The 72,089-nt window shown below is 38.4% G+C and overlaps 1 protein-coding gene across 1 annotated transcript; it reads left to right on the top strand.

Annotated features, from left to right (window-relative positions):
- Positions 1 to 55,288: 55,288 nt before the first annotated feature.
- LOC122019211 lies at positions 55,289 to 56,392 on the top strand. Its single transcript, XM_042576706.1, has one exon. The coding sequence runs from the start codon at positions 55,289 to 55,291 to the stop codon at positions 56,390 to 56,392; it is 1,104 nt and encodes a 367-aa protein (XP_042432640.1).
- Positions 56,393 to 72,089: the final 15,697 nt, after the last annotated feature.

Below are 72,089 nucleotides of genomic sequence, written 5' to 3'. Positions count from 1 at the left end.
TTTCCCACAAGTAGCACATTTGGGATAGCTAGGCTGTTTACTAGCTGGTCCTCCTTTCGGGTAACTCCCTGGTTTGCGTTTGTTGCTGGAGTTCCCTTTCCAGTTAGAGCCGTGGGAGCTGTGGCCCTGGTGTTTCTGAGTACCTGAGCCTCCTTGACCTTTTGGCTCTGAGAAGGATTACTTCTGCTGCCTGATGCTATTTTGGTAGTGCTCGGTGGTCAAAGCACTGTTCACTAGTTCTTCAGTGGTTTGCGGCCTATGGACGCCGCTGGTCACGTTCATTGCTATTTCCGGCCTTAGCATCTTGAGCATCAACCGGACTCGTTCTTTCTTAGTGCTGACTAGCTCGGGGCATAGACGAGCCAGTCTATTGAATTTCTTCACGGATTCCTCCACTGATAGGTTGCCCTGACGAAACTCAGTGAACTCGTCGTAGTGGCGGTTTGTGACCCGCATGTGAAAGAACTCCTCGAAGAATTCATTCTCGAAGTCAGCTCATGTGATCTGGTTCACTGGGCGCTTCGCTCTAATTCTCTCCCACCACATACGTGCATCTCCTGTCAAGCAGAAGGAGGCACATTTGACCTTCTCATGTTCTGGCCAGTCCAGAAGCTCCATCGTACTCTCCAGTATTTTGAACTAGGCTTGAGCATCCCATGGTTCACTAGTGCCTGAGAAGTTCTCGGGCTTGACTCTCTGCCACTGGATTAGATAGGCTTCTCTCTTTGCCTCTGCTGACGGGGCTACTGGTGCTATATGCTGGACTGGGGAACCTCTATAACTACTGGGGTTGCTATGTTTGGTTCCGGGGTGACAGTGGGAGTATTGTGCTGATTAGCCTTTAAGGTGGCTATCTCCTGTTGCTGTTCTGCTAGCTGCTTCTGTAACTGAGCCACTACTGCCGTAAGGTCTGGGGGAGGCACTGAACTGCCTACCTCATGCTGGGGCTCAGTAGCCAGGGCCCTTCTAGCTGGGCGTCCTCGTGCCATCTCTAAAGGAACAAGGGACAAACATAACTAAAGCATCATGTTTACATAGCTAATACTATCATGTTAGTTACTATCACAGATAAGCATACTTTAGTTATCTACAAACATGAAAGCAATAAACATAACAAAGTGAGAGGTATTCTTACTTGGAAGCTGCAGGTTCAATGCTGATGTGTGTGTAGGAAGTATGAAATTTTCTGCTCTGATACCACTCTGTAACGACCCGCCTTCTACTGGCTAGGCTGTAAGGCCGGACCGTCACATTATGCTGTGCTAAGCTATATCCATGACCATTACTAAGTCTAGGTGCGGAAAACTATACCAATTTAAAACTTTGCCAAGCTAATACAAATTCTTGGTCCTACATGTGCTGAGGGATGCAATCTAAGGTATACTTGGCATATCCTACATCCCCTATGGTCAAGGAACTGAATTACAAGGGTTCCTGGTCGAAACCTTGCTTCCCAATCGATCCAGATTGAACTCAATCGATTGCAAGCTATTGAATCGATCCATGGATCGATTCAGATTGCTACTGTGCTCGGGATAATATTCTGGATCGATCGGCTGATCGATCCAGACTGACTAATCGATCCAGTGATCGATTCCAGAGCTCTCTGTTCGCGGGAGCGATTTCCCGATCGATCGAACGATCGATCCCTGAACTCACTGTTTGCGACAGAATACGACTGGATCGATCGGCTAATCGATCCAGAAGCTTACTGTTCGCGGAACCAGGCTCCCAATCGATCCGCAGATCGATTGAGGGCCCCCAATCGATCCGTTGATCGATTGGGGTTTCTGATTTCGCAGCAAAACTCTGATTTCAGCACTGCTTCGTGCCGAACTCACCTACAAGAGTTCTATAATAGCTGGAAAACATACCAATAACACATAACTAGGATTATGAGCATGAGTACTAACAATCTAAGCAAGTCGTTCACGGTTCAAGGCATTAAAATAACTAGAAATGCGGAAAATAACACTATATAAAACTAAAGTCTTAGTTTGCTAATTTCGCCAAGATCTTTATTCCAGGTTCCTTCCACACACATCTTCATCGCATTGCCCTCCAGCCTCCGCTAGTCCATCTTTCCTTTACCTTTATCTGCAGTATAAGAAAAGAGTATCTGTAAGATTTATGCTTAGTAAGAAACCATCTACCTCACAAAACATGCATACGATGTAATTTATGCTTTGAAAACATGCTATTTGAAATATATACTGAACAGGTGAGAGCATGGCATAATATCATACAACATGGGAACCAAAACTAATCATAGAACTATCACATGTATCAATAATGAAAATTAAGCTGAAACATGAACTGAGCTAAAACTAAAAATAAGCTAGAACTGAGTTTAAAATGTATACACAACTGATTTGTGAGTTTTGAAAACTATTTAATCATAGATAGATGAAAATACATAATCATGCTGCTGATGGGCCCGACAACTGTACGTGCTATGCGCGCATCCCTAACTAGACCCGGGTTTGCAAGTCCCGAATTTAGTAGGGTTACTAGGTTATCTAAACCTAGGGACGACTGTGGGAGCCCAACCCAATGGATATCTAATTCAGTACAGTGTCACTGCTAAAATAAAATACTGGTTATAGCTAAATTCTCTTATCTTGCTATTTCTAGGTTATCTGAACCTAGAGCTAGGTTGTCTGAACCTAGAGGCGATTGTGGGAGCCCACCCATTAGACCGTAGTCCCATATAAGCTGTAGAAAAACTGCATATACTAATTAAATGCTTCTATCGCATTTAGCTAAACTATTAAAATGCCTAAGTCACATTTTAATTGTGCTGAACATACTATTGAGCACTTGGCGTGCGCTGTTGCACACCCTATGTGCCAAAAATCCATAAACTACTAAACTAAAGCATGCAATCACACGAGAGCTACTTATACTGCAGGTGAGGGGTTTCTTACATTCCTGCGCTAGATTTCCTTACGATCTGATCGCTAGATTTCCAGTGGAGAAGATCCCTTCGTCGATCTCCTCGCGTCTACGTGCTCTTCCCTCGAAGAGGAGCGTTCTCAAGCCAAAGTCGTTGCCGGAAGGTGCTCCTATAGCCCTTGGGATGAAACCCTAGGCTTGCTTGTGGTTGGCGCCGAGAGATGAGGGAGGAGAAGGGGTCGGCGTGTTAGGGTTTGAGGGAAAAGTTTTCTCGTTTAAGAAAATAACAATTCCTCACTTAAATTCCCTATTTATATTTAGTGGGTAATTCGGCCCAACTGAAATATAAATATAATTGTTCCCCTTTCCTTTCAGCACGGCCCTACTGGGTTCACTTGATTACTAAAGCTATCTAAAAGTTATCGGACTCGATAGGTCCCGGGTTCGATTCCCGCTTAAGCTATTTTACGTTTCTATTTATTTTTGCTACTTCCGCTACTCTAAAAATTCCACAAAAATATTCTAAAATTCTAGAAAAATCATAGAATATTTATAAAATAATTTTGAGAATTTTTGGGCATTACAGAGGATACTATTAAATGCGTCTAAGTGTATACCATTACTTGATACTTAGTCCATTAAATAGGATTATGCCCCTTCAGTTAGAGAAGATCACACGCTCCTAAATAATTTCCTATAACCATCCATAAAAGAAGTTTGATCTAGTGATCCGTAACAAACCCATCCATTGTGGAGGGAGGCACTCAGAGCCAACACGCAAGCTTGTTGCATCACTTACAAACCAGTAATGGAGACCGTGGAATTTATTTAAAAATCCCTCTCCCACTTAGTTTTTTAAAGTGAGAAATTTTAACCTTTGCTAGCATACATTACATGCACATCATAGTAAATAAAAGTAATAAATATGGAAATTAATTTTCCAACTATTATGACTTCTTCCATCACTGTTCTTCTTGTGTTCCAACCCTGGTTGCCGCCATCTTTAGCCACCGCCATCGGGTCCATGTTGTCGGGTCCATTGAGCTTCCTTTTCTGCTGTGCCTTAGGTCCTCCAACAGCACCACGCTTCGCAAGGATACGATTCACGACAAAAATAGAATTTTACATATATCGATAATTTATTCCACAAAGGAATGTACATGTAATCTAGATTGAAACAAAAATGTAAAATCCTAATAACTAATGCAGCTCCTGCTGTATTTAATATTACAATCATGCACACACAATAAAATACCCTTGACATGTCCAAGGGTCCAATCACACACAATATCTATATGCCATAATAGTTGAAGCCTGCAACCACAAAGTTAGCACATCCTACTATTATTCTGCCTAAATTATGTATGACATGTGCATAATCTATTTGAAAACCAAACACACAGAGGCAAACCCTAGCTCTGATACCAATTGTTGGTTGGTCCTAGGAAGATCGTACCAGTTCCACTGCACAAAAATTTTGTACAAGTGTCGAACCTTTCCTAAACAACCTATTTTGTTCTTTAGAAGTTAAATTAGGAATCGCAAACGGAACTTAACATTATTGATTCCAAATTTAACTTATCTGTTCTTAATGGTTTAGACTTGGATCGCAAGCGGAACTTAACACTATTGATCCAAATCCACCTATGTTATAAATTCAATTAAATATTAATTTATCAAATTGACTTTCAGGTTAAACAAGGCGAGACACTAGGCCTTTTTGGATATGGGAGCAACCACCACTTTCTAGACAAAGCCTTTTAAAGAAAGCTAATATTTAATTTCCTTATATGACTCTAGATTTAACCAAAAAGAACAATCGAATCACAAATTCAAAAAATAAAACAAAAGAAACATAAATTTGAAACAAATCCGAAACCTCTAGAATCATATGCCTCTTGTGTATGGTATTTTCAAAAATAACTATACAAAGAAAACTAGTATGATGCGGAAAACAATTACTAGTTATATCTTTCTTTGTAAGCAAATAACCTCTTGATCTTCTACCGTATTCCTCTTCCTATGCCGGACGTTGTGTGGGCAACGATCTACCGAGATGAGAACCACCAAAGCTCCTTCTTCTCCTTGCAAGATTCGGCCACCACAAGTACTCCAAGAATAGATGTAGTTCGGCCACCACCACCAAGCTCCAAGGGATGCTTCCTTTCTCTCCTTCTTCTCCAAGCTAGAATCCGGCCACCTTCAAGTTCCATGAGATTATAAGGTCCGGCCAATGAAGAAGAAAGAAAAGGAAGAAGGAAAAACAATAGGGCCGGCCACCACCAAGGAGGAAAAGAGAGGAAGAAAAATAGAATAGAGTAGTTCTCCATGAAGGCACCTCTACCCCCTCTTTTATATTCCTTGGTCTTGGAAAATAAGGAAATTTAAATAAAAACTTCCTTAATTCCTTTGTCATGAAAGAGAAAATTTAATTAATTAAAAATCAATTTCCTTTTCTCACATAACATGGCCGGCCACCTATATTTCCTTCAAGGAAAGTTTTTATTCACAAGAATTAAAACTTCCTAATTTATTTCTGGAAATTTTTAATAAAAATTTCTCTAATAATTTTTCCCTTCAAGGTGGATTATAAAAAGAAATTTTATAAATTAAAATCTTTCTTTTAAACATGTGGATGATTTCCAGAAAGGAAAGTTATCTCTAAAATTAAAATCTCCTTTCAATCTACAAATAAGGAAAGATATTTATTGTTTACTTAATTTTTTGTAGAAAGGAAATATTTAATTTTTAAATTCTCTTTTAAATCATGAACATGGTTACAAAAAAGGAAAGTTTTCTTAAAATTTAAATCCACCTTTTAATCTACAAATAAGGAAAGATTTCAAATCTTTTCTTAATCTTTTGTAGAAAATTATAAAAGGAAAGATTTAAATTTTAAACTCTCTTTTAAAACCATGTTATCCACATAAGAAAAACTTTAAATAAAATCCCTTTTATATTATATGTGGCCGGCCACACCTAGCTTGGACTCCAAGCTAGGGCCGACCACTAATCTTGGCTCAATCCTTGGGTCTTGACCGACCCTAGCTTGGGTTCCAAGCTAGCTTGGCCGGCCACCAAAGAGTGGGTAAGAAGGTGGGTATAGGTGGATATAATTCTCTACATACAAGAGGCTACGATAGGGATCGAGTGGAGAAATTGGTTTTGGTCTCCCGATGAAAATAAGCTTCACGTGTTCGCCCCGAACACACAAATTAATTTCATCAATAATAATTCATACCACTAAAGAATTATTATTGAACTACCGCACCAATCCCAAATTACATTTTGGGCTTCTACTTATTATGAGTGTGATAGTCTCCCTGTGTTTAAGATGTCAAGTGTCCACTAATTAAATGAGTTACTGACAACTCACTTAATTAATATCTTAGTCCAAGAGTAGTACCACTCAACCTCATCGTCATGTCGAACTAAATCCAACTGCAGGGTTTAACATGACAATCCTTATGAGCTCCTCTTGGGGTTATTCTTAACCTAGATTACTAAGACACAGTTTCCTTCTATAATCAACAACACACACTATAAGTAATATCATTTCCCAACTTATCGGGCTTATTGATTTATCGAGCTAAATCTCACCCATTGATAAGTCAAAGAAATAAATACTAAATATATGTGTTTTTATTATATTAGAATTAAGAGCACACACTTCCATAATAACTAAGGTTTAGTTCTTTTATCAAGTCAGTATAAAAAGAAATTACCTAAAATAGTTCTATTCAATACACTTAGAGTGTACTAGTGTAATTTATTAGTCAAGATAAACTAATCCCTAATCACACTACGACTTTACCGACAGTTTGTTCCTTTCCATCTTAGTCATGAGCAACTGTTTATAATTTATAAAAAATTGATAACATGATCTTCTGTGTGTGACACCACACACTGTGTTTTCTACAATATAAATTAATTGAACGACTGCACTTAGTATATATAAATGTAGATACTTGACCAATGTGATTCTTATTTCTAAATAAATGTTTATACAAAAGCTAGACTTTTAGTATACACTCTAACAGATGGAATGTTGACGGAGTCACGATGTCCCGAAGGGGGGTGTGCTGAGATGTCTTATGTGTTGACCAAGTCTTCAGAAGTCCTCTAGTCAACGCTTGAGGCGGATCCAACGAACATATGAGTAACAGGCAAATAATATAATAATGAAATAAATAAGGGGTGAGTACGGAGAACGTACCCTGGCCTAGGGGGGCGCCCTCGGATGGGACGTTGCTCAAATTGTCGCGACCTGGAAGAATGGATAACTCCGGTCAGGTTGTGGAGCTGGATCTAACGACGAGGAGCCGAACACGGTGGCACAAAACTCGATGTAACCACGGCACGCAAGTCGGGCGGTGACATTGACACGCAGGCCGGGATAGAACATCAGCACACATACCGGAATAAGACATTGACACGCAGACCGGGATAAGATATCGACACGCAAACCGGGATAAGACATCGACACGCAGACCGGGGACATAAAAAATATCATACAAGTAATGGCAGAATATAACGACAACACGGGCTCGAAGACCCGATCCACATCAGAATCATACGACAATAGCAGATCAGACATCAGATCGAGATTGGGCGTGCATGATAGTGTATATTGAATGTCTGCTCAATTTCGGATGCACACCACGAGGTGGATTAGGAACTGACCACTACGATGAAGGTTGATCGCAAGCAACCATAGGAAGATGACATCGGAGACAGCGATGAACGGAGGAGACACCCTCCACCTCGACAGGAGAGGGTGACTCATGCTGTGGAGCGCTTTAGGCGACCATGGGAGAGGAGAAGGGTGGCTCGGAGGCACCTCCGGCGAGGAGAGGAGAAGTAGAAGAGCAGCGTTGTAAGGAGGAGGAGAAGAGGAGCAGTGGCGAGCGCTGATGACGGCGTCGTGAGGTCTGTCCGACGGCGGAGTCGCGAGGAGGAGAAGAAGAGGAGCAGTGGTGAGCGCAGGCGAAGAGCGGAGCGACGAAGGCGAGAGAGCGTGAGAGAGGGGCGGCGCGGGTAAGCAAGGAGAAGAGGAGGTGGTTGTGCCAGGAGAGGGGAAGAGGTGGAGGCCGGATGCCGGCGGTCGGCGTCGGCATCGGCGCAGGCGAGAAGCATGTGAAGGAGGAAGTCCTCTCTCCTGCTTCCTATTGGCGGCAGAAGCAGACCCCTTCGAAGCAGTAAAGCCCCCACCCTTTAAGTCCTAAATAGTGAAAAGTCCTTAATGCCCTCCTCCTTCCACTTAATCACCCCTCTACCATTTATCCATATCAACCATGAATTTGAATTGGGAGGTGGAACAACTTGATGTGACATGTCTTTCCTCCATGGAGGAAGAAATTTACAGGGAGTAGCTTGAAGGCTTTAGAGCTAAAGAGAAAGGTGGTCTCGTTTGCGGGATGAGAAAAAGTTTGTACAGGCTTAAGTAAGTTCTAAGACAATTGTATAGAAAATTTGATACTTTTATGGAAGTGAATGGGTATAAAACTACCTCTGACCATTGTGTTTTTGTAAATAAATTCTCTAACATCGATTTCTTAATTCTCTTGCTATATGTTGGCCATGCTAAAATTGAGAAACTCAAAAGAAAATTAACAAATCTTTTGCTATGAAGGATTTGGGTCTGGCTAGATAGACCCTTGGCATGAAAATTGTTCATGATAGGAAGAAAAATAAATTGTGGTTACCTCAAGAGAGGTACATAGAAAAAGTTCTTGAGCGATTTAATATGAGCAAAGCCGAGCATGTTGTTTCTCCACTTGTAGGACATTTTAAATTAAGATCCAAATGAAATTCTACAAGTGAGAAAAATAAACAAGAGATGAAGTCATACCGATGAGAATGGTTCAAATATGATGACTAAGATGCTATCTAAAGAAAAGCTGGAGGTGCTCCCCTTCACGTGATCAGGAGGGGGAGATTGTGTGGATCCCTCTCACATTAGTGAGGGATGATGGGTTTTTCAAAGCCATTTATTCCGAAACCCATTTGTGATAAAACAAATTTAGGGCTTTGATTTAAGTTGCCATCAGAGAATACGACAAGAAAAGAATAGAAAAGAGAGAGAGAAAAAAAAAAAAAAAAAGGAGAAAGGGAGAACGTGGGAGAAATAAATTCGAATACTTCATCGGTGAATCTTCTTCTACTCTTGTGGAATACTGGTACCTTGCTCGTGACGATCTGGGTAACAAGATTAATGGTTCAATTGTGGTTTCTCCTTCACTTTTTCTATTCCATTTGTATTTTCCTTTACCTTATCCAAGTGAGGAAAAGTTCATTAACATAAGGGGAAGGAAGGGAAAGTGAGGGGAAGTAAAGTATTTAACTTTTCCTTGTTTGGGAGGGAGAGAAGGTTCATTAACGTAACATGTGTTACTTTGTTTGGAAGGAAAGAAAAGAGAATGAATGTTAAATAGATAAAGTTACAAAAATATTTACTTTTTAAATTAGAAAATTTTCATAATATTAATATTTATTTTATAAATATAAATTAGATATTTTTAATAATAAAATTAATTTTTTATATTATCATTTAAATTAACTATTTTTAATAAAAAAATTAATCTTTTTATACTATTCATAACAAAACAATGAATTACCGATAATCAAGTAATTAAATGAGAAATAATGAAAATAATTATTTTAGAAACCTTAAATAAAAAAATTTGAAAGATAACGCTGATAACGAGAATTCCTATACTTTAAAAACTTATTAAATTTTGATGGAAAAATTAAAAAAATAATAAATATCCTCTTAAATTTTGACGATAAAAATGAGTTCTCCTATTCTTTAAAAACTTATTAAATTTTGATGGAAAAATTAAAAATAATAGATATCCTCTTAAATTTTGATGACAAAAATGATTTCTTTTTTCAATTCAGTTAGAAGATGTGTCGGATCCCCTCCTCTAATAATCTGGCAGCAAGCGAGCTGTGAAGAAGGCGAAGAAATTTAACTCCGGCGACATAGCAAAATTAGAAATTGGAATATTTTTTAAACTATTAAGAACAGGGATAAAATTGGAATAAAAAATCTTTTGTTTTCCCTTCCCCTTCCTTACACCCCAATTCGAAGTATAAGAAAATCTCTCTTTTCATGGGTAATGAAGGTTAAAGTTTACCCTTCCTTATTTTTCCTTCCCTTTCCTCACTCTTTCCTGGTTCAAAATTTCTCTTCCCCTTATTTTTCCTTCCTTTCTCTTCCCTCACCTCCTCCCAAACAGACTGTTAGTTGCTTTCTAGAGAAGAACTAGGAGTACCTATTAATTTTATTAGTACTGGAAGATTTAAGTGGCCTAAGGCTCCCATGGGTTTTCTTTTATCTCGTCTTGAGAGTTTTAATTCCATGCTAAAAATCTATGTCATTATTTTTCTACTATTTTCCATTTAGTGCTGAGTTAATTGATTAGTTTGCCTTGCTTATTTAATTGCACAAATGAGGGTGAAAGATTTTATTTATTATGTGGGGTGGTTTTTTTTAGTAGAAATTTATTGGTCTTTATAATGATATAATATTATCCATTTTAGATCTAAGTTTTCTTAAATTTATTTTTTATTCTATCCAAAAGGTTTTATTTCAATAGAGATATTTTTCATCTTTTAAACTCATAATTTTTTTCCATGTATTTTCAATATGAGATTTTGATTGTATTCCCAACAATTCTCCCCTTAAACAAATAACCAATATTACTCTCATAGTCTTAGCCTCTCCTTAAATATCTGGTCACTCTTGATCTACTTCGGGTCTTCACATAAACATCCAGTTACTCTTAACATATCCATAGTCTTTCCACAAGCATCCGATCACTCTTAACCTACTTCGGGCCTCCCTACAAGTATCTGATCACTCTTGATCTGTTCCGGACCTCCCCTCACCTTCGTTCAAGGTCACCTCATATGACATCCAGTTTGGACTATGACTCTGATACCACTTGTTAGGATAAAAAAATTTACATATCTCCATAATTATATGATATTGTTCACTTTGAGCCTAAACCTTCATGGATTTATTTTTGGACTCTACTTAAATGGTCTCATTCTAATGAAGATATTTTTTATCTTTTAAACTCATGATCTTTTCTTATGTATTTTTAATGTGATATTTTGATTGTATTTTCAACCATTTTTTTTGTTTATTTATAATTTAATAAGAGATTTTTTATTGATAAATGTAGGCCACAGGCAAACATTATTTACGAACTAATTCAAAATATTTATTTATAAACATTAACGAGTTAAACACATACATTTTTGAACTTATTCTTTTAAGCAAACATAAACAATGAAGGAGAACCTTAACACAATGATAAAATTATTATCGTATGATATGGAGATCACAGATTTGAATATCAGAAACAACTTTTTACAAGACATGATAAGACCCTTTCTTGACACCCTACATTTTTATACACAGAGCTACCCTTGAAACAAACTCAAACATTAAATTTGTTTATGAACATTTGATTTATATCTACTGAGCTACTGGAAATATGCAATTCATTATCTTCTATTTTTTTTTTTCTCAAGATTCTCGGTATTTACATAGTTAATGACCAGGAAAAACCAAGCTGTGTTGCAACCAGTCAAGAACACGGTTGTTGCTGGATATTACATGTATGGAAGTTCTTGCACTGTAAGTTTACAAAAAAACCCTTTCAATTTCTTGCTAAATCCTGCTAATTTTGTTTAATAGTTTTTTACTCTTGTTCGTGATTATGCATACAACTCTTGTTGAGCACTGATAATGTTGTAAATGGCTTCACTCTCGATCCATTTCTCAGATAGTTCATACTTATACCTCAAGATATAAAGGGGCAACTCTAGTGCTCTGTTTACTTGGGAGGACAGAAATAAAAAAATGAGGAATTTTTTTTTTCACTTTTTATTTCACAAGGAAGGATGGTTTACTTGTTGGACGAATGGATTGTTAAATCCATTACCAGATCAATTTTTAAGCTTTTTTTCGTTCGGCCAAATTGGACAGAAAGCCATGATCTGACCTCGCCAGGGAACAGCTAAGGGACATTGTACGAGCTGTCGCACGTCGGTAGGCACCTCTTGAGGTGGATGAACCTCATGCTGGTTGACACCACACGACCGGTGAGATTGTTGGTAGAGGTAAACAAGTGATGAGATCGACGCCAGGATTAGATCATAGAGTTGGTTGAGGAAGAGGAGTTTCAAGGTGGATAGCAGGGTGAGGTTAGGGGTGGGGGAGGTGAAACGAGGCGGTTTAACTTGAGACTGAGGACGTGGAGTTGGTTGAGGTGGGTGAGGACAAGGAGGCAGTCGGGCTAGCGAGACAGAGACCCTCGAGGGCAAGGAGGGTGAGACGGCCGCAGATGTAGGTAACCCCGTGCCATGACGTGCACGGCGATAGGTCTGAGGAGTTCCAATGCTAGCCTCTCGAAGGAATCACACGCCGCCTTCAACTCCAATAGAGTACTTTGGTCGGCACCTCACAAGGCGGTCACGCCTCACACTGGTTGGCACTGCCTAAGACAACAAGACGACACCACACAAGACCATCGAGCGTAGTGCAGGATTGATGTGTGCTAGAAGGGGGGAGGGTGAAAACATTAGTGGTTTTTACATTCGTTTTTCGCAAATCGCAAAGTAAGATGTAGCGGAATAAAGAAAAATAAGTAACACAATGCTAACATGTTTCTTTTACTTGCTTCGGAGCCTATGACAACTCTTACTCCAAGGCCTATAATCTTTAATCACTTTCGTTGGACAATCACTTTAAGCTTGAGAAATCTTTACAAAAGATGGCAAGTATAAGTATTGGAAATAACAGCAAAGTTTACTGACAACAAATGATTAGTAGTTGTTTGTCAATTGTCATAGTAGAGTTGGAGTAGTGCACAAGAGAGCAGAAGTCATTCAGTATCAGTTATCTCGAAGTGCTAGTCGAGACCCCTTTAATAGCCGAGTCAAACTTGATCCAGATCCACTGATCTGGGGATCACTGTTTGACTCGACGTTGATCGATCGATCAATTCAGGTGTTCGGTCGACCGAACCTTCTGAACCTGCCCAGCTTCCCGTCCACTGTTGCTTCTGATAGAACCTTCGTTTAGTCGACCGATCCCGTCGTTCGGTCGACTGATCCATTGATGATTCTCGGCTTATCTAGTCCGATCAACTCAACCTGACCACGTCGACCCCTATCCACTGTTCGGTCGACTGAACCCACGGTTCGGTCGACTAAACCCACGATTCGGTTGATTGATCCCTTGGTCGAACCCGATCAACTTGCTGGAAATATGATCCTTTTGTTTGAGGGTTCGGTCGACCGAACAAGGCACCATCTGACTCTAAAAAGATGTTAGTTTTCCTACAAACCAGAGTTAGACAAATAACAAATAATAAGGCAACATAAAAGAATAACTTTTGACAGCCTCCGGACTATCCAGTTCTGACTTTCGGATTTCTCAGAAACCCTAGGTCGAACCGGCGCCTACTGCTCCCTCTTCGAGGAAAGCGTCCTCATCTACTCCTCTCAGGAGAAATTACCTTTTGCCAGACCTGTCCTCTAGACTGTCTGGACTTTTGCTCAGCGTTTGAAACTTCAGGACTTCATACTTAACGTCCGCTCCATGATCCGTCTAAACTTCCACCTGGTCTGCAACCACCAGGATTTTCACCCAGAGTTCTTGACTCTAGGATTTCTCTCAAAGTTCTCGACTCGCCAAGACTTCACCCAGTCCCCTGGATCGGGACTTCATTGCCTAACCGTAACTAGGACTTTCCATAACCTAGGGTTATCGCCCCTAGGATTTTTCACCTACCTAGAATCCACTAGGACTTTTTCCTAAAAACACTTAGGACTTTCCTACAAGTTCATTCACACCTGTTAGACAACAAGTAACCTTAACTTTGAACTCTTTGCCATTATCAAAATATAGGTTCGATCATCTGGTGCTCCCTGCACCAACACCTAGCTCTAAACGACACCGCAAGAGGCGGCCGCAAGTCACAGGTGCTCAAGTAATGATGATGATATAGGATGTTATGAGAGGACCAAGAAGTGATGTGAAAGTTGTTGGTTAGTCCTAGGAAAACTTACCGGTTCCACTGTACAAAATTTTTTTACAAGTGTCGAACCTTTCCTTAAATAACCTATTGTGTTCTTTAGAAGTTAAATTAGGAATCACAGACGGAACTTAACATCATTGATTCCAAATTTAACTTATCTGTTCTTAATGGTTTAGATTTGAATCGCAAGCGGAACTTAACACTATTGATTCAAATCCACCTATGTTATTAATTCCATTAATATTAATTTTCAAAATTGGCTTCCAGGACTGCATGGCGAGGCACATGATCTTCTTGGATATGGGAGCAACCATCATCGCCTAGACAAAGCCTTTTAAGGAAAGCTAATATTTAATTTCCTTAAATAACTCTAGGTTAACCAAAAAGAACAATCAAATCACAAATTCAAAAAATAAAACAAAAGAAACACAAATTCGAAACAAATCCGAAAACTCTAGAATCATATACCTCTTGTGTTTGATATTTCCAAAAATAACTACACAAAGAAAACTAATATGATGCAGAAAACAATTACTAGTTATACCTTTCTTTGTAGGCAAATAACCTCTTGATCTTCTACTGTATTCCTCTTCTTATCCCGGACGTTGTGTGAGTAATGATCTACCGAGATGAGAATCCACCTAAGCCACCTTCTTCTCTAAGCAAGATTCAGCCACCTCAATTCTCCAAGAGAAGTAGAGGTCCGACCACCACCACCAAGCTCCAAGGGATGCAAGAAAAAAAACCTCCTTTCTCTCCTTCTTCTCCTAGCTAGAACCGGCCACCATCAAGAGCTTCAAGAGGGGATAAAACCAACCACTAAAGAAGAAGAGAAGAGGAGAAGGAGAACCTCTAGGGCCGGCCACACCAAGGAGAAAAGAGATGAAGAAAAGAATAGAGTTATTAGCCATGAAGGCACCTCTACCCCCTCTTTTATAATCCTTGGTCTTGGCAAATAAGGAAATTTAAATAAAAACTTCCTTAATTCTTTTGCCATGAAAAAGAAAATTTATTTAATTAAAAACAATTTTCTCTTCTCAATTGTAATGGCCGGGCACTTTTAAAAACAAAACCAGGAGAGTTTTAATTAACACAAGAATTCAAACTTCCTAATTTGTTTAAAAAATTTCTCCAATAATTTTTTCCTTCATGGTGGATTGTAAAAAGGAAATTTTATAAATTAAAATATTTCTTTTAAACATGTGGATGATTTCCAAAAAGGAAAGTTATCTCTAAAAATTAAAATCTCCTTTCAATCTACAAATAAGGAAAGATATCAAATCTTTTTTTAATTTTTTGTAGAAACTTATAAAAGAAATATTTAATTTTTAAACTCTCTTTTAAATTATGAACATGGTTAAAAAAGGAAAGTTTTCTCAAAATTAAAATCTACCTTTCAATCTACAAATAAGGAAAGATTTCAAAACTTTTCTTAATCTTTTGTAGAAAACTATAAAAGGAAATATTTAAATTTCAAACTCTCTTTTAAAATCATGATATCTACATAAGAAATAATTTTAATAAAAATCCTTTTTTATTTTCTATATGGCCGGCCACACCTAGCTTGGGCTCCAAGCTAGGGCCGACCACTAATCTTGACTCTATCTTTGGGTCTTGGCTGACCCTAGCTTGGGTTCCAAGCTAGCTTGGCCGACCCCCTTGGGTTGGGTAAGAAGTGGGTATGTGGTGGGTATAAATCTCTATATACAAGAGGCTACGATAGGGACCGAGAGGAGGAATTAGTTTTGGTCTCCCGATGAAATTAAGTTTCCCGTGTTCGCCCCAAACACACAACTTAACTTCATCAATAATAATTCATACCACTAAAGAATTATTATTAAACTATTGCACCAATCCCAAATTATATTTTGGGCTCCTTCTTATTATGAGTGTGTTAGTCTCCCTGTGTTTAAGATGTCGAATGCCCACTAATTAAATGAGTTACTGACAACTCACTTAATTAATATCTTTGTCCAAGAGTAGTACCACTCAACCTCATCGTCATGTCGGACTAAGTCCACCTGCAGGGTTTAACATGACAATCCTTATGAGCTCCTCTTGGGGACATTCTCAACCTAGATTACTAGGACACAACTTCCTTCTATAATCAACAACACACACTATAAGTAATATTATTTCCCAACTTATCGGGCTTATTGACTTATCGAGTTAAATCTCACCCATTGATAAGTCAAAGAAATAAATACTAAATATATGTGTTTGTTATTATATTAGGATTAAGAGCACACACTTCCATAACAACTAAGGTGTAGTTCTTTTATAAAGTCAGTACAAAAAGAACTTACCTAAAATGGTCCTACTCAATACACTTGGAGTATATCAGTGTAATTTATTAGTTAAGATAAACTAATACTTAATTACACTACGACTACTTCAACGGTTTGTTCCTTCAATCTTAGTCGCAAGCAACTGTTTATAATTTATAAAGAACTGACAACATGATCTTTTGTGTGTGACACCACACACCATGTTGTCTACTATATAAATTAATTGAACAAATTACATTTAACAAATAAATGTAGATATTGACCACTGTGATTCTTTATTTCTAAATAAATATTTATATAAAAGCTAGACTTTTAGTATACACTCTAACAAAAGTCAAAGTCAAGGTGAAGTGGCAGCCAAGGCATCACCATCATCAGATCTTTGCTCCTCACTCGACGCTAAGGCCTTCGGTATAAGGACGGTCGGCCTAAAGGTCGGTCTTCCTTGAAGGATCCAGTGTTCCACTTGGAATCATTGGCTGATACAAAGGCCAATCAAAATCGTGACATCCATCGTGTAACTCTATTATATACTTGGTCAGTCCAAAGTTCGGTCTAGCATATTTAAGCTTAGTGTTCACTCTCGATATATGGTTGAACGTCTCCGTAGCCGGGCGGGCTTAATAGACCTATCTCTCCATTCAACTCCAAGACATACAGACTAAACCCAAACGACCTTGAAGTCGATTGAGTATATGGGATTCAGTTCTCCACTTCTACAATATTACTTTCAGCTTACAGATATCGTCCCACAATGCAGTACAATCTTAAGTATAAATCAAACTGTCATAAGGTCGGTCATACCTACGGGTCTGAGCGCCTTGTTATTGTTGGTTGCTACTCGGAATACCGTCCTAGTTCCCCTGTACAAAAATTTATACAAGCATAGAACTATCCTAGCTACCCATGTGTTCTACTAAAGTTAAATTTGGATTGTAAACGATGCTTAACATTATTAATCGAAATTTTCCCTTTAGAAGTTAAACTTAAATTGGGAACGAAACTTAACATTCTTACTTCAAGTTCAACCGATGTGATCTTCCTAAGTTAAACCATATTACAGAAGTTGACCAAATATCTATTTCAAGGATCGGCTTCCAGGTCAAACGTGGCAGAACACTAGGCCTTCTTGGGTATGGGATCATCCACTACCTAGACAAAGCCTTTCAAAGAAATCGGATATTTAAACTTCTCACAGTAAACTAGGTTTAACAATAGAGACCTCAATAGAAACACATTATCGAAACATGAAATCAAAACAAATATCGAAAACAAAAATGATAATTAAAATCAATAACCTCTTGTGTTTGATTTTTCAAGATCTATACAAAAGATGAACTAGTTATAATGCGAAAACTAATAACTAGTTATACCTCTTGTAACTTATAGACCTCTTGATCTTCTATTGTATTCCTCTTCTTATCTCAGACGTCGTGTGAGCGACGATCTACCAAGACGAGAATCCACCCAAGTCTTCTTCTTCCTTTCAAGTTTCGGCCACAAACTTTCTCCAAGAGATGATGAAGTTCGGCCACCAACTTTCCCCAAGAGATGATGAAGTTCGGCCACCAACTTTCCTCCAAGGGATGCTAGACAAGAGAACCTCCTGTAGGACCGTTGGGCCGGCTGGAAGGGAGGTTGTTGGATATCCTACAAAATCAAAAACGAACAACCCTTCCTCGAACTCTTTAAGCTAACACTTGCATAAATAAAGTAGAGCAAAAAAATAAAGCATTTAAAAAGACGAGGCACAAAAGGTTTACTTGGTTACAACCGATATGGTTGTTAATCCAAGGAAGATAAAGCCCACTATCAATCTCCTTCAGGCGGAGAAGCCTCGTACAGCAATGAAGCGTAGAAAACAGAAGCTTAACTCTAAACTAAAGCGCGCACAAGCGTTGGATTTATAGTTCTGAGTTCGTTGAAAAGCTTCTGGACCAAGGCTATGTTTATAGCCATGGTAGGGGCGCCTGGAAGGGTTCCGGGCACCCTGGGGGGGGATAAAACTTTATCCCCAAACGTTCAGAACGCATTGGACACGTTCTGGTCAACAATACTAGTTCGGGCGCCCGGAGCCATTCTGGGTGCCCCGGACTGTTCCGAGCGCCTCGGAGCAAAAAGTCAACAGTTGTTGACTTTTTGTCCGGGACCTCTTCTCTGGTTCAGTCCCACCTCGGTCCGGGTCTTCTACTCCAGATCTGCTCGCTTGGGTGATCTCTGTCATCCGGAATTGGGCTCACCCGAACCCAACTTCCGGTCTTCTCGAGCAGCCTTCCGCTCCGACTTCTCGTCCCTCAGAATCACCGCGTGTTTTCTTCTCATCCACCAGTGTACTCATCCGCAGTCTTCATCCCTCGGTCGCACCCCGTGCCGACCTTCTCGCTAGCTACGCCTCTTGCTCCCCGAGCAATCTTCCGCTCTGGCTTTCGTCCCTTGGAACCACCGCACGCTTCCTTCTCGTCCACCGGGGTACTCTTCCGCAGCACCTCGTCCCTCGGACGCACCGCGTGCCGTCCTTCTTGCTAGCTGCGTCTTCCGCTTGAGTACCTATGCTCCTAAGCTCCTGCACACTTAGACACAAGGTTAAAATAATACAGGACCTAACTTAACTTGTTGATCACACCAAAATAACCTTGGGGTTCCAACAATCTCCCCCTTTTTGATGTGATCAACCCAAGTTAAGCTAGGGTCAAAATAGATATGAAAATGAAATAATTTCTATTGCAATAATATGCAACATGATAGAAAAAATTAAATTTGAAAAATTCCAATTTCTACCTCCCCCTAGAGTTATACTTTCTTCTCCCCCTTTGATCACATAAAAAATGGGGTACAAAAAGAATCTAAGGGTTGACATTTAGAAAAAAATATGAAAATATATTTCAGTGATTTTCAGGAAAAAATATTTCTAAGTCAAGGAAAAATTTCTAAGTCAAAAATAACTTTTGAAAAATTTCTTAGTTTTCGTCATCAAGAAACATCTTTCTAAGTCCAAAACTTTATGCAAGAAAATTTAAGAAAATTGATAACATTAAAAAAAAAATTATATGCAATTATTTATTTATTTTATTCTAATGCTTTTATCAGAAAATTTTAAATTTCCATTTTAATTTATCATAATTTCTTAACTTTGAAGCAAGAAAATTTGAACATGTAGAAATTTGTACAAATTGTAACATGTCATTTTCTATTGTATTTTGAATTCCTAATTTGCAAAGATATTTCGATAATATAAACTTGATAAAGTTTTTCGACAATACTTCTGATTTGCAAACTTCGTTCGACAAAATATTTTGTAATTTGCAAAAGTATTTTGACAACATAAATTTTAATTTGCAAGAATCTGTGGATAATAAATTTTCTACTCCGAAAAACTCTTTTGATAATTTCTCTAATTTACAAACTTTGTTCAAAAAAATATTTCATAATTTGCAAGATTCTTTTGTCAAAACATTTTGAAGTTTAAAAACTCTTTTGATAATATTTCTAGTTTGCAAGAATCTTTCGTCAAAACATTTTGTAATTCAAAAAATTCTTTTGATGATTCAAATTCTGGTTCGCAAATATCTTCAGGCAATTTTTTGATTGATTGAACCAATTGATCAGAGGTTCGAGTCCATACCTTACTTACCTCGTCGGCCGTTGGTTCTCCCCCTGTTGAATTACTTTCTTCCGAAGATTCTTCCCCTTTATCGATGCTCATTGAAGAAAGGTTTTCTATGTCCTCGGGATGTACTTCGGCTGTTGGGGTTGTCTCGGTAATTTCTTCCGTCTCGGATTCTTCTGATGACGGCTCGATGTCTATTGAGGGGACGACTTCAACCGATTCTTCGTAGAGTTTTAAGAACTTTTCCCAAAGTTCTTTTGCACTTTTGTATTCGCCGATTCTGTCGAGATCTTCATTTGATATTACGGTTAGAAGATGAAATTCTGCCCGTCCGTTTGCCATCGATTCATTACGTTGCTTCTTGTTCTAGAGGCGTAGATTGAGTTCTTCTCCATTCGTTGTCATTGGTGCTTCATAGCCAAATTTTAATATTAAAGAAATACCAAAATCAGAATTAAGATATACCTCCATTTTTTATTTCCAAACAGCAAACTCCCCCTCGAATGCTGGTGGGTAGTCGCTAGCTCCGACCATCGTTTTGTTGCTTCAGCCGGCGGTTAGTCCTTCTTGAAGCGTCTCGGCTCTGATATCACTTGTAGGACCGTTGTGTTGGCTGGAAGGGGGGTTGTTGGATATCCTGCAAAATCAAAAACGAACAACCCTTCCTCGAACTCTTTAAGCTAATACTTGCATAAATAAAGCAGAGCAAATAAATAAAGCATTTAAAAAGACGAGGCACAAAAGGTTTACTTGGTTACAACCGATATGGTTGTTAATCCAAGGAAGATAAAGACCACTATCAATCTCCTTCAGGCGGAGAAGCCTCGTACAGCAATGAAGCGCAGAAAATAGAAGCTTAACTCTAAACTAAAGCGCGCACAAGCGTTGGATTTACAGTTCTGAGTTCGTTGAAAAGCTTCTGAACCAAGGCTATATTTATAGCCTTGGTCGGGGCGTCTGGAAGAGTTCCGAGCGCCCTGGGGGGATAAAACTTTATCCCTCATTGTTTAAAATGCATTGGACGCGTTCTGGTCAACAATACTGGTCCGGGCGCCCCGTACTGCTCCAGGCGCCCCGGAGCAAAAAGTCAACAGTTGTTGACTTTTTGCACGGGACCTCTTCTCTGGTTCAGTCCCGCCTCGGTCTGGGTCTTCTGCTCCGGATCTGCCTACTTGGGTGATCTCTGTCATCCGGAATAGGGCTCACCCGAACCCAACTTCCGGTCTTCTCGAACAGCCTTCCGCTCCGGCTTCTCGTCCCTCGGAATCGCGGCATGTTTCCTTCTCGTCCACCAGCGTATTCATCCGCAGTCTTCATCCCTCGGTCGCACCCCGTGCCAACCTTCTCGCTAGCTGCGTCTCTTGCTCCCCGAGCAATCTTCAGCTCCGGCTTTCGTCCCTCAGAACCACCGCACACTTCCTTCTCGTCCACCGGGGTACTCTTCCGCAGCACCTCGTCCCTCAGACGCATCGCGTGCCGTTCTTCTCGCTAGCTGCATCTTCCGCTCGAGTACCTGTGCTCCTAAGCTCCTGCACACTTAGACATAAAGTTAAAACAATACAAGACCTAACTTAACTTGTTGATCACACCAAAACAACCTTGGGGTTCCAACACCTCCTTCTCTTCTTTTTCTCCTTCAAGCAACCGACCATCAATGGATCTCCACACCAATATGTCGCCGGCCACAAAGAGGGAAGACAAAGGAGAAGAGAGAAAGAGTAAGGGCCGACCACCACCAAGGAAGAGAGGAGAGAAATAGAAGATGTATTGTTGTGAGGTGAGGCACCTCTACCCTCTCTTTTATATTCCTTGGTCTTTGCAAATAAGGAAAGTTTTAAACATAATTAAAACTTCCTTCTATTCCTTGCCAATGACTAAAAAGAAAAGTTTTAAAACAAAAAATTAAAACTTCCTTTTCTTCTTGTCATGGCCGGCCAAATGCTTGTTCTCCAAGCAAGGAAAGATTTTAAACAAAAATTAAAATCTCGCTTTTAAAAATCCCTTTTGTGGATAGTTTTAAAAGGAATGTTTTATAAATTAAGATCTTTCTCTTTTAAATCCTTTTATGGATATCTATAAAAGATAAGATTTAAAATAAAACATGGTTTCAAGAAAGGAAAGTTTTATCAAAAAATTAAAATCTTTCTTTCATATTATAGATAACTACAAATAAGGAAAGATTTCAAATATCTCTTTTATTCCTTTGTAGAAAGCTATAAAAGGAAAGGTTTTAAAATTTAAAACTCTCTTTTAAAACCAACATAAAAGGTAAGTTTTCAACAAAAATAAAAACTTCCTTTTATTTCCTTTTATGACCGATCTAAAAAAGGAAAGTTTTATATTAAAATCATCATTTTAAATCCTTTTAATGGATCTCTATAAAAGGAAAGATTTTATAAAATAAAACTTCCTTTTAAATTCAATGTGGCTGGCCACCCTTGCTTGGGCTCCAAGCTAGGGTCGACCACAACTTGAACCCATCTAACCTTGGTTTGGCCGGCCCTAGCTTGGGCTCCAAGCTAGGGTCGACCACAACTTGAACCCAGCTAACCTTGGTTTGGCTGGCCCTAGCTTGGGCTCCAAGATTGGCTTGGCTGACTACTTTAAGGTGGGTAAGAAGTTGGGTTTGGGTGGATATAAGACTTTATAAATACGAGGCTACAATAGAGACCGAGAGGAGGAATTGGTTTTGGTCTCCCGATGAGCTTGAGCTTCCCATGTTCGCTCCGAACATCCAACTCAAGTTCATCAATAATATCTCATTCCACTAAAGAATTATTATTGCACTACCACACCAATCCCATATTACAATATGAGCTCCTTCTTATCATGAGTGTGTTAGTCTCCCTGTATTTAAGATATTGAATGCCCACTAATTAAATGAGTTACTAATAACTCACTTAATTAATATCTAGCTCCAAGAGTAGTACCACTCAACCTTATCGTCATGTCGGAGTAAGTCCACCTACAAGGTTTACATGACAATCCTTATGAGCTCCTCAAGGGGACATCATCAACCTAGATTACTAGGACACAATTTCATTCTATAATGAACAACACACCATATAAATAATATCATTTCTCAACTTATCGGGCCTATTGATTTAACGAGCTAAATCACACCCTTTGATAAATCAAATAAATAAATACTAAGTATATGTGCTTGTTATTATATCATGATTAAGAGTACACACTTTCATAATAACAGAGGTATTGTTCTTTTATATAGTCAGTATAAAAAGATACTACCTCAATTGGTCCTTCTAAATACACTCATAGTGTACTAGTGTAATTTATTAGTCAAGATAAACTAATACCTAATTACACTACAACCACTCCAATGGTTTGTCCCATTCCATCTTGGTTGTGAGCAACTATTTATAATTTATAAGGGTCTGATAACATGATCTTCTGTGTGTCTCCTCACACCATGTTATCTACAACATAAATTAAATAGACAACTATACTTAGCAAAAATGTAGGCATTTGACCAATGTGATTCTTATAAATATTTACAAAGCACTAGACTTTTAGTATACACTCTAACAATCTCCCACTTATATTGAAAGACTATGTTGCCATATACCCTGCCATACATCTGATTCCCAACCCCTTAAAATGCCCATCAAAAGATCTTTCCTTAAGGGCCTTAGTGAAAGGATCTCCCAAGTTATCATCTGATGCAATCTAGGCGGCAACTACTTCTTCTCGTTATATGATGTCTCGTATTGGGTGGTACTTGCACTTTATGTGTTTACTTGCCTTATGAGCTCGTGGTTCCTTTGAGTTTGCTACTGCACCACTTATTATCACAATACACTGTAATAATTTTTAGGCAAACCAGGAATCACATCTAAATCCATCATGAAGTTTTTGAGCCATACAACTTCTATGGCTGCCTCAGAGGTTGCCACATACTCAGCTTCCATGGTGGAGTCCGAAAAGCATCTATGCTTATAACTCCTCCATTGTTATGGCTTTACCTCCTAAAGTAAACACAAAACCCCCAGGTCGACTTACTATTGTCCCTATTTGATTGGCAGTCAAAATTTGTGTAACCCACAGGGATCAAATCATCTGCTTGGTAAACTAGCATATAATCTCTATGCTTTACGATAGTCCAATATTACTGTCTTAGATTACTTTGATATCTGCTAACCATGCCCACGACAAAACAGATATCCGGTCTCGTGCATAACATAGCATACATTAGGCTTCCTACAGCTGAAGCATAAGGAACTGCCTTCATATCTTCTATCTCTTTTGATGTCTTCGGAGACATCTCTTTAAATAAAGATACTCCATGTCTAAAAGGTAGAAAACCTTTCTTGGAGTCTTGCATGCTAAAACGAGCTAGGATCGTATCGATATATGAAGCTTGGGATAAGCACAATATTCTTTTCTTGCGATCCCTTATTACCTTGATCCCGAGAATATGTGCACATTCTCCTTAGTCCTTCATATCGAATTGCTTGGACAACCATACCCTAACTTCCGACAACACTTTGATATTGTTTCCAACTAACAAAATGTTATCTACGTATAGTACAAGAAATACAATCACGTTTCCATCACACTTCTTGTATACACAAGACTCATCCGGTCACTGAATAAATCCATAAGACTAGATTACTTCATTAAACCAGATATTCCAAGATCTTGAAGTTTGCTTCAGTCCATAAATAGACCGATTGAGCTTACATATAAGATGCTCTTTGCCCTTTACAATGAATCCTTCTAGTTGCTTCATATGAATATTTTCTTCAAGACTTCTATTAAGGAAAGCTGTCTTGACATCCATTTGTCAAATCTCATAATCCATATGAGTAGCAATAGATAAAAGAATATGGATAGACTTAAGCATGGCTACCGGTGAAAAGGTTTCCTCATAATGGATACCCTTTTTCAACAAGCCTTGCTTTGAAAGTTTCCACCTTCCTGTTTGCCCCTCTTTTTCTATTGTAGGCCTATTTACACTTAATGGCTTTTACACCATTTGGTGGTTCTACAAGCTCCCAGACTTTATTAGAATACATACATTCTATTTCTGTATCCATTGCTCTTTGCCAAGATGCTGCATCTTTATCTTGGAGTACTTCGTCATATGTCCGGGGATCAGGTTCATGTTCACCAGGGATCAAGTCCAAAGACTCTCCCAAAAACATGAATTTTTAGGTTGCCTCACAACCCTCCCACTTCAACGAGGCACTGTCTGTAATTATGCATCATTTGTGACACGTGTTGCAGTTTCTTGTGGTATCTCATCTTGTACCGTTGGTATTAGATTAGACGTGTCCTTTATTATTTCCTTAAAAATAATTTTACTCATGGGCTCGTGGTTTATTACATAGTCATCTTCTAAAAATCGGACATTGGTGCTAACAATGACCTTATGATCTTTAGGACTATAAAATAAATCACCTTTCGTTCCTTTAGGATGACCCACAAACAAGCGAACTTCTGTACATGATTCCAACTTATCAGTGTCTCCTTTCAGCACATGTTTTGGACTACCCCAAATCCGAATATGCTTCAGACTAGGCTTACGCCCATTCCACAATTCTATGGGAGTAGAGGGTACTGACTTAGAAGGTATTATATTCAGAATGTACACTACTGTTTCCAGAACATATCCTCAAAACGAATTTGGTAATTCTTAATAACTCATCATTGATCTAACCATTTCTATAAGAGTCATGTTCCTTCGTTCTGTCACACCATTCTGTTGGGGTGTACCCGGTGTAGACAGTTGGGATTGAATCCCGACCTCCGATAAGTAACTTCTAAACTCTCCTAAGAGGTACTCGCCACTACAATCAGATCATAATGTCTTGATAGTTTTACCATGACATTTCTCCACATCAACCTTGTAGTCTTTGAACTTATCAAAACACTCAGACTTGCGGTGCATCAAGTAAATGTACCCGTATCTCGAATAGTCGTCCATAAAAGAGACAAAATATTCGAAACTACCTCTTGCCTGGATAGTCATAGGTCCACACAAATTAGAATAATTCCAACACATCTTTGGCTCTATACCCTTTAATCTTAAAAGGTCTCTTGGTCATTTTTTCTTCCAAGTAAGACTCGCAGGTTGGAAAGTTTTTCAACACTAATGAACTCAAAAGTTCATCGGCTATTACCCTTTGAATCCTACTCAAGTTAATATAACCTAGCCTTAGATGTCAAAGATATGATTGGTTCATTTCCGAAGGTTGCTTTCTCTTATTAGAGTTAGAAGATGTGTTATTAATTTCCATTTGTTGCATCGTGGGAGTTATTGGATTTATATAAATTATAAACCAATGTACCAAAATAGATAACTTTCCTATTTTTCTTGATAGCAACTTTGTTATCAAAAGAGACATAATATCAAGTTCTTTGAATACTTTAGAAACTAAAATCAAGTTCTTTCTAAAACTTGGTACATAAAGACAATTTCTCAAAATCCATGTTTTATTCCTATCAGAGGATAAACATCTCCCACTGCAATAACTGCTACTTTTGCAGTAGTGCCCATGTAGACGGTAATTTCCCCTTCATATAGTTGTCCGATTTCCTGAAACCCCTGCAATGAATTGTAGACATGATCAGTGACTCTTGTATCTACACACCAGGTACCGGTAGATAACACCACTAAACATGTTTCAACAACTAATGAATAAAATACACCTTTATTGTTCTCAGTTCTGAGAGGACAATCCACCTTAGTGCCCAAGTTTTCCAATCATTATAATTGGGACTCCTAAGTCTATTCTATAGTATAACAGCTAGGGGATTGAAAAATATTTGAAATCCTAAGAATCACAAAAATATTTGGTCAAGACCAACATCTCAAAATCCCTGTGAATTTTGTATGCCACATTAGTGTGGGCGTATACAAATTCAAAGAAGAGATTTTATCCATTAATTTTATTATCTTGTCAACCTATCTTTATGATAAATAAAATTAATAGTTGGTTTGCCTTCGATCAAATATTTGGTTAAAACTTTAGAATTTAAAATAATATTGATTCCTCAAAATAATATCATTTAAATTTACCAACACCTCAAACACCATGAATTTTGTATGCCACGTTAGTGTGGATGTATACAAATTCAAACATTTATAAGAGGAGGGTCTTATCCATTAATTATCTTGTCAACCTTAAATGACCTCAAGTACCATGAATTTTGTATGCCATGTTAGTGTGGACGTATACAAATTCAATTGTTTGTAAGAGGAGGTTTTACCCATAAATTTTATTTTGTCAACCTAACTTTATGACAAATAAAATTACCTCAAACACTATGAATTTTGTATGCCACGTTAGTGTGGACGTATATAAATTCAAACATTTGTAAGAGGGGGTTTTACCTAGCTTTATGACAAATTAATAGTTGGTTTTCCTTTGGTCACACAAATAATAGCAGTGACTCCGTTGGGGAGGATACTATTAAATGCACCTAAGTGTATACTATTACTTAATACTTAGTCCATTAAATAGGATTGTGCCCCTTCAGTTGGAGAAGATCACACACTCCTAAATAATTTCCTATAACCATCCATAAAGGAAGTTTGATCTAGTGATCCACAAACAAACTCATCCGTTGTGGAGGGAGGCACTCAGAGCCAATACGCAAGTTTGTTGCATCACTTACAAACCATTAATGGAGACCGTGGAATTTATTTACTAATCCCTCTCCCACTTAGTTTTTTAAGATGAGGATTTTATCATGCATACACACATCACAACAATTAAAAGCAATAAATATGGAAAAATAATTTTCCAACTATCATGGCCTCTTCCATCACTGCCCTCTATGTGCTGCCAACCCTAGCTGCTGCTATCTTTAGCCACCGCAATCGGGTCTAGTCACCGCATCTATCTTGCTTCTTTTTCAACCGGGCCTCTGGTCCTCAAATAGCAACACGCCTCGCAAGGATACGATCCATGACAAAAATAAAATTTTACATATATCGATGCTATATTCTACAAAGGAATGTACATAGAGTTTAGATCGAACAATAATATAAAATCCTAAAACTAATACAGCTCTTGCTGTATTTAATAAATATAATCATACACACACATAAAATGCCCTCGACATGTCCGAGGGTCCAATCACACACAATCACAATAGGCCATAATAGTTGGAGCCTGCAACCACAGAGTTAATCTATTTGCACATCCTACTATTATCCTGCCTAAAATATATATGACATGTGCATAATTAAACTAAAACCAAATACACAGAGGTTAAAACCTAGCTCTGATACCAATTGTTGGTTGCTACTCGGAATATCGTCCTAGTTTCCCTGTACAAAAATTTGTACAAGCATAAAACTATCCTAGCTACCCATGTGTTCTACTAAAGTTAAATTTGGATTGCAAATGATGCTTAACATTATTAATCCAAATTTTCCCTTTAGAAGTTAAACTTGAATTGGAAACGAAACTTAACATTCTTACTTCAAGTTCAACCAATGTGATCTTCCTAAGTTAAACCATATTACAGAAGTTGATCAAATATCTATTTCAAAGATCAATTTCCATATCAAACATGGCAAGGCACTAGGCCTTTTTGGGTATGGGATCATCCACCACTGCCTAGACAAAGTTTTTCAAAGAAATTGGATATTTAAACTTCTCACAGTAAACTAGATTTAACAATAGAGACCTCAATAGAAACACATTATCGAAACATGAAATCGAAATAAATATTGAAAACAAAAATGATAATTAAAATCGATAACCTCTTGTGTTTGGTTTTTTAAGATCTATACAAAAGATGAACTAGTTATGATGCAGAAACTAATAACTAGTTATACCTCTTGTAACTTATAGACCTCTTGATCTTCTATTGTATTCCTCTTCTTATCTCGGATGTCGTGTGGGCGATGATCTACCAAGACAAGAATCCACCCAAGCCTTCTTCTTCCTTTCAAGTTTCGACCACCAACTTTCTCCAAGAGATGATGAAGTTCGGCCACCAACTTTCCCCAAGAGATGATGAAGTTCGGCCACCAACTTTCCTCCAAGGGATGCTAAACAAGAGAACCTCCTTCTCTTCTTTTTCTCCTTCAAGCAACTGGCCATCAATGGATCTCCACACCAATATGTCGCCGGCCACCAAGAGGGAAAACAAAGGAGAAGAGAGAAAGAGTAAGGGTCGGCCACCACCAAGGAAGAGAGGAAAGGAATAGAAGATGTATTGTTGTGAGGTGAGACACCTCTACCCTCTCTTTTATATTCCTTGGTCTTAGCAAATAAGGAAAGTTTTAAACATAATTAAAACTTACTTATATTCCTTGCCAATGACTAAAAAAGAAAGTTTTAAAACAAAAAATTAAAACTTCCTTTTCTTCTTGTCATGGCCGGCCACATGCTTGTTCTCCAAGCAAGGAAAGATTTTAAACAAAAATTAAAATCCCTCTTTTAAAAATCTCTTTTGTGGATAGTTCTAAAAGGAATGTTTTATAAATTAAAATCTTTCTCTTTTAAATCCTTTTATGGATATCTATAAAAGATAAGATTTAAAATAAAACATGGTTTCAAGAAAGGAAAGTTTTATCAAAAAATTAAAATCTTTCTTTCACATTATAGATAACTACAAATAAGGAAAGATTTCAAATATCTCTTTTATTCCTTTGTAGAAAGCTATAAAAGGAAAATTTTTAAAATTTAAAACTCTCTTTTAAAACCAACATAAAAGGTAAGTTTTCAACAAAATAAAAACTTCCTTTTATAACCGATCTAAAAAAGGAAAATTTTATATTAAAATCATCCTTTTAAATCCTTTTAATGGATCTCTATAAAAGGAAAGATTTTACAAAATAAAACTTCCTTTTGAATTTAATGTGGCCGACCACCCTTGCTTGGGCTCCAAGCTAGGGCCGACCATAACTTGAACCCATCTAACCTTGGTTTGGCCGACCCTAGCTTGGGCTCCAAGATTGGCTTGGCCGACCACTTTAAGGTGGGTAAGAAGTTGAGTTTGGGTGGATATAAGACTTTATAAATAAGAGGCTACAATAGAGACCGAGAGGAGGAATTGGTTTTGGCCTCCCGATGAGCTTGAGCTTCCCGTGTTCGCTCCGAACATCCAACTCAAGTTCATCAATAATATCTCATTCCACTAAAAAGTTATTATTGCACTACCGCACCAATCCCATATTACAATATGAGTTCCTTTTTATCATGAGTGTGTTAGTCTCCCTGTATTTAAGATATTGAATGCCCACTAATTAAATGAGTTACTGACAATTCACTTAATTAATATCTAGCTCCAAGAGTAGTACCACTCAACCTTATCGTCATGTCGGAGTAAGTCCACCTGCAAGGTTTACATGACAATCCTTATGAGCTCCTCAAGGGGACATCATCAACCTAGATTACTAGGACACAGTTTCATTCTATAATCAACAACACACCATATAAATAATATCATTTCTCAACTTATCGGACCTATTGATTTAACGAGCTAAATCACACCCTTTGATAAATCAAATAAATAAATACTAAGTATATGTGCTTGTTATTATATCATGATTAAGAGTACACACTTCCATAATAACAGAGGTATTGTTCTTTTATATAGTCAGTATAAAAAGATACTACCTCAATTGGTCCTTCTCAATACACTCATAGTGTACTAGTGTAATTTATTAGTCAAGATAAACTAATACCTAATTACACTATAACCACTCCAATGGTTTGTCCCATTCCATCTTGGTTGTGAGCAACTGTTTATAATTTATAAGGATCTGATAACATGATCTTCTGTGTGTCTCTTCACACCATGTTATCTACAATATAAATTAAATGGGCAACTACACTTAGCATAAATGTAGGCATTTGACCAATGTGATTCTTATAAATATTTACAAAGAACTAGACTTTTAGTATACACTCTAACAGTTATCCAATAGTTAGTCTTCCATCATAAGATCGATCGTTCCTAGAGCTTACCGGACTTGTGAGACTTGGCTCCTCATTACTTATCAGATCTTCAGTATGAGCCTACGAGATATTGCTGACCGAACTTATGTCTTTTTGGATCGTTACGCACGTGAGAGAGGGGGTAAATCACATGGTTTTAAAAACTTTTCTTTTTAACCTTTTTAAAAATAAAGTACACGCAGCGGAACAAAAAATAGAAATAAAAATACATAAGAACTCAAGATGTTTTACATGATTCGGAGCCTTCGGTGACTCCTACTCCAAGACCTAAGTCCCTTGGATCTATCGATGGATAATCCACTAATAGTCTCTTCCAGAACTGCCAGAAAAAAAAACCGAATACAAAAGAACAAATGATAGTGGAACAGACTACACTTCCTTTAATAATATAAATGAACAACTTAATTTAAATGTTACCAACAACCGAAGTAGAAGCGGGTTCACTTGTGTGTTGGTGGTGGTTTGTTTGCTGTAGTAGGGTGTGACAGTGTCATAACAGAGCAGCAACACAAAGTTGGGGCAGTTGAAACGTCAAACAAACATGTAGAATCTTGTAGAAGAGTTGTGTCAGAAGCATTGGTTGAAATTCTCTTTTAATGAGCATTGAAGCCACCTTCCATCCGCTAAGGTTTATCTTTAATAGCTTGCCTCTTATCGTCGATGAAGTCTAATTTTATCCGATCGAAGGCGCTTTCCAAGCTCTTGAAGGCGCCTTCCATCGCCCAACTCAAGGCGTCTTCCTTTGCATGGAAGGTGCCTCAGGTATTATTTTTCTGAGGTATTTTACACTCCTTTTGTCCTGCAAAATATGTTAATCCAACATAAAATATTTAACCTGCAAAACAAAATTAGCACAATAAAAGTAAGCAGTTTAGTAATTAGATCATGCCTCCCCGAGACTAGGATCTAGTCAAAGTCTCAATTTAGGTTTCCAAAATGGATCTAAATTAGACTTGTGCCTAAAGTCCCCAAATGGGACTAGTGCTTACCTTACTTACCAATCACAGACTTACTTGATGTCCGATCCCTTGACCCACTAGGACTTCCTACTAGATCTTAACCAATCTGGACTTCAACCAGTTGTCAACTCAACTGGACTTCCTTCTACCAGATCTCAACCAATCTGGACTTTGTGACAGCTATCAACCTAGTTAGACTTCAGCCTGGTGTTTCGGTCTTCTAGACCCATCAAGTTTATATCCTGCACACTTAGTAGATAAATTAGATAAATATAACATCTAACTTTAACCTATTTGTCATACATCAAAATCTAATTATTAGTGTAACCTGCACCAACATTATGGTCGATGAGACTTATGGGATTTAACTCTACCTTCAAATGGCATAGATGCATAAAGTTATTCTCACTACAAAGCCAGTCTGACATAGAGATGGGCGGGATACCCTATGCATCCAAGTATTCAACCGGGCTATATTCTAGGAGACAATATTATCAGGGAATAACAATAGATTGTCAAAATAATAACTATCCATCAGAGAATATTCTTCAGTTACAACATATATATTCAATGGAACCTTCTTATGAAGGTGACTATACAACTTCTATCATTATTGCGGACATTACATGAGACTGTTCATATACATATAATAGAAGATTCCTCGGATGATAACTATACAAATGCCAAACTGCACACTTTCTATTATTCGACATCTTCTAACATTGAATATTCTTTGTCGCCTCAATATTGCGAGGTTATCAGAGGTGATATAAAATATGGGGTTCTATCACCTAGAGGTATGTTTTACATGCTTTACTTATTAGAGCACAAGATTTTTCTCTATTACGCTCATTCAATTTTACTGTAGTTCTTATCCACTTTTCGCTCAGTCATCTACTGACTCGAGTGTCAAAGGGCCTACGCTAGGGACCTTTTCCCTGATTTTTGCCCTAACATTCTGCGAGCTTGCTTTTCTGTCTGCCAGAGAGGATGGAAGCACTCAGAGCTCTTTTCCTACTCTAGCTCAGCATCTTTTTCTCCTATTCAAAGTCTTCTCCCGATCGACAACATCGCCACCTGCCTTGCACGTCATCTCCTTCGATTTCAGACATGATCAAATTTAGCACCGTCTGTGGGAATTTTTGCCTGAATCTGAAACGTAGAGATTGAAGAAGTTGGACGATTCACCACCGTCACCTTGCCTTAAGAGGATTTCGAATTACTGGTAGTCGCTCGAGCATAAAAGTTAGTACAACAGCAACAAACAGCTGCCGTTGGTACGTTACCACATGATCCGACCACACTCAGGATGGGTGCTCACACTGAAAGAAGAACTCAAGTAGAAGACCCAACTGGGTTTCAATCAGTTCCTTCACTAGCGGCTGGTTTCGTGCAACCACCTATCCAACTAGCCAACCTACCTGATAGCACATTATCGAGTACTATTCCACACTCCTCTCGGGGAAATGGGACGAGAGGAGGAAAGGCCCCAAGTGTCATCTATTGAAGAGGCACATGTGCAAGATTTGCACAGGGGAAAGCCCCGATGGCCAATGGTTCTCATGAGAGGATAAACATGTCATTCTCCCAGGAAATATTAGGAGACAAGCTGCCAAAACATTATTGACCCTTGATGATAGGGGAATATGGAGGGTCAACTGATCCAGAAGACCACCTCTTTAAGTTCGAGAATGTTGGCCTCCTTTATTAGTGTACAGATGATGTGAATGTCAAGTGTTCCTTACTACACTCTCTGGCTCGGTACAAAGGTGGTTCAAATGACTGTTGGTCGAATCCATCTATTGTTTTAAGGATTTTTGTAAGGTTTTCCTCCGCCATTTCACCAGCAGCCGCCTTTACCACAAAATCACCTTGAGCCTCTTTTCACTCAAGTAGAGGCCCAAGGGGGCGCTTAGAGTTTACATCAAAAAGTTCAGTTAGGTGACCATGAATGTTTCCTCGGCCACCCTTAAGATTTTAATGAGCGCCTTTTATCAAGGGGCTTGTAGATAATGATTTTTTTCTCTCCTTGGTTAGGAAGCCCTCAAGGGATTTCGATCATCTACTTGGTTGGGCGACCAAGTATATTAATGTAGAAGAGGTGCAGTCCACTCGAAAGAAGGAGGTTATCACGCCTGCTCCAGCACCTGCTCTGGAGCGTTGAACTCCTCCCCAAACTCTTCCTCATAAAGGACCCCAAGTGGGTCCTCAAGCTAATCATTAAGAGTTGCAATCTCAAGTTGTACAACATGTAGAGTCCTAGCGAAGGGGATTCCCTGAGCCCCCTAGATGGACTCCACCAAAATTATGTACATATCATTAATTAGGGACAAGCGACACTCAAGATTGTTATCATTATAATTAGGAGACACATCAGGTGGCCAACCAAGGATTTCATTGACGCTCACCATCTCCCAACCATCGACGTTGTCAAAGGCCAAATGGACTACCCCAAAGGGACCACAAAGCAATGAGCGGTGCTAAGGAACACCCCATTGGTAGGAAGACCTAACCCATGCCCCCGCTGGAGTATAGTAGGAGCGACCCTCGACGTGACAAAAAGAAAACCACAATAATGTCACTTGAGGGGATATCAATATGATTGCAGGGGGCCTGACCGATAGAGATTCTAACCAGGTGTGAAAGTTGTGTGCCCGTCAATTGGAGATCCATACGACCGACTGTAGGCAGGAGCAGGCATAAGGGCCCAAGATCAGCTTTGGGCCCAGGGATTTAGAAGGGGTGGAAGTATCCCATGATGATGCTTTATTAATTAAGGTTATTATAGCTAATTATAAAATACACTACACTTTTATTGACACAGACATCTCGGTCAACATTATCTTTAAGGAGGCCTTTGAGCAACTGTAGATTATCAAGGGCGAGCTCCAACCCATGATGACACCTCGGTATAAATTCACAGGCAATGAGGTTCAACCATTTGGGAAAATAAAGCTGATCATACCCTTAGGGGAGGAGCCCCTCATAATAACGCATCAATTGATCTTTATATTGGTGGATATGCCCTCAGCATATAATGTAATCTTAGGCTGACCGACCCTAAATGAGTTCCAAGGGATCGTATTGACCTTTTGCTAGAAAATCAAATTCCCTGTGGATGATCAAATTAGGGAAGTCAAAGAAAACCAACTGATGTCACGTAAGTGCTATGTCGACATCATCTAAACTATGGCTCAAGCGTTACTAAAGAACCGAGGATGGAAGTGGATGTCGTACTAGACATGACTTCGAACTCGAAAGTACCCCTATAATAAATTAGTGTATCATGTTAAAAAGTTGCACTTAATAAAAATGCAGGTGAGTTTATCTCAAAAAAATCCCCATCTTCCAGACTCTCAAGTTGTTCGGCCGGGTTATAAGCGAGCTTGCTCTTGCACCATATCCTAGACTCTCGAGTCATTCTGCCCAGTTATAAGCGAGTTTGCTCTCACACCTATATATTCCAGACTCTCGAGTCTCTAGCCGAGTTATAAGCAAGCATGCTCTCGCGCCATGTCCTAGACTCTCGAGCCTCCAGTCAAGTTATAAGCAAGCATGCTCTCGCGCCATGTCCCAGACTCTTGAGCCTCCGATCGGGTTATAAGTGAGCATACTCTCGCGCTATGTCCTAGACTCCCGAGTCGTCCAACTGGGTTATAAGTGAGCATGCTCTCGCACCTATATATTCCAGACTCCCTAGCCGCTCAAGTCGAGTCATAAGTGAGCATGTTCTCACGCCATGTTCCAGACTCCCAAATCATTTGACTGGGTTATAAGCAAGCATGCTCTTGCGCCATGTCCCAGACTCCCGAGCCGTCCATCTGAGTTATAAGCATGCATGTTCCCGTGCCATGTCCATCTGAGCTGTTCAACTGGGTTATAAGTGAGCATGCTCTCACGTCATATCCCAAATGTTGGTTGCTACTCGGAAAACCTAGAGGTTCCACTGTACAAAAATTTTGTATAAAGGTCTGAACCTTTTCTTAGCTACCATGTGTTCTTTTAAATTAAATTTTGGATCGCCTGCGGAACTTAACACGTTTGATCCAAAACTTAATCTATTCGTTCTTTTAGGTTTTGACTTGGGTCTCCTGCGGAACTTAACACGTTTGACCCAAATCACCTTAAGTTATTAATTCCATTAAATATTAATTTCCATAATTGGTTCCCAGTACTGACGTGGCGAGGCACATGACCTTCTTGGATATGGGAGCAACCACCATCGACTAGACAAAACCTTTTATAGAAAGCTAATATTTAATTTCCTAAAATAACTTTAGGTTAACCGAAAAGAACAATCAAATCACAAGGAAAAAAAACAAAAGAACACAACATCGAAAAACATATTCGAAATACTAGAATCGCATGCCTCTTGTATTTGGTATTATTTCCAAAAGTAACTAGTATGATGCGGAAAGAAAAATTACTAGTTATACATTTTAGAAAGACCTCTTAATCTTCTACCGTATTCCTCTTCTAACCTCGGACGTTGTGTGGGCAACGATCTTCCGAGATGAGAACCACCAAGCACCTTCTTCTTCCTTGTAAGTTTCGGCCATCAAAACTTCTCCTAGGATGAAGAGGTTCGGCCACCACCACCATGCTCCAAGGGATGCTAGAAAAGAGGCTTCTTTTCTCTCCTTCTTCTCCTTCTTAGATCCGGCCACCAAAGCTATCTCCACCATGAGAAGGTTTCGGCCACACAAAGGAGAGGAGAGGAAAGAAAGGGCCGGCCACACCCAAGGAAGAAAAGAGGGAGAAAAATAATAGAGTCGTTCACTCATGAAGGCACCTCTACCCCCTCTTTTATAATCCTTGGTCTTGGCAAATAAGGAAATTTAAATAAAAACTTCCTTAATTCTTTTTCCATGAAAAGGAAAATTTATTTAATTAAAAATAATTTTTCTCTTCTCAATTTACAATGGCCGGCCATTATACAAATCTCCAAGCAAATACAATTTTAAACACAAATTAAAACTTCCTTATTTGCTTCCGGAAATTTATAAAAATTTTCTAATAATTTTAATCCCTTTATGATTGGTTTATAAAAAGGAAATTTAATAAATTAAAATATTTCTTTTAAACATGTGGATAAAAAGAAAGTTATCTCTATAAATTAAAATCTCTTTTAATCTACAAATAAGGAAAGATATCAAATCTTTTCTTAATCTTTTGTAGAAACTTATAAAAGAGAATATTTAATTTTAAACTCTCTTTTAAATCATGAACATGATTAAAAAGGAAAGTTTTCTTAAAATTTAAAATCCTCCTTTAATCAACAAATAAGGAAAGATTTCAAATTTTAAACTCTCTTTTAAACATGTAGATGATTTACAAATAAGAAAAGTTTTTACCAAAAATTAAAACCATCCTTTTAAACTACAAATAAGGAAAGAGATTAATCTCTTCTCTTAATCTTTTATAGAAAGCTATAAAAGGAAATTTTTAATTTTTAAACTCTCTTTTAAAATCATGATATCCACATAAGAAATAATTTTAATAAAAATCCTTTTTAATATTCTAGTGGTCGGCCACCTAAGCTTGGGACCCAAGCTTTGGCCGGCCACCTACATGGCTCATCCACTTGGTCTTGGCCGGCCCTAGCTTGGGTTCCAAGCTAGCTTGGCCGACCCCATTGGATGGGTAAGAAGGTGGGTATGCGGTGGGTATAAATCTCTATATACTAGAGGCTACGATAGGGACCAAGAGGAGGAATTGGTTTTGGTCTCCCGATGAAATTAAGCATCCCGTGTTCGCCCCGAACACACAACTTAATTTCATCAATAATAATTCATTCCACTAAAGAACTATTATTGAACTACCGCACCAATCCCAAATTACATTTTGGGCTCCTTCTTATTATGAGTATGTCAGTCTCCCTGTGTTTAAGATAACAAATGTCCACTAATTAAGTAAGTTACTGACAACTCACTTAATTAATATCTAGCTCCAAGAGTAGTACCACTCAACCTTATTGTCATGTTGGACTAAGTCCACCTGCAGGGTTTAACATGACAATCCTTATGAGCTCCTCTTGGGGACATTCTCAACCTAGATTACTAAGACACAGTTTCCTTCTATAATCAACAACACACACTATAAGTGATATCATTTCCCAACTTATCAGGCTTATTGATTCATCGAACTAAATCTCACCCATTGATAAATTAAAGAAATAAATATCAAATATATGTGCTTGTTATTATATTAGGATTAAGAGCACACACTTCCATAATAATTGAGGTCTTTATTCCTTTATAAAGTCAGTATAAAAGAAACGATCTCTAATGGTCCTACTCAATACACTCTTAGTGTACTAGTGTAATTATATAGTTAAGATAAACTAACACCTAATTACACTACGACCTTCCAATGGTTTGTTCCTTTCCATCATGGTCGTGAGCTACTGTTTATAATTTATAAGGTACTGATAACATGATCTTCTGTGTGTGACACTACACACCATGTTATCTACAATATAAATTAATTGAACAACTACATTTATCACAAATGTAGATATTTGACCAATGTGATTCTTATTTCTAGATAAATGTTTTATACCAAAAGCTAGGCTTTTAGTATACATCCTAACACCAAACTCTTGAGATGTTTGGCTAGGTTATAAGTGAGGTTGCTCTCATGCCTATATATTCTAGACTCTCGAGCCTCTGCTGAGTTATAAGCGTGCATGCTCTCGCACTATGTCCCAGACTCCTAAGCCTCCAACTGGATTATAAGTGAGCATGCTTTCACTCCATGTCCTAGATTCTTGAGTCGTTTGATCAGGTTATAAGTGATCTTACTCTCATGCCTATATATTCCAGACTCTCGAATTATCTAGCCGAGTTATAAATGAGCGTACTCTCACGTCATGTACCAGACTATCAAGCTGTGCAGTCAGGTTATAAGCGAGCGTACTTTCACGCCATGTCCCAAACTCCCGAGCAGTCCAATCGGGTTATACGCAAGCCCACACTCACATATATCTTATTTATATTCCATTTGGCTTAACTTCTCGCTCATCTCAGTTAGTCACTTGTAAAGTGGGAAAATTATTTTGTTTAGCTTAATTACAATAGTTGATTAAAATTATAAGCGGGTTGGTCCACACGTTTAAATATTGGACTCCTGCTCCATTTAGAATAATTTTTTCGCCCGATCTTATTATTATTCTTGGCCTAATTATTTCTCTTAGCATAATTATCCCACCCAGCCTATTATTCAGCCTAACCTTATTATGATTAAGGGTGCTTACACGCCTAACCTCCGGATCTCCGAGTTATTGGATCTTTCCTACGGGGAAGCTTTCATTTGAATTTATCTTGCAAAGAAGGTATCAACAAATTATGAAAATGCATAAGAAATGTATGATTTAAGAATGGTCAATACATATTTTGTGTTTAAGTTCCATTTCCTCCTTTCAATAATTACAAGGCGCAAAGATAAGCATGTTATACGTTTAATCGAGTTTATTCAAGAGATCTTTTGGGAACTCTTTTAAAAGTTGTTGCCAATCTAGAAAGTGTTTGGATGGTTTTGCTATTAGGTAGGCACCCTCACAAAGTTGTTGGACCACGCCTTCAGCTCCATAGGGAGCATCTTTATGGTGCGTGGGTAAATTTCTGACCGAATTCATTTGAGATAGGCTTTCTGCCTAATCTCAGAACGCTCATCCTCTCCAGCCTTGTAAGTTGCCAATTCAGACTTAGAGAACTCTAATTCAACCTACATTGATTCCAGCCTGGTCTCTTGTGTGTAAGCTACCAGTTCAGACTTAGCATACTCTAATTCAGCCTACATTGATTCCAGCATGGCCTCTTATGTAACCAAGTTCCACTATTGCACCAAAATCAACATATCCTTAGTCAATAATTCTTTGGTTTGCTTAGCTAATCCTAAGGCATGAGAAACCTTTAGTTCTTTTAGCAAGGTGGTTTTGTGTTCCAATTCTGTTGTTACTTTGGTTTTTATTGTAATTTCTGCTCGAAGTTTGTTTTCACTAGTACTTAGCAAAATTTTCAATTTCCTTTTATCCGCTTCTTGAGAAGACACCAGTTGTTGGGACTCTCTCATAGTGTTCTCTATATCTGAGAGTAGTCTGACCAGGATGCTCATTTCTTTCTGCAATTTGGCCACCTTAGTGCTTGGATTGGACGCGGAGAGCTCTATTTCCTCCACACACTTTCTTAGGATTTTGTTATCCTACTTCAAGTCTACTACTAGGTGGCTCAAGTTTAGCCCTGCGGCGTATAGCTGAAAGAAAAAAATGGTATTGAGAGATTTTATTTGCCAAAGGGGGTAAACTAAAAAACTTACCTCGATGGTGTTCTGGGTGTATTCGTCCGCACGATCAGAGACTAAGAATTCCCTCAGTTGTCGTCTCACACTCATCCAGGCTTCAGCTTGTTATCCCTTTAACTTCACCATCCCATAAGATGGCGAGGAGGTGTAGGTCATCCCCTGTTGAGATGGCAAACTGAAGGTGAAATTGAATTAGCGATCCAAGTCAGAGGAGACCCTGGCATGGAAAAAGAGGTGCCTGGAGAAAGGCCAGTTGATGGTGCCAAGTGGAGGATGGAAGTCTGAAAGTTGACCCAGTCGGCCGAGGTAGTTGAGCTAATGTAGAGGGTACAAAACAAGGATCGATCAGCCTTAAAACTAGGGGTCTGATTAGAGGTTGATCAGTTATAAGCAGGCTTTTTCCTCGAGCGGGCAGAGCTTCCAATGTACTAATAGTGGCTCGCTTGGCCCTTGGTTGTCCGGATGAAGCCAGAGCGTCAGATTGGTGTCTCTTATGCCTAAATGATAATGGTACATCTGATTCGGGAGACTCCCACGCTGTGTCCGAAGTTGAGGGACGATCGGGCTGTGAGGCTGCCCATTCGGCTTCCCTTTCCCCAATCGATTCAGTGTAGTTTTATCCAGCTTTGTGCTCATAAGACGAATAGCCTTAAATACAGTCTCCACTGTAAAGAGAAACGATGAGTCTCAATTAGACTCAACATGAAAAGGGAAGTGAAGGTTTCTTATCAAAAGAAGATTCCAATCCCATTGGGGTGAAGCTCAGGCCAAAGATAACCAACATGCCCTCTTGAATTAAGCCAAGAATATCGAACTGCAAATGGGATAATTTGGTGGTAGCTGCATTGAAGGTTTGATCCGTGCTGGGTCACCCAGAGCAGGCGCACCAAGAAGGTGTGACTGCCAGATAGTCGGCCAGGAGATTGGGGTGGGAAGTTGAATATAAAAGTACTTGTCCCTCCAATCAATCCCTTGAGAATGAATCTTATCAAATAAGGTAGTGTTGGGACAAGTGCGGAAATGAAATAGACCTTCGAATATTTGTTGAGGGTAGAAAAGATAATAGAACACTCGAGGGGTTAGAGGGATCCTGAATAAACGAAACAGTATAACAGTGCCACATAGAAGTGATAGATCGAATAGTGCTATAAAGGTTGGGGGGTGAATATAGCGTCTTTTTAAAACTTTTCTTTAGTCTTTTAAAAATAGAGTCGTGTACAGTGGAAAGTAAAAGAATAGACAAGTCTATTTTACTTCGTTCGGAGTCTAGCTCAACTCCTACTCGAAGGCCCGCGATCCTTGATCGCACTGATGGGCAATCCACTATAACCCTTCTTTCCGAGATCCTCGGAAAGAAGCAGATCGTACAAATGAGCAGAGTAAGATAGTAACAGCCTACTATCTTACTTGAATTAAGTACAATGCAAGTTAAATAAATATACCGATTATTTAGATAGAAGGTGTAGCTCGATTGGCACTTCTTGGATGGTACAACAACTTGCTTGATGGATGTGTAGAAGAGTAGTAGCACGAACAGCTTTTTCACAGAGATGATATCAGAACCCGTTACCCAGCCACGGACCTGGAGCTTCACTTTTATAAGAATCGTCAACGTTTGGTCGATCGATCCTTGGGTTTGGTCGACCAAACCCACTCCCTTCCTTCCTGACTGGAGTCCGACGCTGGCTCGATCTTCTGCATTAACTGGTCATTAAGAGTTCAGTCGACTGAACAGCTTCCTTCCCTGTTCGTCGAAATCTATTGAGATCTTCATTTAATGCTCCATTAATACTAATTGGATCGGTCGACCGATCCCTGGTTTGGTCGACCGATCAAGCTTCGATCGGACTGTGTTTTGCTTTGGTTTGAACTGATCTCTGGTCTGAGTCAAGCTGGTTCGGTCGATCGATTCTCCAATCATGTCGAATTTGCAAAACAAAGTTAAACAATATTCCTATAAAACAAAAGTTAGCACAGTAATATAATGCATGAGTAATATAAACAGTAGAACTGTCTTGATCTCAACTTGAAAATTTTTCCGGTTTCTTCAGTTGGATCAGCGACCTAAGGTTGTTCCCTTTAGGAACCCGACCTCACTGTCGCTCATTCAGTTGCATACCTCAACTTACCTGCCAAACATTGGTCCTCTAGACCTGTTTGGACTTTTGCCAGCTCAGTGTCTGATCGCCCGATCCACTAAGACTTTTCCTACAATACTGCATTAACCAACAACAATAATAGTAATACAGAATACAATGATAAACTTAAACCTAGATTTACCGAGATCCGCTGGTTCGGTCGACCGCACACGGTCGATCAGAAATCATCCGATCAACCTTGCTTGGAGTTCACTCCTCCAAAACTTCTCGTTACCTAAGGTTACCACCCCCTAGGATTTATTTCATCTGGCTTTACTCACCAGAACCTAAGGTTACCACCCCTTAGGATTTTCTCCACTTGGCTTCACTCACCAAGACACAGTATTCGGCTACCCAGGGATCAAGTCCTTCAGACTTATCCACCTGGCTTCCACGATATACTGAGATTTCTCTTGCCTAGCTTCTAACCAGGACTTCCCTTGCCTATCCTACAACTAGGACTTCCCTTGCCTAGCCTCCAACAAGGACTTCCCTTACCTAGCCTACAACTAGGACTTCCCTAGATCAAGCTCCATACTTAAACATACTTAAACATATTTGTCTGACATTGAAACCTTGGAGGTCGATTGCACTAACAAGAAGGTGAATGGAATCAGGACTAATTATTGAAGAGGAATGTGGAAATATTGTCTCACCTTAACAAAGAAGGATGGGATAGGAAAGCGTAAGCCGGTCAAGACTTGCTCCTTAAAAATAGTCACATAACCAGTGGAGGGAAGATGCGAATGGTCTTGGTTGGTAGATATAATTATGTGCATGGAGTGAGGGACATTGTAAGTAAATCGAAGGTTGTTTAAGTTTACCTCATTGAAGTTGGAAGTAAGAAAGGTGTACCACACACCTAGAACATTCATGGCAAGGTTTGAGGGAAAGGAGCAAAGAAAAGAAAAGGGGAGGAGAGTTCACTGGAGCTCGTAAAAGTAGAGGGTTAGAAGGAAGCTAGAAGAAAGAGCACTAGGGTTTTAAAGGCAACCCTTCAAGCCCCCTTTTAAAAGGAGCCATTGAATCGGGGTGACAAAAAAGTAGGATAATTACCGTGACTGTTGAATTAGAGGGCAAATCATTATGGATATGAAAAATTATACGCTAGTTATTGTGTCAGAGGAATGAAGTTGTTAGTCACGTGTCACCAATAGGAAACGGATATTTATAATGGATGTGATAGGTAAATCATTATTCTAAAGCACCGGCACACTCACCGATGCGAACCTCTCTTTATTTTTAGTCATCAAGTCATCTAAAAGCCGATCAATTTTAACTCTGATCAGGTTATTAAGGTTTAGCCTCTCCTGTCTCTTAAATAGTCCTTATTGTATAATTGATTGGCTCAAAGGTCGGTCGAACCTTTTTAGTGTTGAAATTATCTAAAATAGTTGATTTTAATGCTGGACGGATTTAACTTTGAATGGTCCAGGAAGGTTACGACCTTACATAAGCAATCTTTACTATACATCCGAGCGGCTCAAGATCCGATCAAACCCTCAATGTTTGGTTACCTAAGTGGTTAAGTGTTTGGACTTCTGAGTCGATCAATTTATGAATAGAAACTTGGACACTTCCACTTAAGAATGTGGAATACTCACAAACACTTGGGGAAGGTAACAACATTACACGAACAAGTGTACACTAACAAGTAGATAACGTCTAATTACATTGAGAGAAAGTGACAAGGAGAAGTTTTTCTTGCCCACGATCGGGGCTAACATAGGAAACATGTTACAGAAGCTTAGGGAGGAGGTCAGGAGGGCATTCCTTTACTATCCGCTAGCCGCCCAAGAAGTGAGGCAAAGGTTCGGATGCCAAGTAACCCCCCTCTCGAAGCTGCTAATGGCCCCCTCGACCCCAACAAGGAATGCTTTGTTAATGGAGGTGATGATGGGGAGGTTAAAGTCTCATGATTAGAGGAGGATTGCTTTCCTTGTTTCGAATTGCTCATCCTCCCTTGCTTGATAAATAGTTAATTTTGTCTAGAAGACTATCAGCTTGGAGGAGATTCACACCAGCTTAGATTTAGAAGCAGTTAGGGTGGTTTGGGTCGCCTCTGATTCCATCTGAAGGGATTGTAGCTCAATTATCTGGGCATCCAAATTTTATTGCTGCTTAGATATTAGTTGGATTTTGGCCAATAGCTCTACTTCTTTAGTAGCCATTTCCAATGAATGAGCAGCCTGAAGATCCTCTAGTTGGGTGGAGAGGCCCTGAACCTCGGTAATTTTTCTGTCTAGATCCTCCACCACTTTGGTCCGCCAGGCTATCTTAGATCGCAATCTATCTTCAGCTGTTTTTAGGGTAGACTCTAATTTGTTGGCTCACTCTACCCCAGCCTTCACCGATGTCTGAGCTTCTTGGAGTTACCTTTCTAGTTTATTCAGCCAATCGCGTTGAGCTCGGTTTTCCTATGGAGAACGGGTGGGAACATACATAGGACCTACCTCTGATAGGAACTTCTTCAATGCCTTGTTCTCCCGGGCCACCATCTCCGTGGGCATGTATTCAAAATAAAAGAAAGATGGAAAATTATGACTTACTATGGTTAAGTCGTGTGAATACCCGCCCGCCATCTCTGTGAGCATGTATTCCTCCATCTTGGTCATCGCTAATTCTCGGGCCTCAATTAACTGACCTTTTAGTAAGATTCGACCATAAATCGATTGGGAAGCTGATGGAGAAGAAATTACTTGGTGAGCAAAAGATCATAGATGGCTAAAAATTGATAAAGACTTTTCGCCTCTCTGGAGGACGCTGCCATGAGCGGAGCCTTGGCAAGAGTAGCAATAGGAAAAGAGAAGGGCGAGAGTGAAATCAGAGATGAAGAGCCGCCCGATTGAGATGTAACCTCCTCTTGGGCTAGACTGTTAGAGGGAAGAGCAAACAATGGTTGCTTGGAGGACAGAGCCAGGGTTTCTTCCTGGGCTGGTGTAAGATGGGACAAGGGCAGCTTGATGGGAGACTTCCGCCCCTTAGGAACTAAGGTCAGAGGGATGAGTTGGTGTCTCTTGCACCTCTTCTTGAAAGGCTCCTTGACTCCAGAGGATGGAGAATCTTCAGAGGCCAAAAGAGGATCGGAGGGCAACTCCTCTGTTGCAGTTGCTGCGCTGGATTTGACCACCCAACTACTGGATGCCTTGCCAATAGGATCGGTCGACTGTTGTGCTCACTCGAGCAAAAGCATCTACTCTTGCCGAGCAAACTCCTCACCCTCTAGTTGAATGTGCTAAGAAACTAGAGCCTCATAGAATCCATCCACTGCATAAAACAAAAGAAATCTTAGTTAGTGATAACATAATGACTATTGTTAGGGCTTACCAAAAGAATAAGGAACTGATGTTCGGATGGGGCTCAGTCTGAATAAATAAAGCAGGCCCTCTCGCAGCAACTTGGGAGTTTTGAATTGTATGCTGCTCAACCTCTTTGAGTAAGAAACAAAGGTTGGATCTTGTTTAAAGTTCCCAATATCCGGAATGGGTGAGAGAGTGGATTTCCATACAGCTGTCTAGGAAACAGACTTAGGTATTTGAATAAAAAAGTAATGGAATTTTCATCCCTTAGTTGACAAGAATAAGTCTTTAAAGAACATTGTCTTGGGGTGAGATTGAAATAGAAAGACCCCCAGCTCCGAATTTTTAGGGTAAGAAAAATAATGAAAGTTGTTGGGAGTCGAGGGAATGTCATACAAACAAAACAAAATGAACATCTCATACATAGTGTGGAATGCATTCTAGGCAAGCTACTGAAGAGGAAGGTGGAAGTAATGATTTATCTCAGAAAGAAAAGAGAGGATGGGAAAATGTAAATTGACTAAAATTTTATCTTTAAAGAAAGTAATATAGCTGGGAGGAGGGTGACGAGAATGATTTTGGGGAGTTGGAATGCGGATACTATAGTTTTTGGGGATTTCATATTGTAGGCAGAGCACTTCTTGATCATAATTACCAAAATCTAAATGAGTGAAGGTATACCTGAGAGCCAATGTTTCCTGTGCCATGAGGAAATAGGAGGAAAATAGAGGAAGCTCAGGGAGGAACTTACTATTATTGGTTACAAGAAGGTCGGTGATGGAGGTCACCGGAGGAAAGGTCAATGTCAGAGAAGATAAAGCGCAAGTGATTGGTTTCCTTATCACTTGGGGTTTTTTAAATAGAAGTCATGAGCCACTTTCCAATCTCAATCATTTGATCAAAAATTCTTGCTCATTGGTGACAGTTAGATGACAATGGAAAGAGTGTCATTGGTTCATATGAAGGGTGTGTGTCAGTTGTCGCATTCAAGAATAAGGTAGTGGGGCACGTGATACTTATCCATAAATAGACATTTATAATGGACAAGACAACTGCATCATTATGCTAAAAAAATACCTTCCCGCATACCATTATCGCATTACTTAGCTTATCAAAAGCCCGACATCATCTTTCCAAGATGAATGTCATATTTAAAGTGTGAGTGGAAACATGGTCGAACGGTCAAATCAGAAGCACGTTCAGTCAGTCAGACCAATAAGTTGGGCAATCAGACTAAGATAAGACTTGGGTCCAATTAGTCAGCTACTCCTTTGACTAAATTTGAAGGGAAGGCTAGTGATATTGGATGTTACAAGCGGACCTACAAGTGATGTGGAAGTAAAAGTCAAGGTGAAGTGGCAGTCAAAGCGTCACTCTCATTGGGGCTTAGCCCCTCACTCGACGCTAAGGCTTTCGATATAAGGACAGCCGACCTAAAGGTCGATCATGCTTGAAGGATCCAGTGCTCCACTTATGAATCACTGGCCGACACAAAGGCCAATCGAAATCATGATTTGTATCATGTAACTCTGTTATATACCCGGTCGGCCTAAAGTCCAACCGAGTGTATTTAAGCTTAGTGTCCACTCTCGATATATGGTCGAACATCTCTATAGCTAGGTGGGCTTAATAGACTTATCTCTCCATTTAGTGCCAAGACATATAGACTAAACTTGAACGACCATGAAGTTGATTGAGCATATAGGGTTCAGTTCTCCACTTCTGTAATATTACTTTTAGCTTACAGATGTCATCCCACAGTATAGTACAATCTTCAATTTAAACCAAATCGTTACAAGGCCGGTTGTACTTACGCGTCTGAGCGCCTTATTATCCAATAGTCAGTTTTCCATCATACGATCGGTTGGTCTTAGAGCTTATCGAACCTGTAATACTTGGCTCCTCATTACTTATTAGATCTTCAACATGAGCCTACGATCATATTACCGACTGAACTTATGACCAATCAGACTTATAAGATTCAACTCCCCCCTTTAAAGGGAAAAGATGCATAAGGTTATTCTCACTACAAAGTTGATCAGACATAGAGACCGATGGGATACCCTGTTCGTCTAAGTATCCGACCGAGCTATATTCTAGGAGACAATATCATAAGGGAATCACAACATATTGTCAAATAATAGCTATCTATCAGAAAATATTCTTCGGTTACAATATATGCATTCAATGGAACCTTCTTACGAAAGTAACTATACAACTTTTATCATTATTATGGAGGTTACACGAGGCTATTCAAGTACATATTACGGAAGATTTCTTGGAGGATAACTATACAAATGTCAGACTCTTCACCTTCCATTATCTAACATCTTCTGATATCGAATATTTCTTGTCGCCACATTATTACAAGGTTATCAGAGGTGATATAAAAGGGGGGATTTTCTCCCTTGAAGGTAGACTCGACCCTTGGCCGAGTCTGGCTTGGACCCGGCCCGGGCTCGGCCTGGGCCAATTACCGGGTCAACGGGTCGTTTGCCCGTTGACTCGGTTCACTGGGTCGAACTAGAACTGGCCCGGCAAGTTGCCGGGCCAATTTCAATTCCACTGGTGTAAAACCGACAAATCGGCGATTAACCGCCGGTTCGGCCTACCGGTTCAACATTTGTTTTTTTTTTTACCGGCTTGAATCGTCGGTTAACCGACGGTTCATAGCTGTTGGGAGAGGGTGGGGGGGTTTTGAGTATTTTTTTCAACGGTTAGGATCATTTGATCATTTTTTTATCAATGACTATGATTTAGTGTCCGTTACTATCAAAACTCTATAAATATAGAGCTTATTTCATCACTTTCATGCACATCTTCTCTACTCTTAATCTCAATTTCGTATTTTCTACACACTTTCATTTCTAATTTTCAATTACAATGGAAGAAGGCTGCGGAGGTGCGTTATCTCGAGCTCAGAAGAGAAAGAAAATAATGAATCCACGGGAGGAGGACTCCAGCATTCAATCCACCGACGATGAGATCGAGCATCTTCCGAATCCGACACCTGAAACACAAGGAAGTACCAATGCAATTACTTCTAAGGTTCGGGAACTTGCTCCTCTAAAGTCTTCTATTTTCACTAAACATTTTGATAAGGTTACTCTTCCATCGGGAGAAATGCATGCAAAATGTAAGCACTGTAATGTTGCCTACAAATTCCAAGCCAGTGGCGGCTATGGGTCATTGAAATGACATGTAGAAACGAAGCACCCAACGGAATTTGGACTCAATCGTTCTCAAACATAATTATCAAGATTTTCTTCAACTAGCGGTAGTACCAATTCTGGTTTATTTTTATATTAGGATAATAAATTAAGAGAATAATTAGCTAAATTTATTTCTGTAGAACATATTTCTTTTAGTTTTGGATCTAAATGCACATTTGAAGATTTTTATAAAAAATCTCTTAATCCATTGCTAAACGTGTTCCTAAAACTACACTTACTCGTACAATTAAAAAATTAGTAAAACAAGGGAAAAAGAATTTAATTGATGAATTTAGTAAATTAGATAATAAAGTTTCTTTATGTTATGATATTTGGAGTGATCATTGGCAAACACATTCATATATGTGTGTGACTTGCCATTGGATCGATAACTTTTGGAACCTCCAGAAAAGATTGTTAGTTTATAGAGTTTTTGATGAATCATATAATGCTCATAACATCACATAATTATTATGTTTAATTTTAGAAGAATATGACTTAACTCATAAAATATTTTCAATATCATTGGATAATGCTGGTTCAATACCGCTTGTATAGATGATCTAAAATTTGTTTGTCAACTTATTTGGCGGTTTATTTTTTCATATTCGCTGTGCATGCCATGTTTTAAATTTATGTGTTCAAGATGGTTTAAAAATTTTAAAAAGTTATATTAAACCAATTAGAATTGCAATTTCTTATTTATGGTCCCATCCATCTATAATGAAACAATGGGGTAGGTTTTGTAAAACTAATGGAATGAGACCTAAAAAATTTTCACGTGATGTACCAACACGTTGGAAATCAACATACCAATTATTACAAGATTCATTTGAATATAAAGAATTATTATATTCATTTTTTGCACAAAATACTAATACTAATATATATTTATTTTCACAACAATGGAATATTTATAATAGTATTTGTGAAATTTTAAAAGTATTTAACAATGCAACCGAACAATTTTCCAGTGTTTATTATCTCACTGCTCAATTAGAAAATTTTTCTAATATAGTATTAGTTTTAAATGAATATATTAATAATGAATCTTTATCTTCTTGCATCTTAGAAAACTAAATAGGAAAAATATTTTTATTTTATTCCTAAAATTTATTTAATTGTATTTACTTTAGATCCTAGATTTAAATTAGAAGTTTTACAAGAAATGTTAACTTTATATTACGACGCTTTAATTCCAATTAAAGATTCTTCTTCTCCTGATTCAATTAATATTATATATAATATTAGAATTTATTTATATGATATTTATAATCAATATTATGTAAAATATGGAACACAAATTAATATTTCTGAAATACAACAAACTACCAGTAGTAATTTAAAACTTACAAAAGCACAACTTTTATTAAAAGAATGGACAAAACGTTCACGAGGATCCTCAAGTACCACACAGGAACTTGAGAATTATTTTATGACTTCTTTTGATTTTAATGAAGCAGATAGCGAAAATTTCGATATCTTAAAGTGGTAGTCACAGAAGGCTCAAAGCTTTCCTGTTCTCTCTGTGATCGCCATAGAAATTTTAGCTTGTCCAGTGTCAACTGTTGCTATGGAGCAGACGTTCAGTGCCGGCGGCAACATATTAGATGAACGATGTTTAACTTTGTCTCCCGACTCATTGGAAGCTCAAGCATTACTGGACGATTGGACCAGAGCGGAGAAAAGAATCAAGGAATGCAACTTTCAGATGACGAAGTTGAAGATTTTGATACTGAAGGAACGAACACGACAGGAACAAGAAATAGAAGTGAGTGAAAATGCAAAAGAATAAAAATGTAAAAGAACTACGTAGACTTTGATTCCTCTAAGGGGATACATAAGCAACTTAAATAAGTGCAAGCCCTTTTTTCCAATAAATTTTAATTTGTAATTTTTAATTTTTAATATTCAACTTTTAATTTTAAATTTTAAATTTTAAATTTTTAATTTTTAATTTTTAATTTTTAATTTTTTTAATATAATAATCTTGAATCGTGGCGAATCGTGACGAACCGTGAATCGAACCGTGAACCGAACCGTGAACTGACGGTTCTGAACCGTGAACCGTAACCATCTTGGGCGGTTAAGGTTAAGGGTCGACCTGCCTGGAACCGTCGAACCGGCAGTTCTGAACCGTTGAACCGTCAGTTTCAAATCGTGGCCAGGTCTACCTGAAGGTATGTTTTACATGCTTTACTTAGCAGAGTATAAGATTCCTTTCTATTATGCTCACTCAATTTTACTGTAGTTTTTCTCCACTTTTCACGCAATCATCTACTGAATTGAACGTCGGAGGATCTACGCAAGGGATTCCTTCCCTAGTTTTTGCTCTAATGTTCAGTGGGCTTGCTTTTTTGTATGCGCAGAGAGGAGGAAGGCACTCGGAGGCCTTTTCTTGCTCTATCTCAACATCTTTTTCAACCATACAAAGTCTTCTCTCAGTCAATAGAATCGCCACCTGCCCAGCGTGCTATCTCCTTCGGTTCCAGACCGGATTAGGTAACTTCTTCATTTTTATTTTTTTTTCCTCTCTTTTTCGCAAGCTTTTCCTCATAAATCCTTTTCCCCTCCTTTTCTTTCCCTCTTATTTTCTTTTCCTTTGCTCCGTGGATATTTTTCCTTAGTTCATTCCTTTCCTCATTCGCCTATGCGAGTAAACAGAGCATAACTTTCAAAATAGTTAGAATAAATACAACTGAATGAAGTCAGTAATGTAAATTGTTTATTGGTTTCATTGATACCAAAGAAGGGCAACACGTACTCGGTGAATGAAAGGAATGCCAAAAATTGGCATGCCCCCACAACAAAGTTTGTATACTATATGAGGTATTGCTAGTTCTATTTGAGGTGTGATAAGGCTAAACCCCTACTTATTATGTTGGTTGGCAGCAGAGGCGGATCCAAGATTTTAAGTTTAGGGAGGGGGAGGACTCATCTACTCCTTGGAACCAAAAATTATCCGAAGGTACTTATCAAGGATCTAAGCATAATTTTAAACACTTAGGTTGCGTTTGGTAGGGGTGATAGGATTAGGATTATGTTTTAAAAAAGTCATTAATATACCGTTTGGTAAGGTTGATTAGGGGTAGGATTAGGATTGATTAGGAGTGGGATTCACAATCCCTAGGCATGAGGAGTGATTAATAATCCTACCCCCAATCTTATCTTAATCAATCCAATTTTAATCCTATCACCCTTACCAAACAAAGCCTTAATGATTAAAAAAATGACTAAATTCGCATTTATAATCCTTAGTGCAAAAATCTAACATAACATAATATAATCACTATGTCTAACATAATTCCATACCATCATATTATTAATTTGTGCTATGTATTCCATAAAGTGTTAGTCACTTTCATGTTTTTTAAAATGAATGATGCAACATCTACATATTCTATTAACACTATCTAAAATAAACAAAAAGAATAGCAAAGCATATTTACCTTCCCATCCACGCCACTAATAGCAACTAACGCTTCTTCATTGCATTTAAAAGTCACAAAACGAAATCCTCTAGACCTTCCACTTTCCATGTCAATGGTGACTCTAGTTGCATAAATACTAGTGAGTATAATGTACTGCAAAGATTAAAAAGAAATCATAAAGACAATCACAACTTACCATCAACAACTTCACCATAATTCATAAATGCTTTTTTTAGTGTCCCTTCGGATAGATCTAATGGTTAGCGCATGAAATATTACCATCATAAGGTTTGGGATTTGAATCTCGGTAAAACCGAGATAAATATCTCCTTTATATGCTAGTAATTATTCCAAAGGCTAGTAGCCGCTCGTGATTTACCTCCTCCGTGTTGGCCCTAGGACGGATTGGAGGAGCGCTGGGGGCGAGCATATTCACCTTTTGCCACCATAAATATTTTTTTTAGTGTCCCCTCGGATGGATCTAGTAGCTAGCGCATAAGGTGTTGCCACCATGAGGGCTAAGATTCGAATCTCGGCAAAGCCGAGGTAAATGTCTCCCTTATGTGCTAGTCACTATTCCAAAGGTTAGTAGCCACCCGTGATTTACCTCCTCCGTGTTGACCCTGAGACAGATTGACGGGGGCATTGGGGGCGAGCGTATTCACCTTTTTACCACCATAAATGTTTCTTTTAAATTCAAACCATTAGTGTCAAATGAAAGACCTATGAAGTAATAATAGCATTATATGTTGTGTAACAGAAAATCAATAGCAAGGCAATAAGATATTCTGAAATGTATTTTATCACACCTCCAATAAAAACTTTTGAAGAAGATTTTTTTCAGCGCTTGCTAAATTTAATTTACAAAGCAGTAACAAATAGGAGCAGTAGATTTCATAGAGCAACAGATTTCCCTAGATTTTGCACCGTACCCTAGCCAAACTCTCCACCAGATGTATAGAGCAGCAATGAATAGGAATTCACTACCTCCAACAAACTTGAATTTGCAGAGCAGCAGATTTTTTTTCAAACAGATGGAATGACGTATAACTAATTGTAAATTAGTCTCAGAGTCAAAGAACAAACCATGAACTTAATGTATATTCAATTAAGTATCAAATATAATCCTCTAACTAAAAGGAATTTGAGTTCATTTAAATTTTCAAAATTTTCAATGATATCTTCTATACTCATATTTCTAGCAATTTTTCTCTCAGTATATGCTATTAATACATCCGAGAGAAAAGTATTCTCCATTTTACTTCAAAATCTTATTTTCATTATATCCATCGTAGAAAATGATCATTTTATAATAGCAATAGAAACTAGAAGAGTAAGTATAAGATATCCAAAAATATATATCTAGAATAATAACTTAAAACAATTAAAATTGGAACTAAACGAATTGATTTATGAAAAATAATAACAGGATAATTAATCAAGAAATAGGTTTATATGAATTTATAGTTTTTTTTCAGAATTTTTTTAGGATTTAAAATGAATCTATTTTATATTTTATGAGGATAAATGGATAATATATATGACTTGTTTAGAATACATATTTAATGTGAGAGTTGATTGGAAAAAATAAAACCCAGACCCTAAGTATAAATTCGACCATTGCTCATCTCTGCCCACGTTGTTCTCCTTCGAGCAAGCGCACGCCCTCCCACGAGGACGACCGCGCCATCTCTGCCTGCTAGCCATGGCTTCGTGTCCTTCTCCTCCATCTCTGTCACCGGCTTTCTGATAGCCTTGATCGCGGGTCGCCACCCCTCCTCTTCTCCGCGCCTCACCCCACGCATGCGGTGTTGTCCACCGCACGAGAGACCATCATCGCTCCCTACCTGCCAACCGCTGGCACCACTATTCCGTCCATGCAATCAGCTGACACTGGCGCCGCGTCCTTCTCCTCCCCTGACCACTACTTGGTCTTTGGTCAAGCTATCTCCCTCACGAGCGCCATTTTTTTCCCATTGTTGGCCAAGCAGGACTAGTGCTACGACCGCCACCGGCCACTACCTCTACTGGAGCCACCATAAACCCATGTAAGTCTCCACGAGTAGACCTCCCTTGTTGTCCAGCATGCGCGCGTGGCTACTGCTCTCAACGCAGACTAGCTGCCACCACCGTTGCCTCGGCTGCCGAGACATCGTCACCATCGTAGCCCTCCTCTGTCATTCCTCCTGCATGTTGGGAGACATGGATCGTGGTCTTCGTCGACTGTTGTGTTCGTCTAGAGGTAAGCTTAATCAAATATTAATAAGTTGATTTAATTAAATGGTTAATTGAATAGCTTAACATGGAATGCATTAAATGAGAAATCAGATTAATTTATGGGTTAAGAAATGTTATTGATAACAGTAAATAGTACTTAACAGACTTAATTAGTTTTGATTAGTTAGATAATAATATGATTAATTAATAGATATGATAATTATTAATTACTTGATTCATGGAACAGTTAACTAATTAATGTGATATTTAAAAGAATAATAGCTTAATAGTGGCTTGAGTGATTAATTAATTCACCTTAGTAATTGGATATTAATTGGATTGTGTTGTAAAATAAATTATGTGGATGTCCATAACCCCCAATGATTTCATAAACTCCCTCATCTATAAATAACCTATCATCTTTTAAACTCCTAAGTTATATAAATTCATGAGGAGTTTCAATATGATTATGTTCCTACAAATACATATGTATATTCATTTTAATGAGTAAGAAAGAAAGAGGAAAAAGAGAAAAGGTTAATCATATTTCCTTTTCATATGCAATTGCTTATATAATTTTATAACACGTTATCAGCACGAAGAGCTCTACTTTTTCTTTTAAATCAATTATAGGTAATATTAAAAAAAATGTATAGATATATTTATATATACATATTTTTTTTTCCTCAATCAAAATTATTTAAATGCCAAGAAGTTAAATTTATAGTTCCTTTATCATTTGTTAACTATTATCCAATTAACTATTAGTTAGTTACTTATTTGTATGATTTGCAACGTTTTAAAATTTTTACAATATTTTACAGTTAAGTATTACCAAATCATCTTTTGATTATATCATGTTTTATCATTTATTAATAAATATATATGATGCACGATAATTATTATTAATAATTTAGTTTTCTTTGTAATAGATTCTTACTATGTCCAATCTTTCAAAGTTAGAGTTTGTGGCTCTTGATATTTCGGGAAAAAATTATCTATCGTGGATTTTGGATGCGGAGATTCATTTGGATGCTATGGGTCTTGGAGACACCATAAAAGATGGAAATAAGGAATCTTTACAAAATCGTGCAAAAGCAATGATATTCATTCGTCACCATCTTCATGAAGCATTGAAAATTGAATATTTGACAATTAAAGATCCACTTGAGCTATGGAATAATTTGAAGGAAAGGTATAGCCATTATAAAACCGTAATTCTTCCAAATGCTCGTTATGAATGGATTCATTTACGTTTACAAGATTTTAAATCTGTAAGTGAATATAACTCAGCAATATTTAGAATTAGCTCAAAATTAAAATTATGTGGTGAAAAAATTACAGATGAAGATATGTTGGAAAAAATATATTCTACCTTTCATGCATCTAACATGCTCCTGCAGCAGCAATATAGAGAGAAAGGTTTTAAGAAATATTCTGAGTTGATTACATGTCTTCTGGTGGCTGAGCAAAATAACGAGCTTTTGATGAAAAATCATGAGATCCGTCCAACTGGTGCTAGTCCAATCCCTGAAGTGAATGAGATAACTGGTAAAAATGATAAACAACAGCACAGACAAAAATTTCATCATGGTCGTGGTCGTGGTCGTGGCCGTGGTCGTGGTCGTAGATACGGAAATGATCGATCTCAAGAAAATCATGATGGTTATAATAAAAGAAATACAACAACTCACCAGAAGTGGGTTAACAATAATGTTCACCAAAAGTGGACAAATGACAATGGTAAAAGGATTCAAAGTGGACAAGATAATGACGAAAAGAAATCAGAAAATTCATGTTATAGATGTGGCATGAAAGGGCATTGGTCACGTACTTGTCGTACGCCAAAATACTTTATTGATCTCTACCAAGCCTCTTTAAAGGGCAAGGCAAAAGATATAGAGACCAATGTTGTCTTTCAAGACAATAACACAATTGTTGGTCCTTCTATGACAACACATTTGGATGTTTCTGATTTCTTTGCAGATCCTGATGGAGGGATAGACAATTTGACTGGAAATGAAGATATTTATGGAAATGTCTAAATTAATCAAATATTTTAAAGTAAATTAGTTCATTTGCTATTATGTTTTCTTTTACTAATCTTTTAGTTGTTTCTCATTATGTATCTCTTTTGTTTTAATGAAGAATATCATGGCTTTTGGATTAAATAATGGAGATTTATGCCTTATTGATAGTGCACGACACATTCTATATTTAGAAAGAAAAAATATTTTTTTTATTTAGAAATGGGTGAAAGTAATGTTAATACAATATCTTGTACTACAAATATTATTGAAGGTTCTGGAAGAGCTAATATATCATTATTTGGATGAACAAAATTTGTTATTGACAATGCATTGTTCTCTCCTAAGTCTCAAAGAAATTTGCTAAGTTTTAAAGATATTCGTCGAAATGGATATCACATTGAAACATATGATGAGAACATTGAATATCTCTATATTACAAAATTAGTGTTGGGTAAGAAACATGTATATGAAAGATTACCCGCTTTCTTATCTGGTTTGTATTACACAATAATATATGCAGTAGAAACAAATGCAATAGTAAATCCGAAGTTTACTGATTCAAATGATTTTATACTTTGGCATGACCGATTGGGACATCCTGGTTCTACAATGTTTCAAAAAATTATCAAGAATTTACATGGACACCCATTAAAGAACCAGAAGATTCTCCAATTTAATGAATTCTCATGTTCTGCTTGTTCTCAAGGAAAACTTATTATGCGACCTTCACCATCTAAAGTTGGAATTGAGTCCCCTACATTTCTGGAACGTATACAAGGTGATATATGTGGGCCTATTCACCCACCATGTGGGCCATTTAAATATTTTATGGTGCTAATTGATGCCTCTACAAGATGGTCACATGTATGTTTATTATCAAGTCGCAACCTGGCGTTTGCGAGATTGCTCGCCCAAATAATTCGGTTAAGAGCTCAATTTCCAGAATATTCTATCAAGAAAATACGTCTTGATAATGCGGGTGAATTTACATCTCAAATATTTAACGACTATTGTATGTCTATTGGAATAACTGTTGAACATCCTGTTGCTTATGTTCATACACAAAATGGTTTAGTTGAACCATTTATTAAACACCTCCAGTTAATAGCTAGACCATTGATTATGAGAACTAAGCTTCCTACATCTATTTGGGGGCATGCTATTTTGCATGCAGCAACACTTATACTTATCAGGCCAACCAGTTATCATATATTCTCCCCTTTACAATTGACTTTTGGTCAAGAGCCTAATATATCCCATTTGAGAATATTTGGATGTACAGTATATGTGCCAATTAATCCACTACAACGCACTAAAATGGGACCCCAAAGGAAATTGGGAATATATGTTGGATATGATTCTCCTTCAATTATAAGATATTTGGAACCAATGACAGGAGATGTTTTTTACGGCACGATTTGCTGACTGTCACTTTAATGAAACAATTTTTCCAAAGCTAGGGGGAGAAAATAAAGAGTTTCCCAAAGAAGTCACTTGGCATGCATCATTATCACAATTTGATCCTCGTACAAATCAATGTGAACTTGAAGTTCAAAGAATAATACATTTGCAAAATATTGCAAATCAATTGCCTGATGCATTCACTGACTTGAAAAGAGTGACTAAGTCACATATACCAGCTATTAATGCTCCGGCTCATATTGATGTACCAATTGGACAATCAATTAATGAGATTACAACTCGCCTGAAGCGTGGTAGATCAATCGGTTCTAAAGATAAAAATCCTCGAAAAAGGAAAGGAGCAACTAATCAAGATGTTCATTTTGAAGCGCCTAAGTCTCCTATAGAGACAACTGACATAAATTTTGATAAAACCCCAGAAGAGGTCCAGATACTTGAAAATAATGAAGAAATCTCAATAAATTATGTCAAGACAGGGAAGAAATTGAATCGATCAAGATTAGTTATCGACAATAAATTTGAATACAATGTAGCACTTGAAATTATTTATGAAAATGATGATCAAGAACCTAAATCTATTGAACAATGTCGTAGTATGCATGATTGGCCAAAATGGAAAGATGCAATTCAAGAGGAATTAAACTCACTTGCAAAACGTGAGGTTTTGGGACCTGTAGTCCAAACACCAAAAGGTGTAACCCCTGTAGGGTACAAATGGATTTTTGTACGAAAGCGAAATGAGAAAAATGAAATCATAAGATATAAAGCTCGTTTAGTGGCACAAGGTTTTTCTCAAAAACCTGGTATTGATTATGAAGAAACATATTCCCCTGTAGTGGATGCAATCACATTTCGATATCTTCTTTGTATGATAGCACAAGAAAAGCTTGAAATGCGTTTGATGGATGTAGTAGCAGCTTATTTGTATGGAAAACTTGATAATGATATTTATATGAAAATCCCTGAAGGGCTCACAATGCCAGAAGCATCAAGTTCAAATTTTAAAAATATTTATTCCATTAAATTACAAAGATCTTTGTATGGATTGAAGCAATCTAGACGTATGTGGTATAAATGTCTAAGTGATTATTTGGTGCACATAAATATCAAAATGATCCAATATGTCCATGTGTTTTTATAAAAAAGAATGGACTAAAATTTATCATTATTTCTGTATATGTTGATGATTTAAATATCATTGGAAGTCCTGAAGAAGTTATACATACAGTTGATATCTTGAAAAGATAATTTGAGATGAAAGATCTAGGAAAAACAAAATTTTGTATTGGATTACAAATTGAACATTTTGCTGATGGAATTTTTATCCATCAATCAGCTTATATACTAAAGGTTCTAAAATTATTTTATATGGATAAAGCTCATCCATTAAGTTCCCCAATGGTTGTTTGATCACTTGATGTGAACAAAGATCCTTTTCGACCTAGTGAAAATGGTGAAGAACTGCTTGGTCCTGAAGTACCATATTTAAGTGCAATTGGTGCATTAATGTATCTTGCTAATAATACAAGACCAGATATAGCATTTGCTGTAAATTTATTAGCAAGATATAGTTCTTCTCCAACACGTAGACATTGGAATGGAATTAAACATATATTTAGGTATCTTCAAGATGCAGGATATTTATCTGATCCACATAAAGGTCGATCTCAGACTGGTTATTTATTTACATATGGTGGAACAGCCATATCTTGGAGATCTATCAAACAAACCATAGCCGCTACATCATCGAATCATTCTGAAATACTTGCAATACATGAAGCCAGTCGGGAATGTGTTTGGTTGAGATTAATGATTCAACATATCAAGGAAAAATGTGGTTTAGCTACTAATAAGGAAATTCCAACAATATTATATGAAGACAATGCGGCATGTATAGCTCAATTAAAGGAAGGGTACATCAAAGGGGATAGAATTAAACATATTTCACCAAAGTTCTTCTTCACTTATGATCTACAAAAGAATGGTGATATTAAAATTCAACAGATTCGCTCTAGCAATAATTTGACAGATTTATTTACTAAAGCATTACCTACAACAACATTTAAGAAATTAGTACATGGTATTGGAATGCGACGGTACAGAGATCTCAAATGATATTTCAAATAGGGGGAGTAAATTTTCACTATACCATATTATATTGTCTGGTAAATTTATAGTGATACAGTTGCAGAATGACGTACTCTTTTTCCTTACTAGATTTTTTTTCCCAATGGGTTTTTCCTAGTAAGGTTTTAATGAGGCGGATTCCTTAATTATGGACATCCAAGGGGGAGTGTTGTAAAATAAATTATGTAGATGTCCATAACCCCCAATGATTTCATAAACTCCCTCATCTACATAACCTATCATCTTTTAAACTCCTAAGTTATATAAATTCATGAGGAGTTTCAATATGATTATGTTCCTACAAATACATATGTATATTCATTTTAATGAGTAAGAAAGAAAGAGGAAAAAGAGAAAAGGTTAATAATATTTCCTTTTCATATGCAATTGCTTATATAATTTTATAACAGATTGATAATTGATTTAAATATCAATTAAGAGTTAATTGAATTATTGGTTTCGTAGTCAGTTAATTAAATTAACTCGTTAGTTAATTGATTAATTAACGAATTAAATGATTAATATATCCTTAGAGTTTTTTCTATTATGTATTTATAGATATAAGCAAGAGATAGATCATCTAACTAGAAGACAGTTTGGACACTCTATATTAGAGGTGGGTAGTTCCTGTTTGTTTTATTTAGATCTTTGATCTTAGTGCATGATTATATCTGTTTATATATTGATTAGGTAGCAATTATTTATTTATCTTGACTCTATTCATAGTATCTCCTGAGCTTGACCTTAGAGATGATCCATTTTGTATCTATGCAGTCTCATGATTCTTCATGCTTGATTTTTATATATGTATGATATCACCGTACCATAGTGTAGGATGTTGAGTATCATGCTTGACCCTTAGTTCATGATTTGAGCTTTTGCTTATTGTTAGAATGATCATACTGTAGTGCAGGATGTCGAGTATTTTACTAGACCCTTATTAGTTATTTAGGCTCATGCTTATACGCTAGTGAAGTTAGACCGAGATATGGCTATAGAATGTTATATTGGATGTGACTATTCATTTTTTACTTATCATTATATTGTTATATCTTAACGACCATTGTCTTCCATTCGTGGCTGAGAGAGTCATTAGTGACCGTTGGTATATCCTAACGACCATTGTCTCCCATTCGTGGTTAAGAGAGTCATTAGTGACCGTTGGTATATCCTGTCGACTATTGTCTCCCATTCGTGGATGAGAGCATCGTCAACGATCAGGATACATAGGAGTGTCCGCTAGACCAAATAGTGGTAGCGTGTATTATCGCCCACAGTCCGTAGCTAGATAACTATACATCTTGTCTACACACTAAACCATGTAGTGTTAGCGTGTATTGTCGCCCGCAGGAAGTGGCATTCATGTGTTCTGATTACCCACTGGACTAGGTAGTGGTAGCGTGTATTGTTGCTTGCTGTCAATAGCTAAGGAGCTAGATAGCTACCTCACCCTATTTGCCTATTGGATCAGATGGTGGTAGCATGTATTATCGCCCGTAGATAGTAGATACCTTGACTGCCCACGAGACCCATTCGTGGTACCATGTTGTTGCATGCAGTTAGGATTTGTTATATGTTTGTTATATGTTTCTTTTGTGCTGAGTTTATGCAGGTGGTTTTTGGATATACTGTATGTACTCCTGATTTATTGGCTATACATAGTGGAGCAGGTCAGTGAAGGGTGTTAAGGTGTTAGTTATGATTTGTTTAGTAGATGATTTTGTTGGTTCCATGTCGGCCGGCAAGAGGGGATGAATTGCCCTGAAAATTAAATCAACCCTTTCTTGACTTTCCAAACTTATTTAAGAAACCTTTATTAAATAAGAAAATAATTAACAAGAAAGAAAGAAGAGGCAGATCTTTTTACTTGGTTTGTAATCAAGAGATTGCTAGTCCAAAATATTGAAAGCTCGCTGTCAAATCTTAGGGGTGTAATCGAGCCGAGCTGAGTTAAACTCTTGAATGTTTGAGCTTGACTCGTTTATAATCGAGCCGAGCTCGACCTTTATTTAACGAATATATTCATGCCTCACGATCTTATTCGAGCTTTTATCGAGCCTAAACGAGTTTAATAAATATAAATTATAAATTTAAATATTCATTAAAAACTAACTTATATATTTAGAGAAAATTATAATATTCTTATTAAAATTTATACTTTTATTCTAATAAATAAATTTAATAAATTTATCTATATTTTTCATAAGTAGAGTATAAAATCTATAAATTTAATATCAAAACTGTTATTTTTTATTTAAAAGTTGATTCATGACCTTAACGAACGTGCTCACGAGCTAACAAGCCGAGTACTGCGAAGCTTGAGCTTGGTTTGTTTATCTTAACGAGCCTCATTAAACGAACTCAAACGAGCTTTTATCGAATCGAGCTTTGAATAGCTCACGAGCGGCTTGGTTCATTTACACCCCTATCAAATCTTCTTCTGGCGGAGAAACCTCTTACAGCGGCTTAAGCACTAAATTACAAAATCAAACAGAAAGAAGATCATTTTAAAGTGTTGTACTGAACTATTGAGACTAAGGCTCTATTTATAGTCTACTAGTCAGATCTAACCATTTGCTGACGTGGTAGCTCCAAGCGCCTTGAATGGGTTTGGGCGCCTAAGTAAAACTTAAATGGTTTGGGTGCCTGGTACAACTCCGGGCGTTCGGGTCGTGTTGACCAATCGCCAAACAGGGTGAATTGAGGAGGTGCCCTGGGCTGTGCCCAAGGGGTACTGGCACCCGAACCAGTCCAGGTGCCTGGACAGTCAACATCTCGTTGACTGTGTAACGACTACCCTTCTCACTACTCTCTAAAGGTACTCGTTACATAACTACTATAGAATCTTGCTTAGCTAGTATGACCAACTGTACTTAAATTTTTTTCCAGAAAACTTAAAATTTCGACAGAGTATATGCAGTTCAGTAGGACTAAAATACAATACATTACTAACATGCACATATAACTCATAATAGCAGAAAACATATGAAACTATATCTTAATGAAAACACAAAAGTACCTACTTACTAAACCGAACTCATCTTAGCATGCAATCTAAAACAAGAATAATCTCAAATGACATGGAATATAAAGTACAATCTCAAATGTTTCTTATCCACTAAAACACGGAAACTTAATAACGTCCCAAGTCTCTCCCATAGTTCTGGCATCACACACATCATCGAACACCTCCTTGTCCCCTTCCTTTGCTATAGCTTTTCCTTTCCTTTATCTACAGTAAGAGAAAATGCAAACTATAAGCGAATGCTTAGTAAGCGCTGTCTAACTCACAAAAACTCGAATGTGTATATAAATACAGCAATGCTAAAAACTGAATCTGTAAGAAGAAACTACTCATGCTCATCTAATAGCAAAGCACTAAAATTTGCATACTCATGATATACAAGAATAAAACTGCATGCTGGAAGACAAGGCTAATCATGCTTAATAAAATAATCAGGAAACAAATAAAACTTATACTGCATGCTTCGAATTAAAAGAAACTAAACTTGCTAACTCTAAACATAAGTGAAGCTTGTTTTACTTGTTTAAAAACTTATACTTTAATACTTCAAAATAATAATCAATCTCTTCTTGGGCCCAGGCGTAGTACCAAAGCGCGCTCCCTAATAGAAACTGGGGTAGCGACCCACCAGTCCTATGAGGGTAAAGACCTCGGTCTTACCAGGGCCAAGACCTCGGAATTGGTCACCTGGATTTGTTTAACGACAACCTCGGAAGTCGGGTATTAGCCTTTCAAAGTAAAATATCTTAATTACTTTTTCTTTAAATGCTTTGGCATTTTAACAAGCACCTTGTGTGCCAAAATCCCTAAAGTCTTGACTTTGGGATTTACTTAAGGCCTTGGCCTTTTTCTTTCTTTTCTTTATCTTTCTTATGCTTTTCTTAAACTCAAAATACTGTAATGCTTAACAAGATCTGCACTATTAGCTTACACAAAAATCTGCACTATGAATGGAATTCTGCATACAAGCTTATTCGAAAATCTGCATTTAAGCTTAATAGAAATCTGCATACATGACTAATAAAAATCTGCACTATGAATGTTACAAAATTCTGCATGAAATTCTGCACTATAATACTTAACAAAACTGCTCTATATTACTTAACAGGAAAAATCTGTAGATCATTAAATTACATACTTTAAGAACTAACTAAAAGCAAAGTAACCCACGGCATATTTACCAACATTGTGGCATTGTACACACCTTGCAACTAATCAAGGATTTGCTACTGAAAACCTATAAACATAGTTGTTCTTCATGTTCTGTAACAAAGAATTCCATTCTGCGGTAAGCTACAAAAACAAACCTACATGCTTTAAAAGAAAACTAAACTCTTTCTTGTTCCTTGCCCAACAACAGGAACCCGAAATCTGTAACCCTTCAAATTAACTGATCATGCCCATAAGAATTCATGAACAAAAGGATTTGAATCAACATCTGAATTCCTAGTTTTAAGGTCTAAAAATACAACCATTCAAAACTAAACCATTCCCCTCATTCAAGCCAACAAGAACCAAAACAGCACTGCTACCAAAAAGGAATTGCCCAAACCCGTTTATAACCCAGCAAAGGAATCTAAGGTTGACATGCAATTAGTGGTTGTTCCTGCTCGTGGAATAGCACAAAACCAGAAAGTCTGGACTATACCCTTGGACTAGAGTTATTCATGCTCAGCATAAGGGAAATTTTGTACTGTAATGCTATATCACACAACTAACAAATCTAAAACTGCATGTTTAACAAAAGAATGACAAGGATCTAACAGCATAAAAGAAAGATCCGAATTGCACATAAAAGCCCAAAATCTCAGTCTTGAGTCACACAACAAGATTCAAGCCAAAATACCAAAGCTTCAAAACTAAAAACTAGGGTTCCATGGCTACCATAACCTTGGCAACAACAAGGAAGAGAAAAGAAACAATCTCGGAACTACTCTTACTGCAGGTGAGAAGCACTTACTTGTGTTCTTGAACTCACAGCCAGGAAGAAGGGTTTCTAGGTTCTCGGAGACTTGCAATCTCGGCAACTTCCTCACCTCTATGCGCTCTCCTCGACGAGGTTATCGCGATGGTGTGGATGGCTCTCGGAAAACCCCCTCGACCGGCCGTCGGAGTGAAGCCCTAAGTCTTCTTCGTTTCCGCCCGAGAGAGCCGTTGCACATGAGAGAAAGGAGAGGAAAGGGGGTTTAGGCCACGGTAGATAACCCAACTTCCCCTCTTAATACCTAATATTTCTGTTATCAACTACCCTTTAAATTATTTCTGGCCTCTATTTGATCAGCAACGCCCGCTTGGGCACTTGGTCAACCGGATTCACTTAAGGTTCGAGTCGGGTCGAAGGTCGCGGGTTTGAACCTTGGCCGAACCTATTTATTTTTTGAAACTTCCTCCTTTTGGTAAAAATGTCAAACGAACTCCAAAAATTGTATAAACATACTCTAAAAATTTCTAAAAATCTCTAGAATTTTTCTAAGGCATTTCTAAATATTTTTTAATTACTATTAGGACTCGAAATAAGGAAATTTGGGTTGTTACAATTTCTCATACCTTATAAAAAGTTCATCCTTGAACTTAGAATAATTCTGGATATTTCTGTCTCATGCTGTCCTCACGCTCCCATGTAACTTCCTCGTGCTTCTGATTCTGCCAGATGACCTTCACTAGTGGCACTTCTTTGTTCCTTAGTCTCTTAACTTCTCTGTCCACTATCTGTGTAGGTCTCCTCTCATAGCTAAGATCCTCTTGGATATGCACTGACTGAGGCTGAATTACTTGGCTAGGGTCGTGGAGACACTTCTTTAGCATGGAGACATGAAATACATTATATATTACTGACATGTCTTGAGGTAAATCCAGCTTGTAAGCTACTTTCCCAATCCTTTCTGTGATCAGGTAGGGTCCTATATAACGGGGACTTAACTTGCCCTTCCTGCCAAATCTCATCACTCCCTTCATAGGAGCGACCTTGAGAAAAACTGAATCCCCTACTTGGAACTCAAGTGGCATACGGCGTGTGTCAGCATTGTTGGGATCTTAGATGGCTAGAGGGGGGGGGTGAATAGCCTTTTAAAAAACAAAAACAAAATTTCTACACAGAGATTTGTTAGCACAGCGGAAATAATCAAAACAAACACTTATGCAAAGAAGAAAACACACCACCACTAACACAATGATGTACGAGGTTCGGGGATAACTTGCCCCTACTCCTCGGCGTGTCCGTAAGGTGGACGATCCCTTGATCTTTCGGTAGATCAACCCCCGGACAGATTCCGGCTAAGTATTTCTCCTTCTCGGTGGAGAAACCTCCCACAAAGTCTCAAAACAGATTTAGAATGAAGCACAAGACTTAGACTTACAGAATTTTGTGGCTACAATGAATGCACAATCAACTTACAGCCACAATGAATGCAGAGAGTGAAGAAGAAGTAGATTCACAGCCAAGAGCTTCACAGAACACCCTTGCTTGAACGTCGACAGAGAGTTTGCTACCAAAAGAAAGAATTCAATACAAACCTCTCTTCTACTTCCTTCTTATTTCTCTGCACTCTTGCTGTCTTCAGCTAGAGCCAAACCACTGCATCGAATCACGTCAACCAGTAGTGTATCACTGTCGTCGAACCAGGCGTTGCCAATCACGCTTCTTCCTCATCTGATTATCTGAGCTCACACCAATACCATCCTTGGTCTTCACTGGTGTCTCTGAGCTCGAACCAATGAGGAAGAGTCAATGCTGATTGCAGCCAGTGAGCCAACTGAACAAGCCAGTGAACGTTTACGCTTCTTTTGCACAATTTGCAGCGATAACCAGTGGAAAAACCATTTTGTTTTATTCCTTTGATAGTCATTGATTTGAATTCAAGCATCACCATGGTATCTGCAACCTGTTACTCAAAAAGCTCACAAGCAGATGTTAGATCAGACGCATCAGAAACGAATCAGAAATCAGCAGAAACTGACAGTGTGTGCAGACAGTGTGGTGGATCGGTCAGCGGACCGATCCACACCTTTGGATTGATGTCTGATCGGTCGTGAAGACCGATCAGGGTATGGCCTGATCGGTCTGCAGACCGATCAGGGCTTAATGAGTGCGGTTCCTTGTACTCCTGAGCATCGTCACCTGATCGGTCTCAAGACCGATCAGGATATGACCTGATCGGTCCATGGATCGGTCTAGATCGGTCCACGGACCGATCCACTCCTTTTTCCTTCTCGCGACATCATCTCACGATCGGTCTGGCGATGATACTCGATGAGCTCGAGTGTTTCTGTCGATGCCGTCAGATTATCTCGATGAGCTCGAGTGTTTCTCGATCGGCCGATCAGATTACTCGATGTGCTCGAGTGTTTCTGATCGGTCGCCGGACCGATCAAGCATAGTTTCACCGATCGATGCACCGATCGTGCAATCAATCGGATCGGTGCATTGACCGATCCAAGCATGTGATATTAGGATTGATCTTGAGAACGAGCCTCTCCGACCTAGTCCGGAGAGCGAGCTACCGAGCCCTCTCCGACTTGCCAGGTCCGAGAACGAGCTACCGAGCCCTCTCGACCTAGTCCGAGAACGAGCTACGAGCCCTCTCCGGCCTAGTCCGAGCGACCGAGCCCTCTCTGACCACTCCGTGCCAAGTCTCCATACTTGGACTTTTCCCATGCCAAGCTCCTTGCTTGGACTTTTCACCAGATGTCTGGTCAACCTTGACCTATCTAGATTTCCCTTGCCTGGCTTCACTCACCAGGACTTTCCCTCCCATCGGATCAACCTCGATCAGTAGTCAGTCTGAGTTTGATTTATATCTGATACAAACTTAAATCAGTGTCAACATCAAAACAACAGCCAGGTCCAGACTGTATTAACAATCTCCCCCTTTTTGTTATTTGACAACACGATTTAAGTTTAGATCAAAATTGTTCAAATTTTCATAATTTTAGGGGAATCAAGATCCTCCCCCTAAGACGGATACTACACTGTATGAGGGTCTTCAAATTTTCATTCATCTAAACTTAGTTATCCTCTCCCCCTTTGTCAAACACCGAAAAGGTGTGAATAAGGTAAGATAACTTAAAGAACTCCCCCGTAACCCTTACTGTCTGTCTCTTAAAGCACTTATAAAACAATAATAAGGAAATAAAGGACAAACAAGACATGTAAGCGAACAGCATATTAATAACGGATAGAAAATGAAACATAATAAAGAGCAAGCAAATATAAGACTGAGTAGCATAAATACATGAGTAGCATCAGAAGTGCAAACATCCAGGTCAGACATAAAGACTAACAAATAACATCCAGAATACATACAGTCAACAAACAAACTGTATCAATCAATATCCTCACACTGAGGAACATCACCATCATCGGCAGGAGGGGTGAAATCCTGAGGCGGCACGCTGGAGGATGGATAGCCTGGGTAAGACTGCGGAGGCGGGTAGCGTGCCATCCATCCGAGTAGCAACTGCTGTGTCACCACCTGATGACTGCGCATATCATCGAAACGCTGGTCAATCTGCCCGCGCAGGTCATCGTAGTGCTGGTCTATCCCAATACGCAGGCCATCCAGCTCAGCAGATATCATCTCATCGTGCTGATCAAGGCGGCTCTCCAACTCGGCGATCTGCCAGCGCAGATCAGGATCGGCCTCTCCATCGTCAGCAGCAGGAGGAGCAGCAACAAGAGCAACCTGTCGTCGAGGTAACTCACCTAGTGCCCTCCCATCCTTCCACCTAACTGCCCCAGCCTGTCCTAAGATTCCAGACTTGGAAAACGCACGTTTCCCAAGTCGACAATCCTGCCTAACCATCTTTACTATCCTCCCCTTAGAGATGTCAATACCCAGGGTCTCAAGCCAGTCAGTAATTACATGCCCAAAAGGCATATAGATGGTGTAACCGCTTGGCTCGCTATGGGATATGATAGAAGTATAGACACTCGACATGATATCAAAGTCAAGACGCCTACGCAACCCATAAAGCATCAGACAATGATACGGTCGAATCTCTGCCAATGGTTTAGAAGTAATAGGTAGAAGACAGTTTGTGACAATTTTGAAAAGAATGTAATCAGGAGCAGAAAGGCCAAGGGCTGCAAATGTAGGAAAATCGACATCTAACTCATCTAATCCATCCGGTCTCGGATGTCCAAAGAAGTACTCATAAATCGAGTCAGATGAGACATCAAGAGGATGAGGCACGGGTTCAGGCAAAGCAGGATAGAATGAGAACACCGTCCCCGAACACATACGACAGCCTAAATAATCAAAGAAGGCAATTAAGCTGAAATCAACGTTTTGCTTAGCCACTCTTGATCTATAACTACCATCAATAGTCTGATGAAGGTTGTTATAGAATTCAGAAACTAAGTCAAGGTTGATATCCCTCTCTAAATATACCAAGGAATCAAGTTTATAGTAGGCTATGGTCTCCGTAATCGCTGGACAAAACTCATTCATGTAGTTTTTATCGACTGATCTACATGGAAGCAACTTGAAGGTCCTTTCCTTAAAGGATTTTTCAAACTGTTGGTTGGGGAATCTCCCCGAACTGGACGGTTGAGGTCGAGAGGGAGCAGGAGCTTTGGATTTATCTTTGGACTTGGAAGTACCCTCACCTACTGGTTTCTTTCTAATGGGACACAATGGGAAAAAGAAGAGCACAGGAGCCACCCGAAACACAAATCACAGTGACAGTAAGAACATGATAACATGAACTGCCAAAGACAATAAATAGTAGAGATCGAGAGATTACCTCGGTGCCATTGTGACCTTCGGCTTTTAGGAGACGATGGGTCGAGACGAAAGGAAGAGAGGGGCGTCGGCTAGGTTATGAGGCGATCGGCTAGGGTTTTTGAGAAGGAAGAAGATCGGGAAGAGAGGAGGTCGGGAGGATTTAACGAGGGGATAGTGCACAGTGAGATCTGATCGGACGGTTGTCCGATCAGTATCGATTTTAACGCCCAAAGAGGTCTGATCGGTCCGGGGGACCGATCAGGAACCCCTCTGATCGGTCGTGGAGACCGATCAGGTAGCCTTCCTGCGAACCATAGAGAGAGTTGATCGGTCCTTGGACCGATCAGTTAGTGAACAGAGAGTTATGGATTCGTTCTGGATCGGTCGACAGACTGACCCAGTATCTCCTGATCGGTCCCCGGACCGATCAGAGGTGGATGCGTGCCAGAGCCTCCTGATCGGTCGTGGAGACCGATCAGGGAACCTCCTGATCGGTCCCCGGACCGATCAGAGGTCGAACAGTAGCTACCGATCGATCAGATATCGAATGAACTCTACTGATCGGTCGTAGAGATCGATCAGATATCGGCCTGATCGGTCCCTGGACCGATCAGTGTCTGATAATCCTGAAGTTCTGATTTCAGTAACTGAAATTTTTGAGCCGTTGTCGATCGAGAATACTGAAAAGTTCAAACGCCAAGAATTCAGAACCTCCCAAATTCATAACCTAGAACCTAAGGATCAACACCCACAATTGTGTTCAAAAAATGAACTCTTATGGTCTGAGCTTGTTTAGAATCCGAAAGTTTCAGACATGAAATCCAAAAACTCAGACATTTGGAATCTTAGAATTCCAATCTCAGAAACCCTTATAAAACTATATAGTGAACCAAGGTATTCCAATCAGTTTCAAGTTTGTCAAAATATATCCAAGTTACTATTATTTCCTTTAACAACCTATCGTATTGACAATCAAAGTCATGAAATGAATCAAACAACTATATCAATCAACACATCAACCATCAACCATAATTAGATAATTTCTAGGCAAAAGTCCAGCCAAGATTCCTTGGTTGGAATATATGAGTACGATCTAGGAGCCAAATACACATGAATTATGTAATGGCCTTCCCCATACTCAATTTATGTCTCTTCAACCTAATTATTCAAGGGATGCATGATACATTTTGAATAATTTGGTTGATCCTAGCATCTCACCCCATTTCTAGCAAGCAAAAACATTTTGTTCAACCTTATAGTTTGTGTGAGATGTTCCCAAGTTGCCCAAAATCATTCCCAATTTCTCTTGTCATTTTAATTGTCCTTATTGATCATGATGAAGTCCTAAGGACCTAATGAGCCAAACACATCCCCAACTCCCTCCTTAAATGACTAAATTCATTTTCGAAAGGGGTTTGGTGAAAATGTCGGCTAAGTTTGACTTTGACTCCACATATGTGAGCATAATGTCACCCCTAGCTACGTGATCTCTAATGAAGTGATGACGCACTTCAATGTGTTTGGTCCTTGAATGATGGACTGGATTTTTAGTTAGGCTGATCGTGCTAATGTTGTCACATAGCACTTGTACACCCTTATAAGAAAGTCCATAATCCTCTAGGGTGTGTATCATCCACAACAATTGTGATACACTCTCTCCCATGGCAATGTATTCAGCCTCGGTCGTGGAGAGAGCAACATAATGTTGCTTCCGACTTGACCAACTAACTAATGATGAACCTAAAAATTGGCAACCCCCACTTGTGCTTTTCCGATCCAATTTGCACCCTGCATAATCGGAATCGGTATAGCCTACCAAGTCAAAAGACTCTGTATGAGGGTACCATAGACCTACTCGAATTGTGCCCTTAAGGTATCTCAATATTCTCTTAACTGCAATTAAATGAGATTCCTTGGCACAGACTTGATATCTAGCGCACATGCCCACAGCAAAAAGTATGTCAGGCCTACTAGCTGTGAGATATAGAAGACTACCAATCATGCTTCTATACTGCGTTAGATCAACTGGTTTTCCACTCTCATCATTGTCAAGGCGAGTGTTTGTTGCCATAGGAGTGGATACTTCCTTAGAGTCACTCATGTTGAATTTCTTGAGCATCTCTTGAGTGTATTTCGTCTGATGGACATAAATGCCATCTCGAGTTTGTTTGATTTCAAGCCCAAGGAAGAATGTTAATTCTCCTACTAGACTCATCTCAAACTCACTCTCCATGTGAGAAATAAATTCATTCAAATAGCCCTTGTTATTTGAGCCACAAATTATGTCATCGACATATACTTGGGCTACAAAAATATTTTCACCATCTCTACGCAGAAATAGTGTTGGGTCTATTTGGCCTCTCACAAAACCCTTTTCTAGTAAATATGTTGACAACCTTTTGTACCAAGCTCG

Source organism: Zingiber officinale, chromosome 9A, assembly GCF_018446385.1.
Source record: "Zingiber officinale cultivar Zhangliang chromosome 9A, Zo_v1.1, whole genome shotgun sequence".
NCBI lineage: Eukaryota > Viridiplantae > Streptophyta > Magnoliopsida > Zingiberales > Zingiberaceae > Zingiber > Zingiber officinale.
This window is presented reverse-complemented; position numbering and strand designations above follow the sequence as displayed.

Bases quoted from the DNA above. Each gene is read 5' to 3' on its own strand.
- LOC122019211 (XM_042576706.1), top strand. From the start codon at position 55,289: ATGTCCAATCTTTCAAAGTTAGAGTTTGTGGCTCTTGATATTTCGGGA.